The sequence below is a fragment of the Pan paniscus genome, chromosome 11 (genome assembly GCF_029289425.2).
Source record: "Pan paniscus chromosome 11, NHGRI_mPanPan1-v2.0_pri, whole genome shotgun sequence".
In the NCBI taxonomy this organism is placed as follows: domain Eukaryota; kingdom Metazoa; phylum Chordata; class Mammalia; order Primates; family Hominidae; genus Pan; species Pan paniscus.
This window is the reverse complement of record NC_073260.2, coordinates 21542500-21614588: the sequence shown is the minus strand read 5'-3', so window position 1 is coordinate 21614588 and position 72089 is coordinate 21542500. Positions and strand designations below refer to the sequence as shown.

At 40.6% G+C, this 72089-nt stretch overlaps 1 long non-coding RNA gene across 2 annotated transcripts; it reads left to right on the top strand.

The window, feature by feature from the left end:
• Positions 1 to 23537: 23537 nt before the first annotated feature.
• On the top strand, positions 23538 to 48034 carry LOC134728523 (uncharacterized). 2 transcript variants are annotated; one of them, XR_010109010.1, is made up of 3 exons: positions 23538 to 24498; positions 25265 to 25571; positions 41980 to 48034. It is a non-coding gene; the product is annotated as an uncharacterized LOC134728523 (long non-coding RNA). The 2 variants fall into 2 exon arrangements; XR_010109009.1 differs by having other exon boundaries at positions 23538 to 24646.
• The last annotated feature ends 24055 nt before the right edge of the window (positions 48035 to 72089 follow it).

Below are 72089 nucleotides of genomic sequence, written 5' to 3'. Positions count from 1 at the left end.
GAAAAAAAAAAAAAGAAGAAGAAGAAGAAGGCTGGGCACAGTGGCTCATGCCTGTAATCTCAGCACTTTGTGAGGCCAAGGCGGGTGGATCATGAGGTCAGGAGATTGAGACCATCCTGGCTAACACAGTGAAACCCCATCTCTACTAAAAATACAAAAAGAAAAAAAAAATTAGCCAGGCGTGGTGGCACATGCCTGTAGTCCCAGCTACCCAGGAGGCTGAGGAAGGAGAATTGCTTGAACCCGTGAGGCAGAGGTTGCAGTGAGCCAAGATCACGCCACTGCACTCCAGCCTGGGTAACACAACGAGACTCCATCTTAAACAAAAAAAAACAAAAAAAAAATTTTATGACTGTTTTGGAATAAAGATAATATAATGCAAAATCTACTCTATATTGTTCTTTTAATATCAAAAATTTAAAACTTACTGTGGCCCTCTGAAAATATGGATTTTAGTCACTATGCCTACCATACCTAAAGGGTAAGTTGGCCTGTTAGATTCTCCTAAAAGTAATGGTACATTTTACTCAAAGAACATGTAGCCTGCCAGCCACTGAAGCTCTACTTTCTTCCAGAGCAGGGTTTCTCAGCCTCAACACTATTGACTTATGTGCTGTATAATTATTTGCTGTACAGGGCTGTCCTGTCCATTGTAGGATGTTTAAGAGCATTCCTGGACTCTGTTCACTGGATGCTGGTAGCATATCTGCCTTGATTGTGACAACCAAAAATGTTTCCAGATGTTGTGAAGCATCCCCTGGGAAGCAAAATAATCCTCATTTGAGAACCAGTATTCTAGAATATGTTTTCTAGATTATGTTCTACTTCATGCTGAGCTTTCATGAACTTCTGGGGCAAGGGCTTCTTATAATACACTTGGTAAAAACTGAAGTCCTTACATAGACCTATAGGCTCTCCCTCATCTTGCTCCATCTTCATTTTCTATATTCTTCCTGTCACCTATGTACCTCCAGCCTCAATGACCTCTTTGGTGTGCCTTGGACCTGCCAAGCACATTACTACTACCTAGGGCCTTTGAAATGGATCTTCCCGCTTTATGGAACATGCTTCCCTCAGATAATCCACTAGGATAACTCACTTACCTTTTTCAATCTTGCTTTTAATATTACCTTTATAATGAGGCCTAGACACCCTTTTTAAGATTGCAATCCTGTCCCTTGACATTCCTCTTTTCCATTCTCTGTCTCTTTTTCTCCATAGATTTTTACATGGATTTTTACCTATGAAAATGTTCCATAGCTTATCACCTTCTAACATACCAGATGATTGATATTATGTAATTATTTACATAATACATTATTTATTATGTCTATCATTTATTATCTTTCTCCCTCTGCTAGAATATAAACTCTACAAGGACAGGGATCTTTGTTTTGTTTATTTTGTTCGTGGATGTATCCACAACTATGACATAGTGGGTGTTCAATACATGTGCACTGGATTGAATTGAATTGAATTGAGGGAGCTCCCTCCATCCAGGAACTTATTTCTTCTTCTGATCCCAAACTTGCATCTCTGTGTCTCCCTTGTTATGAGACCATTCCTTGAGACATGGTCCATGGACTGGTCCATGAGACCACAGAGACATAGTGGAGTTTTGTGTCTCTTCCTGACACCCTTTCACCCTTTGTGAACATATTTCTGTTTGTTTGTACCCCTCTGTTTCCCTTTTGTCCCTGGGCTGCCTGGAACAGCAGAGGGGACACTTGGGTGCCTGGGTTTTGAAACAGCTGATTCTTCACTTTCTATAGCTGTTCTATCTGTGAAAAGGAAGGATTCAAAAGAGAATTGAAAAAACCACGACCTTGTCATCTTTATGGACACAAAGAATGACCAAGAGAACAGAGGAGCCCTTTTCAATCTTCTTGTAGGGAATTATTTACCACTGGAGCTGCTAAATACAAAGGCCAAGCTACAGGGTTATTATGTCCTCCTCTCAAAGCCAGCTGGGGAGAGGCAGCCAAGGAGTCTTTGCAACCAGGGCTGGCATGTGGGGACACCAGGAGCCCACGTCTTGCCAGAGAGACAGCCCTCTCTGACCCAGTTTTAGCACAACATCGCCTGACACAGCACTGCAATCCGCAACTTTAATAACCTGGTGACACACAAAGCAGTTTTGATGCGAAGTGGAGCTGACAGAGCAGCGGAGGGAAGGCTCTGCTTCCCACTGAGCTGCGTGGGGAATCCACTCAAGGTGACTGCAACCTTCGCAGCCTAGCGACAGACAGTTTGAGTCTGCTCTTGCAAACAAGGAAGGCTGATTTGTTTTCCAAGAGGGCAGACACAGGGGTGGCAGACAGTGAGTGGAAGCTACATGGAAGGACTGGTTGATACAGCCTGTCCCTTACACTTTTGCACTATGTCCTAAATATCCCTGCTCTTCATCATCCCTCCTGCCCCTGTCTTAATTCAGGCCTCCTTCACCTGGACTACTGTAGTAGCTGCATATTTTCTAGGCTTGTTTCCTCCACTCCATCTTGCTTATAGCCAATAGAGTAAACTTCCAAATGCATATCAATAATCATGTCACTTTCCACATCAAATCCTTCCATGGTCCCCAATTCCTGCAGAAAAAGAAAATGCAAAACACAGTTTTCTGTGCTCAGTCTGTAAGCTACAGTTTTAGCCTCTCCCACTCAGTTCTGCATATTCCTCATCTCTTCTGGCCACTGCCACCTCTATAACCTCAAACTCCAGTTTTCTTTCTGCAAATTATTAAACACACATCATATTTTTCATTCCCTTATGTCCTGATATATTTACTCATGCAATGCCCACTTGAATGCTCCTACGCTGGGGGACTCTCTATCTCACATGACAGCCTTTTCTTATGTTGAACAGCTTTAAAGCTCTGCCTGTGTTTTCTTATGAAACACAAACGCTGCTCCATAACTTTTATTTTCCCCCTGCACCTGTTCTCTGGAGTCCTGCAGAAAATGTTCTGTCCCAGGACTCTCTTCTGAGAAGTGAATTTAGAAAATCATATCTTTTGAGCTTCTTATTTGTGCCAGAAGTTCCAGAGTCCTTTAATCATTTTTTAAATGGTAAGTTTTCTCCCATCCCAGCCCTTCCATTTCCCCTTTCTGCACCTATCTCACGTATTCAAGATTTTCCTTCGAAGCAACGAGGGAAAGTTGAATATTGTGCGTTTGAAGGTAATCATAACAATTAGCAACATTAATAATAACATTAGCAACTGCTTTTTTGCATGTGGAAATGGATGTCTTGATCTAGATTGTGAGATTCGAATTATTTATACTAGAATATTATATCTATGGCAATAAGGGTACACAAAGTAAAACAGCCCCTTGTCTGCCAGTGTTCCATAGTCTGGAGATGGGTGGTCATTCTGTAAGCAGTAATTACAACTTAGTGTAATTAATCGTGATGGGCCTATTTGAGCATAAAAGAAGCATCCATAACCGAGCATGAGGAAACTGGAAGGAGGCAAGGAATTGAGAAAAAAGCACTGCAGAGAAATCACTGTCTACATGGAGACTTGGGGGATAATAAGAATCACTCAGGGGAAGGGAGTGGGCAAGGACATTCCAGGTGGCATGAACAGCAAGAGCAAAGACGCAGAGATAAGCCAGCACAGAGCAGTCAGTGACCTCAAGGTTTTTTCCGGTTCCTTTCCCGGACAGTGTATATTAAGAGGTCGATCCTGTGTCCAAACTGCAGTTCAAATGGAGTTCCAGAGGGGAGAGATTACTGGGGCTTGAAATTGTCAGGACAATTTCCCTGGAGGTGGACGGTCCGGAGGTGGGCCTGGAAGGAAGAACACATTATGGATAGCAGAGAGGAGGGGAGATGGATATCTATATGCAAATATGTCCACACACATACATCTGCTTCATATGCATTTAAACCTTAAATTGACTTTCACTTGCCTTCCACTTTGGTTTCCATGGTAACCCTGGCCACTTATTTTTCTTTTAACCTCCTTTTCATTGTTTCAGAATGAGGTGGGCTGCGTGAGGGTTAACCAGTTGGGGGAAGAGAAGAGAATTTAAAGCAATTATTTGGATTTGTTTTTTTTTTTTTTTTTTTTTAAGAAAACTGCCAACTTTGCAATTTAATGCAAACTGTCTCTGGTATATTTGCCCTGAAGGATGCTGTAGGGAGAAACAGGAGCCAGAATCCTTTTCGTCCCCTCCTCCCTGACTTCTATTATTATCGTGCACTTACTGCTAATACAGCATCTAAACTTGCAATCTCGGTAACTATGGCAATAAAATAGGTGAGATTCCCTTCCATTATGACTTGAATTGTTAGATCTTTGCAAAGAGCATGTGTGTTTGCACAGGGGAGGAGGAAGATGCACTCTGGGGGAAATAGTTATTTCAAGTCCCCGTGGGGAGTTGTCTATCAGTCCACATCCACATGGAGAATTATCACGGTCCCAGTGTCAGAGGATGCAGAAATAGGGTTGCAGCCTGGCGGTTGCAGTGCACATTCAGAGCTAGCAAAACATGCCTGTGACAGCCTGTAGAGCGTGAAGGCCAAGGTTGCATTCATCCTAAAATGATGGCAGGGAGGAGGCGAGAGAGGAGGATCTAATCCAGGGGCCAGCAAACTTTCTCTGTAAAGGGCCAAAGAGTAAATATTTTAGGCTTTGAGGACCACACGGTCTCCGTTGAAACTATTCAACTCTGCTGTTGCAGCAAAAAAGCAGCTACAGACAAAATGTAAATGACTGGGCAGCCGGTGTTCCAATAAATTTTATTTATGGACACTGATGACTGAATGTGGAATACTTTTTGCCTGTCGTGAAATTGTGTTCTTCTTTTGATTTTTTCTCTCAACCCTTAAAAAATGTAAAAGACCTTGTCGTTCATGCACTTCACAGAAACAGGTGGTGAGCTGGATTTGGCCTGTAGGCCATAGTTTGCACTTCCTCGTTTAATCTATGCAACCAACTGTGCATGCTACACTGGTCGATTTTCTTATTATTATTACCTCTGTTAGTTTATCATTATTACTACATTATTGCTACATTAGTAGCATTAAATACTGCTACTGTTGTTGACAGTGATTTTTATCATTTATTGTGTGTCAAGTACTATATTAAGCACTGAATATATCACCTTATTTAATCACCACCAAAAGCTATTTGATAAATAAGAAAAACAAGGCTCACAGATTGAGTTGTTCAAGGTCATGTAGCTAGTAAGAATGGTTGACATTTAAATCCAGGGTCTTTCTGATTCTTACAGACAAAGTATGGCTTTTCTTCTCATCAACTATCCAACCTTCTGACCTGGGAGAGTCTCTATGTCCACCAGGTTCTCAAGCCCTATTCTCAGAGGGCTGGGCCATGAAATCTAATGGTCCACCTGTGGGATAGGTCCCAGGACTTTCAAGAACTTTCCTGTTGCAATGATTGCAATGATCCAATGTCCACAAGAATTCACATGGAACGGACTTATGCTAGCCTAACTCCCAGGCCTCCTGATAAACCCTGTTGGTCCTAGCCTCTGACTTGCCCTTTGCCTTGGACTACATAGGGCCACATTCTCATTCACTGTCTCCTGACTACAGCTGTTCCCTTAGCATTCCAGCCTGCCTCTACTACCTCTCCGGCTTGCCTTGCCTTTGCCTCCTCCTTGCCTTTGCTGATCTGCATAGATGCTGACAGTTTAGCCCCACGGTCCATAGACATTTTTCAACGTCCTGCTATTCTCAGGCTCCCACTACCCATCTCCCACCTGCTCGAGGCTCTTTAAGGAGAAGTTCTGGGAACTTGAGAGCTCAGTGGGGAGAGAAAAATGCTCCAATGCTCTAGGGAGAGAATCACTGTCTTCTAATCTCCAAGGAAGCAGGAGATTTTAATTATTCAGTAGATTCACGGAGGGAAAAACTAGGAACCATGAGTAGAATTTATGAAGTGGCCGATTTCTCTCATACATGTCTTATTCTAGGTCACTAAATATACCTTCTGCCACGGGCAACTGTGATACCATAGAGAGAAGACTGCCTGGGGATCTAGGGTTCTGGATTCAGGGTTTTAGTCTCTTCAATTTTAATAGTTGAGCCCACTGTCCCATTGCTCTTTCAGCTTGAGCAAAGTGACTCTATGACTGTGAAAGGTGAAGTTTGGCTGCAGCTGGCCTTGATTTTCTAGGCAAGTTGTGTGACTTTGGAAAAATCAGATTCCCTTCTCTGGGCCCTGCTTTTCCCATCTGTGTGGAGAAATCCTCTCCAGCTCCAGAGACTGCCGACTACAGCCCTTTCTGCTCATCTCCTGAGGAATAGGCACATCTGGTTCTTTGGATCCATTACTGTGAAAACTTTTAAGAGATTTTTGCTCCCTCTCAGTCCCTTGGAATTACTACAGCTCTTTCTCTGGAAAGAGCATTAGCCAGGCCCTGTGCTAAGCAAATGCATTCAGCTTCTCCCTATCTGATTTCTCTTCTTCTCATTTGTCAGCAAAGGAGAAACCTCCCTTCTATTAATCAAACTCCTGGCTGTGGATAGCTTTAATTGCAGAAGCCATTGCTGGATGAGGAATGAACTTTTCCAAAGAAAGCCGGCTGCTTCGCACAGAAGAGAAACAATTAATTACCTGCTTCTCTGGTCCCCAACAGGGATGCAGATGAACTAACGATATTGCTGCTGGCACTGAATTCTCCCTTCCCAAGGTGGAAGAGAGCTAATACAAACTCAGACAGCATTCATAAAGCTAGAATGCTCAAGTAGAAGTTTAGCTATAAGGCTCTGGTGGGACCAAAAGTCAGCCTCTGTATGGCATCTTTACTTTAAGGTGGAGATTGACAAGCTCTATACTTTATCCAGGGGAGTGTTTGGGATATGGCTAAAAGCCATATTCTCTGAGGAAGAATCTAGCATAACAGAGATGTTGAATAAAGTCAGGGAATGGGTGCAATTTTTTAAAGAAGAGTCGGAATTAAAGAGATCAGATTTATTTTGTGTATCCTAATGGGCAGAATTAGAATTGTGGGTGGAATTTACAGTTTAATATAAAAAGACGTATCTGGGACTTGGGATTGTATGCCTATGGAAAGGGATGCTTTTTCAAATGTAGTTAGTCTCTTGTCTCTAGAGATATTCAAAAACCATTGAGGATGTTGTTAGAAAAGTCTTTGTATTAGATGGGAGGTTTATTAAAATAATATTGGATAAGTAACTTCCCACCCTTAGGGTCCTTGTCTTGCTATTATCTTTGGCTTGCTTCAAAGATTTACATCTGGTAGATGACATAGAAGGAGTTGGTGGGAGGAAGGCAAACTGGCCCCAAGATTAAAGTCTGTTTGAAGTAAAGGCCATGTATTGGAAAGCTATGGGAGCTAACATTGGAATACTTTTTTTAAAAAACTCTTTAATTGCCACAGGGATATGACAGTTATGACATTCTCTTTGGAACTTGGTGCTAGAATCTATGTTGTTTTTCTCTATATCCACAGTAAGCTAACAGATAGATACCTGGCATAGGGAAAATGTTAAATCAGGTTTGAAAACCTTTGGATTGAGTAAAATTTAAACTTGCAGTTCTGGTATGAGTCCTGGGAAGCAATGTTTTACGGTTATAAAGAGAATGAACCTGAATTAGACTTCCCTGAGCCTAGAGCTTAACTCCTTATTTACTAGGTGAGTAAATTTGGGCAGGTGGCAGGGCCTCAATGCCTCAGTTTCCTCATCTGTAAAATGAAGCTACTTTCATATACCCCATGGAACTGTCATGAAGACTTAACGAGGTTATAAATGCAAAGTGTTTGCAACAGGGATTATAGCAGGTTATTTTTTCAGTACTTAAAATGTGCCAATAACTGTTCTGTGCATCTCACACATATTATTTATTTTAATTCTCATATGATACTAAAGAATTGAGAAGTTAACTGATGTACCTAAGGTTACACAGTGAGGAAATGGTAGCACTAGGACTCTGAGCCAATGCTGTTGATCACTGTTCACCTAAGCTTTGATCAGCATTGGTCATCATTTGTGTTTTACTGTCACTCCATCCTTTCTCTCAATAAATGCTAGCTTCTACTCTTTGCTCTCCTTCCTACCTTGGCTATAGATATGACTGCATGTACTACCTCTCTACTGAGTTCGCAAAGCTCTGAGATCAACCTTGTTTGATTTCATAGTACTTTCTCTGTCAAGCGCTGTATGGCCTTTGCATTTAATAGATGCTGTTCATATGCTGGGTGATAAATGAAATAAATGATTGTCCCTTATTTAACGGAGACATGCTGTATGGACAGTGGGACAGTGGATCTGTGCCGAGGCTCCAATTTCTTTAAAGCACTGGATTAAAACCTTTCCTTGGTCAACTTTTTTCTTTTTCTTTCTTTATCTCATTTGTTGGTTTATCTATTTACTTATTTATTTACAGGCAGAATGGCATGTTGAAGAACACCAGAGCTGTATTTGAATAATCCAGTCCTCAGCACTACAGGGGGTGTTAGCTTGGATAAGTCACCTAACCTCTCTGGACTTTGGTTTTCCCATCTGTGATGTAAACAAATGAAAACCTGTTTTTGAAGATTCATCAATGACGTTGAGGAAGCTAATTATCTGGGGAACCTTTGGGGATGAATACTTTTCACATTTACTTGTCAATCTGCAAAACTCCCAAGGAGGAAATATGTGGTTTATTCTAACAAACCACTACAGTTCTTGTCAGCGACTGCCCCTCTTAATTCCCCTGGTTTGGGTTTATTTCAGTTCCTGGTAAGCCCAAGACTTCCATCTTTCACTGAAGTCAGAATGTAGTGGATCAGGTATGGGTGGAGAAGTGCTTAATGTCTTTATCGTTATCTTCAGTTACTTGAGCTATTTTAAAAATTATCTTTATTTTTTTCTTTGCTTGAAGCATTTTTCAGTCTTTTTTTCTTTTCTTTTCTTATCTTTGCTGTCCTTTCTTCTCTGGCGTCTATCAGGCTCTCTCAACAGCTTCAAATGGAAAACTTTGAAGTAAGTGAACTTAAAAGAAGAACTGAAAAGTCAGCCCGATGCCCCGAAGTCCTGTGGGCAGCCTAGCCACAGTAACTTGGTGGAACTCATTAGCGCAGGCCGTTCTCATCAGCGCCACGAAGGACGGAGACGCCGGGGTTCCCAGCTTTGAGCCTCTGGAGCGCCCGCGCCTTCGCAAGGCTGCGCGGTGCTCAGGGAGCCGCGGCCACGGCTCCCGCGCGCTCGCTCGCCCGCAGGGTCTGGGCAGCCCCGCGGGGACCCGGCTCTGCGCGCAGCCCATTGTGCAGCTGGCGCAGCCGCGCAAATGACATCTGAGCCTCCTTTCAAGCCGCCGGCTGCTTTCAAAAGGGGCCTTTGAAAGGGTGGGCTCCCCTGACTCCGCACTGGAGAAGGGAACTCGGCTTTTTCAGGGAGGACGGCCTGGCACACGTGCCTGCCTCTGTGGCTCGCGCCTGCGTTTATGCGAGAATGAAAGGCCGACTTTGTCTGGTGGGTGTTCGTGCACACGGTTTCCATCCCTTTATTTACAGAAGAAATGTTCCGACTCCTGGAGTTCTCACTGGCCATTGGGAGATGAATGGGCTATTTGAAGTGAGAGCATTGAAGGTGTTTCGTTGGAAATAGATATATAAAATGTCCCCCCTGTCTTTCAAAACTCGGTGATAATCATTTTACTTAGGGAACCGATTGGGGTGAGGAAGAACCTAAGAATACATGTAGAATTAAACAGGATGGTTCCAACCCCGTTGGAGGTTTGGAAATCCCATTTCTATTAGAAAAGGGAGAGAGTCTCAGCCACCAACCCTTTCTTTTTCTCCTTTTGCCCCGGGATTTTTGGTCCCTACAGGAAAGGAGGTAGAAAGAGTCAGTGGTGAGAATGCCGACTCTGTAACCACACAGCTGGGGTCTGGATTTTCCGCAGTCACTTAACATTGTGAAGGTGTCCAGCACATAGCAACCGTCCTGCCTTTTCCCTCGAGGATGCAGCGCCGGAGGGTGGACCTTAGCCTTTGTATCTTGTGCTTCCTCTAACTCCTGTTTTTGTTTTTGTTTTTTAAATCACATCATTGATTTATGATTGACATATTAGAAGCTGTACATATATAATGTATATCAGTGGTCCCCAACCTTTGTGGCACCAGGGACTGGTTTTGGGGAAGACAATTTTTCCATGGACAGGAGGGAGGGTGGGGGATGGTTTTGGGGATGATTCAAGTACATTACATTTATTGTGCACTTTTTTTCTATTATTATTACATTATAACATACAATGAAATAATTATACAACTCACCATAATGTAGAATCAGTGGGAGCCCTGAGCTTGTTTTCCTGCAACTAGATGGTCCCATTTGGGGGTGGTAGGAGACAATGACAGATCATCAGGCATTAGATTCTCACAAGGAGTGCACAACCTAGACCCCTTCATGTGCAGTTTACAATAGGGTTTATGCTCTTATGAGAATCTAATGCCGTAGCTGATCTGACAGGAGGCAGAGCTCAGGTGGTAATGCGTGCAATGGAGAGTGACTGTAAATACAGATGAAGTTTCACTTGCTCACTGGCCATTCACCTGCTGCTGTATGGCCTGGTTCCCGACAGGCCACAGACCAGTACCAGTTTGTGGTGGGGGTTGGGGAACCCCTGATGTGTGTGACTCAATGACTTTGGGGATAAGTATATAGGTGTGAAACCATCACCACCATCAATGGCATAAACATATCCATCACCTTCGAAAATTTTCTCCCACCCCTTTATTATTATTATTTGTGGTATGAACACTTAGCATAATATCTACTCTCTTAGTAAATTTTAAATATATAATACAATATTGTTAGCTATAAGATCCTGTAATTTTTGACAACATGGAGGGACCTGGAGGACATTATGCTAAGTGAAATAAGCTTCTGAATCCTGTTTGAGTCACCCCTTCCTTGCACAAATGCTGAGTTTCTAACAGTTCATAGATCTCCAGTGCTTTCCTTCACAGTGGCTCTCATTTGTGGAGCACGTCTTTGTTGTACCCATCTTCATATTCTTACAGTAATATTCTTACATACTCTGATAAACCCAACTTTTTGAAAGTCACCCCTGTCATATTGAGCAGCTTCTGTTTTAGGAGCATGGTTCCACCCATAGGACATCCATAGCCATTCAGCACTGTCCTGGGTTAGAGAGAAAATTCTGGTACTGTGCTCCACGATGACTTATTTGGAAGGTTGATTACTTATTTAGGGCTTCATAGGAGGATTATCAATGAGTCAGTATCATCCTGGAAGAGCATATTGACATAAACTTTCCCAGAAAGGAAGTATAGATTTAATGCAACAGTCTTTGAGAGACATCTTATTATTCCCTTCTTACAAGAAAGTAGGATTTAAGGATCTCTATGAATTCTCAAGGCAGCACAGAAAGCAGTGAAGCCAGAATACAAGACGTAGGTTTTCTGACTTTAAGAGGATGCTGTTTCCACAATACCATACATGGTGAGTTTTCATCCTCTGCATATCCACCCCTTTTCCTCTCTTTTCCTGTCTAGGACTCTATCTCTTGATTCCTTACCTCAAACGTTTATGCCTGGAATCCTTATCGGGCTGTGACAGGCAGTCTTGGGCAGACAGCCCACTGGGTACCCTGTGATGAATAGTACAGTTTCTATTCTCACAAACAGGCCATGTTGTGCACCAAAACCCTATTCCCTTTAGCAGGAGGAAACTGTTAATTATAGTCGCTCATGGGCTCTGTGTTCCAAAAAGACCCAGTGCATGTCTTTGTGTCTGGCCCAGCCCAGCAGAGAAAGGCTAAATTGTGTTTGAAAGCCTTACAAGGGGAAACTTAATTGAGGCATAAAATGTATGCCTTTGATCTTCCCAGGACCTGTGGTTCTGCCATTACCTGCATCCTGTTCCTGATGACATAAGTTGGAATAAAGCCTGCAGTGAGACCTGTGCCAAAGGCACCAAGCAGGATGTTATAGCTGCCACCCTCCCCTCCTTTTCACCAGGACTGAACGCTCTGTCTATGTATATTTATCAGTGGGATACATTTGAAGCGGCCTCAAACCTGATCTCTGCATTCATTTCCCTGTCCTATAAAACAAGCCTGTGTCCTCGACTTTCAAATACCTCTGTGAGACTTTCTACTCTTCCCTTCTAAAACTGCGCACACTGTCCCAACATGCGTCCCCAGTATAATTCTCTCATACCTATCCCAGACCCCAGCCTCAACTGCATGACTCACTGATTTAACAGCTGGAGTTCCGTGTTTTGCAATACATCGCTTTCACTTATTCACCCATTCATTCACTTACTTTGTCCTTCACTCATTTACCGATGCATTTCTTCAATCATTCACTCATCGATTTGTCCAATTTTTAGTCTTCAGTTGATTAGACCAAGGAGATCAGAATTACTGTGGAAATATAAGGCTGGAGAGGGCTGAAACAGTGGTCTTCCTGCAAAACCCTGAGAAGTATTCACTCAGGGGTTGTGTGAAGGTCCAAGGGAGTATAATCTCCAAGTCAGCTTAGCACGGTACAATGAAGTTAGGTTTGGGAGTGAAAGAAAGACCTGTGTTTGAATCTCAGCATTGTTACATAGCAGCATATGACTCTGGACAAGATATATGACTGCTGTGAGCCTTGCTGTTTTCATTTATAAGAGGGAGGTGCTAATGTCTATCTTGCAGAATAATCTTCGGAAAAGGGATAATGTGTGTAAGTACTTAGCCCAGGGCCTGGTACACCATTGCTATGGTTGGCATTTTCATTATTATGACCACTACAGCTGTTCATTCGTGAAGGGAAAAGTTGGTGGAGACCCACCTGGATAGCAGATGAGGTCCTCCATCCTCTGGGAAACCACAGATACTCTGATGCTCTTATGAGCTGAAACCTGGAAAATGAGCTTTCCTTGAGGTAGCCTTAAGCAGGAACTGAAACTGCTGGTGCTTTCAATTTCTCCTTCATCAGCCCCTGTAGGGGAGCTGGAAGTTCATATCTACAGGACAGTGGAGGTGATATCTGGAAAATGAGAAAAACAGGTGAGAGTGTGCATTATGGCAGCAACATATGACCAGGTCAGCAATGTCCCACTTCCTGCCCTCCATCATGGAATGCAGTCCCTACTTAAACAATTTTATTCATTGATCATTTGCTCATCTATCTATTTGTATCATATTTATGTTTGACCTTCTAAGCTCTGGGCAAGCTACTGGGGGGCCTGGACAGGTTTACCCTAAGTTATCACCTTTCTGCCACTGTATTTCTTACATTTAAATATCATTATTATATTAGTCTGTTTTCACGCAGCTGATAAAAACATACCCAAGACTGGGTAATTTACCAAAAGGAGAGGTTTAATTGGACATACAGTTCCATGTGGCTGGGAAAGCCTCACAATCATGGTGGAAGGCAAGGAGGAGCAAGTCACATCTTACTTGCATGGCAGCCAGCAAAGGGAGCTTGTGCAGGAAAATTCCCCTTATAATAACCATCAGATCTCGTGAGACTTACTTACTATCATGAAAACAGCATAGGAAAGACCTGCCGCCATGATTCAATTACCTCCCACTGTGTCCCTCCCACCACACGTGGGAATTATGGGAGCTACAATTCAATATGAGATTTGGTTGGGGACACAGCCAAACCATATCAATGATGATGATGATGATAATGACTTTTTAGACAGAGTCTCATTGTTACCCAGGCTGGAGTGCAATGGTGCAATCTCGGCTCACTGCAAGCTCTGCCTCCCAGGCTCAAGTAATCTTCCCATCAAAGCCTCCCAAGTAGCTGCAACCACAGACGCATGCCACTACAACCAGTTAATATATATATATATTTTTTTTGGTAAAGACGAGGTTTCATCATATTGCCTAGGTTGGTCTTGAACTCTTGAACTCAAGCAATCTGCCTGCCTCAGCCTCCCAAAGTGCTGGGATTACAGGCATGAGCCACTGCTTCCAGCCTAATGTTTCATTATTATCTCTTTTTTACTCCTCTGAAGCAGCTCTCCTCTATTCAGGTATATCCTTCGAGGAAATCCAATATGTAAAATAGATAAGGGGTTTGCTTTAGTTGAAGTGAAAGTTGAACTCATGAAGCCTGCCTATTCAGACTCTTCTAGTTCTGCCCCCCCTCCCCAGTGCAGCCTTCCAGGGATTCTTGATTCCTCCCTCTAGTACAGAAATTAAATAATTGAAGACATCACAAGGCTGTTGACAATGCACAAGGCAACCCTGTTTCATCAGAAGGCCGAAATATCAACTGTTTGCACCAACATGTTCAGCAGCAGGAGTTGGTAAATTTATCAACTACACAAATGGGTCAGTTTTGATGGAAAGAGAAAGGGGTGTGGGATATGGGATGCAGGAGGCATAAGGAAGGCAGGGGGAAGTATGCTGTCACACCTCTTGTCTTATTGAATTGTCAGATAATCCTGTGATTTTAGGAAAGTATCATCACCATCAGTGTTCTCACTTTATGGACTAGGGAACTGCAGCTCAGAGAAGTCACCCAGCTGAGAGGTGACCAGGCTGAAATTTGCATTCTGGTCTTTGAACTCTTCCTCCCATAAACACTGCAGGGCTTTGCATGCCTCCCTGCTCTCCTCCATGAATGTTGTATCAGCCATCTTTCCTCTCCAAGTACAGGAGGAGGCATGACCCTAAGAATGTGCTCCCTGCCTATCAAAATGGCCACTTCCCCTTCCCTTCCTGCTCATTATCCCCTTATCTTCATCTGTGACTGACAGATTAGTTAGTGTGTGTTTCAGGAAGATAAATGTCTCTCAGATCTGACAGAGCTGCCTCATCTTGGGAGGAAAGCTTACAATGTCCTTACTAGATCTAATCAGACAGGAAGATCCGAAGAGTATGACCTTCCTCTTCCCTCAGCCTTCAAGGGTGAGGCTACAAAAGGTAGAGCCAACTGTGGCTGAGGAGGGAGCTTCCAGAACCAGGGCCAATCACCTCCATAGCCACCTGCAATTTGGAGTCAGGCAAGCTGGGATTTATTATCTGAGGCTGCTTTCCTTAGCTTTCCCTTGTAACCCTCCTTTCAAGTAAAAAAAGAATCTGTGCAGAAGGGGAGGAAAATTATGGTTTACCAGCAATGAGAAGGTCAGCTAGCCCATGTGATGAGTGTTAACTTACACTGTGCCATAGGGAACTTCCCATTTAGGCTTGGAAGTGCATGAAAATCCTCAAAGAAAAGGAGCCACAGATGATGAGATCTCTCCTTGTCATTTTAGCAGTATTTTGCAGCTAAAAAATAAAAATAAAAAAATCTTTACATTATCTCATTTGATCCTCACAATAATTCTCTCAGGCAATACAGAGATTTTCAGTCTCATTTTACAGAGGGAGAAACTGAGGCTCACAGTGGCAATATGACTTGCCTAAAATCACGTAACCATAAAGTGGCAGAACCAAAATTTAAATCCAGCTCTTCTGACTCAGATGTAGGAATGTTACTAGACTCATCAGTGCTCAATTTTAGGAGAGTAATCACCTCTGTAGTCCTGAGATTTACATTTGCTAAGGATGGAGTTTTGAGGTTAGGTTTCTTGTTGGTTTCTTTAGTGAATTTAATAGAAATTTAATAGAACTAAAATTTAATAGAACATGACGTGTCATTTTTGAAGGAATTAAAGGTATTTGGTTTTTGGTTTTTGGTTTTTTTTTTTTTTTGCAAACTAACCACCTCATCTCCAACATGTTGTCTCAGTTTACCATAGGGGAGCAGGAAATAGCACATGCATTTTGGAAAAGATCATGGTCACATTTATACAGAGTAAAATTTTAAACTTTGAGGAAAACTGAAGGTAGTCAAACTTTCTGGGGAATTAGTTTCTCATAAGACAATCTCCTGAAAGTGAAAAGGAATTCAATACATTGGTGGGTGGGTTGGGGCAGGAAAGAGGTACATGAGAAGAAGAAAGAGTTTACACTAGTGAGAAATGATGTCACCAAGCTCAAATGCCATTTTCCTCACTACTTTTTAGAAGTGCCCTCTGTGAGTGTGGTGCTACTTGAGTGCTGTAGTACCACCAGCTCCTCTCCCACCCATTCCCAAGTATATGTATCAGCACGAGATTAGTCTCAAAGTGTGGCTCTGGACACATCATTAATGGCCCTGCGTGTACACTCTCCATGGCGCCCATTACTGCTGGATAAAGTTAAAACATCTTAGCCAAGTATTTAAGGGACTTAACATCTTGGCCGTAATTAACCTTCCCAACTTTATCTCCTAGAACTGCCATTCTTCCTGCAAAGCTGCTCTTCTTATTTCCCCTGCCCTTACCCACCTTTACCACTTTGTTCACCCCGTGATCTGTATCCTCACATCAAGTAATCCTAGCCTACTTCTGCTTTTGTCTCCTCTCTCCACACACCTGGGGTGACTGAAGGCCTGCGTGCAGCTCAGTCCCAAGCTATTTGATGCGTCACAAAGTGAAGAGGCAGGATTGAAGAGGCAGGATGGCAAGCAGAGCATTCTGTACCTAGTAAGGTTATACGCTTGTCCCCTTATGATCTAGCTCTTGAGCTCCTGTATTTTCCTAAGAGGAAGACCCTCACCTGGTGCCTCAGATGTCAACCCTGGGTCTTTCTCTAAATTACCTGCCCAGCTTGACGTACTGCAGGACTGAGCCTCACCTGGTGTCTCAGAGTCCTGCCTCCTGTTTCTGATAGACCATATTCCTCTTCTGGAATACTAGGCTGATTAGTAAGTGCTAATTGCCTACTTGGTCTCCTAATACTGACTCCTTGTTTTTTGTTTTGTTTTGTTTTTTGAGACAGTCTCACTCTGTTGCCCCGGCTGGAATGCAGTGGTGAGATCTCAGCACACTGCAACCTCCATATCCTGAGTTCAAGTGATTCTTGTGCCTCAGCCACCCAAGTAGCTGGGATTACAGGTGCCCACGACCACACCCAGCTAATTTTTGTATTTTTAGTAGAGATGGGATTTCACCATGTTGGCAAGGCTGGTCTCAAACTCCCAGCCTTACTTGATCCGCCTGCCTCGACCTCCTCAAAGTGCTGGGATTACAGGTGTGAGCCACCGCGCCTAGCCCCTGACTCCTTTTTGAATACCCTACTGCTGTTTTCTAATAGTTAGCAGATTCTCTCTCCAGATTGCCAGTCTCTCTCCACATTGCCTCTCTCTAAGGTTAAACATTTCTGCTTCCCTACCACTTGTCGGATGCTGACTAACTATCCAAACCCAGTGTCCCAACCTGCTGCATTGGACTTTAGCTCACTGTTGGTATCAGTCCAAAAGCCATCCTTCTGTGAAGTTTTCCCTGTTCTCAGTCATAGCTGATTTTCCCTTCAAGCTACTTTCTTGGGAGAACTACCACCACCTGGAAATATGGTCAAATGCAGTGGTGAGATGCTAAATACTGGTGCAGGAAATAAACAGCCCTCATATATGCTGTTTGTTTTTTCCTTAGTATAAATATCCCCACTGTGGCTGATCTTAAGCTACTACCCTAGTTGGAAAAGAGAGGCACAATGGGCTGTCACCAGCTAGTATGAACTGGCCCCAGTACCATCTCCTGGTTATATATGTCCTAATCTCATCTCCCATTCTGTCTTTTACTCTATTACAGCCACACTGGACTTCTCTCACTCTTGAATGTGAAATACTCTCACATAGCATATTAGCCCTTTCTTATGCTGCTAATAAAGGCATACCTGAGACTGGGTAGTTTATAAAGGAAAGAGGTTTACTTGACTCACAGTTCCACATGGCTGGGGAGGCCTCACAATCATGGCAGATGAAGGAGGGGCAAAGTCATGTCTTACATGGCAACAGGCAAGAGAGAGTGTGCAGGGGAACTCCCCTTTATAAAACCATCAGATCCCATGAGACTTATTCACTATCACGAGAACGGCATGGGAAGGACCTGCCCCCATGTTTCAGTTACCTCCCACAAGGTCCCTCCCACAACACGGGGAATTATAAGAGCTCCAATTCAAGATGAGATTTGGGTGGGGACACAGCCAAACCGTATCACACAGATCTGGGCATTTGCAAATGGCATTCCTCTGTCAGTCACATTCTCCTTGCCCAATTCCCTAAGTCCTTACCTTTTATCTATCTAATATTCATTCTTCTACCTCTGCTTGAATATCATTTCTGCCCCAGTTAAATATCACTTTCACTAGGAAATCTTCATCACTCCTCCCAGACTGGGTTGAGTAATGCTGTTATCTTGATACCTTTTTGTATAGTTAAAATTTGAGTGTGTTTTTAAGGGCTGTCTTCCCACTAGACTGCAGGCTCCAAGAGGCAGGTATCATGCTTGTTTTGTTTCCCACCATATTTCTAGCCACTCACTCTGTGACTGACACATAGTGAACTCTCAAGCTTATGGGATGATAAGCTTTTGCTTCCTCTAAAGAATGGATATGCTTTTTCTTCATAAATACTGGGCAAGTAACAAATTATGTTTTCCTTTTCACTTCAGCAGAAAAGATGCTCAATGCTGATTTTACTGTTTATATTTAATAACTTTTTAATGCTAGACATTGCATATCTAGATTCCAGTATTTTTTAATTTGGTCTAGATCTTCTGTTTTGCCTGTATTTGTAGTTTTACATTTCATTGTAGATATTTTTGAAAGTTGCCTCAAATTTGCTGGGTTACAAAGTAGAATAGAGACAATCAGTTCCTCACTGTAGTTTCTTTGTTTCACTATGGAGCCAACACTCTCACACTGCCCTAAAGTAGGACCTCACATTGAGCCTTGAAATAGAAATAAATAAAGTGAAAGGATTAGGACATAATGTTTAGAATCACAGAGACCTCTGTTAGCACTGCAGTTTGTCACCAGTTTGCAACGTGACACAAGGCAAGTTCACTCTCTTCTCTGGTTTGAAGTTTCTTTATCTGTTACATGGAGGTGATAATGTATTCCTCACAGGGTAGTTATGAAGATTAAATTAAATAATATGTGTGAAATGCTTAGCACAGTTCCTAGCACTTGGCAAGTGCTCAATAAATGGCAGGTATGATTACAAATAATGCTATTGAAGAAGACTTGTGTCACGGTAGGATCATAGAATCAGAGGTTTGGCAGTAATCGTCCCCTTATCTGCAGCAACACCTTTTATCTTCTCCCATCCTTCCAATGATGCCCCTTGCCCCACCCATCTCTAAACATCACAAAAAATATCAGTGTTTTGTGTCCGATTTGCTAAGAGTACATCACTAATTCCCCAGGGATAATGCTTGCTTGAAATCCCCCTAATTTCATTTGCTGGGAGAGAAACTTTAATTCAGCAAACTGAAGAAAATGCAATTTAGTACATTTCATCAACTTAGTGTCGCCTCACTTTGCCCAATTTGTGTAGGAAAGAACAGGTAAAGACATGGAAAGCAAGTTATAGCATGTTTAAGATTCTATAAGACCTAAATGCAGGCTTATACTTTGGCCAGTTTCAGCTGCAACCCCTGCACCTCTATCTGTCTGATCACAGCCTGGCATGTGTAGCCTCTACTTACTACCCAGGAACTCCATGTTAGCCTCTTTGGGGCTCCAAGGAATGACAAAAACTGAGCCCATTTCATGGCTTTCTCAAATGAGTATTTTGAATAAATCTGACAAAATTGCTGGGTTCACCTCAGTCTTTCTCTTGAGTTTGGTGTGTGTTTATTCTCAGCATTATGTATCAAACATCTATGGAAGAGCTGCTCTGCATGGAACGTTGTCATAGGCAACATCTCACTCATGAGTGATGTGTATCAGTCTTTGATTCCAAACACATTGATTTTCACATAGAACCTTACATGCTGTGGCTCCCCATACTAACTTGCCTTTGCTTGTAACTTTCCCTTGGCTTAAAATGCCTTCTATTTTTCTCTGAGATCCAAATCAAGAGTTATCATTTTAGTTCAGATGGAGATAACAATCAAAAGACACAATTTGTTCATTCTTCCATCTATTCTTTCTTTTACTGAATGTTTATTAAACATGTACTGTGTTATCAGCCACAGTGTTTGATGATGGACATACAAATATCCGTGAAACAACATAGTCACTGGCCACAGGGGCTTGTTTGTTTTACTAAGTGATACTAACAATAAATAAACTGGAGGAGAATATAATAGTGTTTATTATTTATGGAACACCTGGAACACCCATTACACATCAGATACATTAAAAGTTCCTTATGTCACCTAATTCTCCAAAAAGTTTGATAAGTAGATATGATATTTTTTTATACATAGAAACTGAATTTTACAGTTCTGTAATTTATCCAATGTTTATCACTGAAATCAGAGACCAGGTCTATATGTCTAGGAAGTTCATATTTCCCTGCTGTGCTACCTCACTCACTGCAGAGCATCCTATACATATATCATCACTTGCTATGGCATTCACTTGACTTAAAGGGTCTTTGCAAGCTGTTGAAACCCAGACACGCACAAAGAATCACAAACAGGGGCTGAAGATTTTGAGTATATAGGAGGCATGAATTAAGTACCATCAGTCACTGGTATAGGGCAAATCAGCATTTTGGATGGCCTGTGTCAGAGTCAAATGCAGAAGTCAAGTCCAGACAGGGGTGGGCACCAGATTCTAACGACCTGCCCAATGCCTGGTTCAGCCTTGATAAGAAGGCCAGGGGCAGGAATTAGGGACAGCTCTTGGCAGTTCTGGAAGAATTTGTGTGGGTGATGTCTTACGGTCTAGGAGCTCCTGTGAAATTCTTTGATCTGCCTCCTAGCACCCTCTGTCCCTATCATGTCTTTCTTTTAGCTCTTTGTTGGTTTTGCAAGGTACAGTTCTCTTGAGGCTGCATGTAACCAACATAAGTTTTCTAGACTAGTCTCTTGAGCCAGGCAACGCCATTAAAATTTCTGGGAAAAGAGCACGACTGAGAGTACAGGAGCCATAAAAATATCTGTCATTGTCACCCCACTTTGGGCAAGTCATATTTTTCCTTCTTAATTTTACTTTCCTCATTTAAAAATGTGTACAGATGACTATGAAATGTTTGCAGATGAACGCAAGTGACTGCTAACAGCAGTTGACTCTGGGGAGAGCACTTTGAGGGCTGAGGGAAGAGAGAATACTTTGTTCTTTACAGCATTTTAAATGGTGTGCATTTTAGCATATTGATATATATGCACACACTATATATGCAAGCACAAATGTATATGCACCGTATATAAATATATGAAGATACATATACATATATATATATATAATCGTAATTATCACTTATTACACTCCAGACACTGACTATAGAGCGTTGACCTATCAATCAAAGGATTTGCCTCCACAGTAGACAATGGGCTCTTAGATGCTAAAGATAGAGTCTTGGTCACCTGTGTTTACCTGAAAACTAACATAGCATCTGGCACATGGTAAGTGTTAAATAAATGTTTGTCAAACTGCTTACTTTTGAAAAATAAATAAATCTGTAGAATAGAATGTTAAAGTAAACAACCTTCTGAGATGGGCCTCCAAAGCTTGGGTATCTATATATTAAACATGAACCCCAAGAGGATTTGAGTATCTGTGACTATCTTGCTCCCTAGTACAGAATGTTAGGATCTGTGGTCTCGGAAGTCAGAGCCAGTATCACAGACCAGCAGCAGCAACTGTCCATTTGGATTCTGGGGTGGAAACTGTTTTCTCTGTGTTTTCTGACCTTTGCTATGGGTTACAGGTTGAAGGCTTGAAGGTTTTCAGGTGTTTGTAGCAGAATATTAAGGCAAAGATCAAGAGAGTATCTTGTTCCGAAGAAGGCAAGCAGCAAATGTGGCAGGTGAAGACTTCAAAAAAAATTCTTGCATGCCAAGCCTTTCCTTTAGGCGCTGGGCAGGAGTTAGTGCTGTAGGGGGTGACTTCCTCCTAGGAGCCAGCCTGTCAACTTCCAGATCTTTTTTGTGTGACATCTGCTCTAGCAGCCAGGAGCTGGGTCACAATCTTCCTTTTTGTCCTGCTTCTGTGCAGGGTGGTCCAGAGGCAATAGGAAGAGGAACAAGGAAGGGAGAATACTGTGTATGCAGAGTTTGAGTGATGTCTTCAGGGCTTGGAAAAATGTAATTCTGTTTGAGCAGTTTGCAGGCAGTTTTGCAACTCATCCTCCTGAATTAGGGACCAAATGAAGTCATTAGGCCCTAATCAAAAGCAGCTAATCAGAAGTCAGTGGGAGCTCTACCAATTAATCGCGGCTGGAACCCAACGAGCTGAAGTACCCAAGGCTGGATGAATAAAAGTAATGAAATTAGTATCAGTGCTGTGCAGTACTGCACAACTTCAAGAAGAGGTTATGGGCTGCTCAGCTCTTCCTGCCATATCACAAATAGAGGCTCATTGTCAAAACATAGATGAGTTGGGAAGCAGCTTTTGAGCTTGCCCTGAGCTTTTTGTAAGTCAAGATGTGTGTAAGCCAGAGTCAAAAGTGGAATCATGAAAAAAACAGATGAAAGGTGATTTTTTAAGGTGTGATAATATGACCAAAATATCTCTTTCACAGCTTGTAAATAATTTATACCCAGATTCTTTGTTGATGTCCTATTCTTTATTCTTTCGCCTAAATTGCAAAGACAAGAGGTTGTTTCAGGTGAGTCTCTTGTCCTGTACTCAGCACCGCACCTGGTGCAAGGTAACTGCTAAATAAACAGCATTTACTTCATTAATTTGGGTCAGAGAAAAAATTTGAACTGAGATTTTTTTTAATTCCAAATTTTGCACACCTTTTCCTATACGACTTAAGCAGAAGGATTCAGTGCCCTTTTCTAATCAAAATAACAATTGTTACCTGCTAGCAGTTTTTGGTCCAGAAATGTTCACGTACTTTGGATTACAGCTTTAAGATCTTAGAAAACAGAACCTCATGTCCAAAATTTAATTTCACAGGTGAAGAGACAAGGGCCAGGGAGTGACAGGAATTTGTCCTAGGTCCCCCAGCAAATTTGTGGCAGAGATAAGACTAGAGCCGACGTCCTGACTCAAGGTTCAATTGTTTCCCTCAGCACCTGGCCCTTTGCTTTCAGTATTAGCAGTCGTCCTTTTTATTTTATTTTATATTAACTTCAGGGATACACGTGCAGGATGCCCAGGTTTGTTACATAGGTAAACGTGTGCCATGGTGGTTTGCTGCACCTGTCAATCCATCATCTAGATATTAAGCCTAGCATGCATTAGCTATTTTTCCTCATGCTCTCCCTCCCCCTGCCCCCCACCCACCCAACAACAGGCCCCAGTGTGTGTTGTTCCCTGCCCTGTGTCCATGTGTTCAGCTCCCACTTAAAAGTGAGAACATGCGGTGTTTGGTTTTCTGTTTCTGTGTTAGTTTGCTGAGTATAATGGCTCCATCCTTGTCCCTGCAAAGGACATGTCCTTGTTCCTTTTTAAGCAGTCATCCGTATTAAGTGTTATCTTTTTGTCCTCTGAGATTTCTAGAGCTATTAGTCTGTCTAAATTGAGGCCAATTAAAGAATTGCAAAAGTGTTTCTAGAGTCTTTGTTGGTGGCCAGGGCAGTTAGTCTGGGACACGAGGGAGGCAGGAGCCATCTAGGGCAGAGGGATTGTCTGCACTAGGACGGCTCTGTTAAAAAGGAGGACTTTTTTGTTTATGGGAAGATTTCCATAAAGATGATCTTCTGAGTGAAGGCTGGGCTTTAAGACGAAATGAGAGACACTGTTGGTGGAAGAAGAGAACTTAAGGCCAGAAGTTGTGTGTGTGTGTGTGTGTGTGTGTGTGTGTGTGTGTATAATTATGCCTGAATATGTTTTATTTATTATAGTCTATGTGTGATTTTGTATTTGAAAGTAGATGCTTGATTCTACCACAATTAAAAAAAGGATATGCTTGGATTTGTCTGTAGTATGTGGGTGTGGAGGAGTTCATTTGAACACGGGCATTTTTGTGTGTCCAGGACGTATCAACAGCCTCCTTAGAGGTGTCATATGTGCAGGGAATACTGAGAGAGTGCATTAGTCTACATGTCTCTCTCTATATTTTTTCTTTTTGTGTGTGTCTGGTTTTCCTAGATTTCTCTCTTGCATGTTTGTGGGTATGAGAGTCTGTAAGTATTAATATGTGAATGGGTGTGTGCTATTTGTATGGGGAGGATGATTTAGGCAAGGATTTGAAAATATGCATTTAGAAATTGAGGGCATCTCTGTGTTATTGTGAGTGTATGTGTGTTTGTGTGTGCATTTTAGAGTGGTTGGTTATCTGTGTGTATTTGCAAGGAGAAGGGGAATTCAGTGTGTTTCTGTGTTTGTGTGTTTGTTTGTGAATGGTATGTTTTGCAGAGGAGTGTACTTTTTATGTTTGAAAGTTAGGCAATCATGTAATTTATCATCCAAATGGGGATACGTTTGAGAATGAAATATATATGTGTGTGAAAGGATGTCTTTGAATGTACTTTTAAAAATGCATTTAATTTTGTGTGTGTTATTGCTGTCAGGAATTAAGAAAAAGAAGAGAAGTACAGGAGATATCATTAAATTATATAGATCTCTCTTCAACTGTAGCCTTATAACAGGGACATTAATAGAATTAACAGGTAAGAACAGGTCAGCCCCAAAGATGTGTGTGTGTGTGTGTGTGTGTGTGTGTGTGTGTGTGTGTTACCAGATCAATGAACTGAGAAAAGAGGTCATACGTATCTTGTGGCGACAAAAACCCATATGGTTAAAAAAAAAATCAGCACAGTAAGTAAGGGAAGAAATGTGAACTACATTGTGCTAGAAAGTGTCTTTTATGTACAACATCTGCTTTGCTGTGTCCTCTTTATGCTTCCTGCCTTGTTCCCCATGAGTAACTCTGGCTTGTGATGGCCAAGATAGCTGAGACCTTTCATTCTCTTACCTCCAAAGTTTGGAAAAATAACTCAGTGTGACCTCCATCAGGTAAGAGAAAGAAAAAGGCTAGGGAGAGTTGGCTGCTTCATTTCAGGTGAGTCAGAAAAGAAATCCCAGGGATGCTCCTAGCGGTCTCACTCTTTTTCAGAGTGTAGCTTCTGACTCCCTGGTTTATACATGCACCCCCTGGGGTTGGGAAATTCACTTGCTTAGTTCTCACTGGCTTTGTGGGATATAGTGAAGAGACTAGAATGTTACTGCTTCTACTCTACCATGTCGGTGTAGCAGTTTCTCAGTGGCTTCATCCCCCAGTCATCCCTTTTTTATGTGCACTCTATATGCTCATCGCAGTGGAATGACTGCAGTCACTTCTGAATGTCATAATAGTGCTAGTAGCACTGCTAGTAGTACCAGTTGTGTGGTGTATTGGAGATGGCCACAAATTCATTGTCAACGTCTCATTGAAAGGTGGAATCCAATTGTCTCCCTTGGAATCTGGGATGGCTGTCCTACTTATTTGACCAACAGAATTTGTCAGAAGGGACTTTCTGTAACTTCTGAAGCTGCCTCATAAGAAGCCTTGCAGATTCTGCTCATGTTTCTTTCCCCTCTGGGAAACAAGTCACGACTCAGGGATAAGCCTGAGACACATGGAGAGAACATCCTGATCAATCTGGTCTTTGCTGCTACCCTGGTCAGCAGCCTGAGCTGGATACCTGGCTGACAAGTACCACCTTTTTCCTACACAGATGACAACCCAGCCCATGAGCACCAGGTGAGTGAGTGAAGAAGTCATCCAGGAAGTGGGTGCTCCAGTTCATGCTGCATAGGTTGGAGACAACTCTTCTAGCTGAGGTCTTGTGATACACAAAACAATGGTTATTTGATAATATTATGCTTTGGAGTAGTTTCTTTCATAACAGTAGATAATTGGAATAGCATTACTAGAAATAGCTAACATGTATTGAGCCATTGCTGCTTGTCAGAGTATTTTCTTAGGAAGATACACACACACACACACACACACACACACACACACACACACACAGAGTTATATAATACATAATACACATGTATTTAATTGTATCTGCATATTAATCTAAGGGCTTTGGAGCTTTTATTATTCTCATTTTATATAAGAAAAATCTGAGGTTAGGCAACTCTTCCAGATCACACAGCTAGCAATTGGTAGAAATGTATTCAGACGAGGACTTTATTTTTAACCGCATCTCTCCCTCATAGCTCTGTGCTTTTGTTCATGATGATGTCGATATTTAGAAATACACTTTTTGTTTTCTTGGAATAACCTTCCCACTCACCCCACTCTACTCCAACTGACAAATTCTTTCTAATCCTTCGTGGCTTAGCTCTATAGTGATGTTTTCCTACCCAAATCCATGTAGATGTCCCTCAGCAAGTACTGCACTGTCTTCTGCCTAGCTGCATGAAAACAAGCAAGTTATTCCACCTCCCTGAGGCTCAGTTTTCTCATCTGTAAAATCAGTTAAAATGACTTCCTTATAGGTTTGTTGTGAAGATTAAATGGGCTGGCAGATGCTAAAATGTGTCATGTATGGAGAACCACGATGCACACACTAACCATTATCAAAGCTGAACTGCAGGCTGGAAGGATGAGTTCCATAGTCAATTACCTTTTGCTCTATATGTCTCTGGGTGTGCTGAGTTGCCTAAAGCACCACTTGCGCCTTCAAAGAGCACATAGTTCAGTGGGACAGAAGACAAGTAAAAGAACCAATATATTAATGAGATTCATGGCAGGATAGAGGGGAACATAGACTCTTTTAGTATCAAAAAGGGGCTCGTAATACCTTTGAGGAGGGCATTTCATGAAAGATTACCTGGAGGTGAAATGAGCCCTGCAGAATGAGAAGGTATTAGTGAGGCAAAGAAAAAGGAAAACCAGGCATTCCAGGTAAGAACAAGCTTAAGCAAAGCTATAAAGGAACCCAGGAGTAGGGTGTACGAGGGAACCTCCAAATAGTTTGATACCTACTTGCATAACAGATTTTGGGTGAAGGTGGTCTGGAGTAAAGAAGCAGGAGAGGCCTTTAGAGAGAACTTTGAATTCTAAGCTGAAGCCTTTCTCCCAAGGTCGTGAGATGCTATTAAAGGATTGAGAGCAGTGAGTGTAGATGAATAATTCTGCATTTTAGAACCATTACTTTGGAGCCTGTTTTGGAAGGGCAGGACTGGAGGCAGAGATATGGATGGAGGATTGTTCAATATTCTAAAAGAAGGGTGATGGTAGTGTGATCCAGGAGCATGGGAGTGGGCCTTTGGAGAGATGCCAAAGCAAAAGAAAGAAGGAAACTTGGTGGCTGGCTAAGAGGGATAAAGGTGGGGAAGAAATCTGAATGAACACCTTGGTTTCTGACTTGGGTGACAGTTCATGGTGGCACCCCACATTCAAATAGAATTAAAAGAGTGCAGAAGGTGGGACAGTCTCTTCTCCCTCTGGAGGTGGGATTTCTGCAGGGAGGACACTGGGTCCTGTGACACTAGCTGTGCAGGTCACAGGCCTGCAGGAGCATTGAGCCAAGCAGGTCATTACAGACATATCCACATCTGTTATAAAAACTGAACTCTAATCGTGCCAGACCCACTCTGGCATAATAAGTGTGGTTTTTAACATAATGCACTGCTGGAGCGAAGTTGTCAGAAAAGCAGGAGGCGGAGGAGGTAATCTGTGAGACTTCAAAAGAGAAGATTGAAGCCATTTTATGTGGCTGGAAATGAGTCATTTGTCAGCAATGCCAATGTGCTGTCAGCTTTGGAGGAGAGATGACGGGGCACCCTGGGGGGAGGGCTGGTGAAAGTGTCAACCTTCAGTCACCAGAGGCCATGTGTGGGGTAAAAAGTGTCAGTCACATCACATCCCTGTCCTGACCTGGGTTAGAGGAAAACCAGGGTCACAGCAGAGCATTAGCCTTGTAACCAAGGAACCTTGTAACCCTCCTCTCTCAGGAAGGAACTGATGTGCTCAGCGTTCTCAAAGACTGTTCAGAGCTTTAATTCCTCGGGGCATGTGCACTTTAAAAGAAGAGTGGGAGTGCAACACTTAGGAAGAAGAAACTAAGGGGTAAGAGTGGATTGGTGGCAGAGAGGAGGAGAGATTTCGAGCAAGGACTTGCCTAAGGTCACTTACATAGGTGAATACCCCTTCTCTCTACCTAGTTGCCAAGTCCAGGGTTATCTCTGGGTCCTAATAGCTTGGAAGCCATTCCTGGGAGTGACAAACCATTCTAAATTGAGTGATCCCTGCTTTGTATGTTATTGCATTACCTGACACTCCCCTACCCCCATCATGCCAGTATCGATCACTTGGATACTTACTTGGGGTACAGCAGCAGATCGTCTTAACTGGTTCAGCCTGCATTGCTCTGCTCTCATCCATTTTTTTTTTTTTTTTTTTTTTGAGGCCATAGTGACCATCTTAACTTGAATTGAGTCTTCGCCTTTCCCTGTTCTTTGTGTCCTCCCAAGCTACCTTGCTTTGGTCTCTAACAACCTATACCATTTCAATATCAAACAAGAATAACTTTTCCTTTGTTCTCTTCACTCTACTAATGCTTGCCCTTTTTAGTTCCCTGAACACAGTGACGTTTTGTCTTTCTCTAGAACTTTGCTAAGGCTGGTCTCTCTTCTCAGGTAATGTCTATTCATCCTTCAGCTTCAATATCACTTCTTCAGAGAGGTACCTCCTGACTCTGACTAAATTGCACCCCTGACCAATACAACACATAGAGACTGTCTTATAATACTTTCTTTGCTTTTGTAATTTTTATGATTATTTTATGTTATTGTTTATATTCTGACATCCCATTTTGATTCTGAACTCCTTAACAGCAAAGATAATGCTTGTCTTTTTTGCAACTGAATCTTTATGCCTATATGAATGCCTAATGTCAATGTTTCCCAGATATTTGTAGGATGAATAAATGAGGCCAGGCGCAGTGGCTCACGCCTATAATCCCAGAATTTTGGGAGGCCGAGGTGGGTGGATCACCTGAGGTCAGGAGTTCGAGACCAGCCTGGCCAACATGGTGAAACCCTGTCTCTAGTAAAAATACAAAAAGTAGGCAGGTGTGGTGACATATGCCTGTAGTTCCAGCTACTCGGGAGTCTAAGGCAGGAGAATCACTTGAACTCAGGAGGCGGAGGTTGCAGTGAGCTGAGATCGCGCCACTGCACTTCAGTCCAGGTGACAGAAAGAGACCCACCTCAAAAAAAAAAATGAATGAATAAATGAATGAGTACATGAATGAATAGACAACTCTTTAGTAATTCTGGTAAGCAGGAAAGTTTGGGACTCCATGCACCAGGCAACATCACAGATATACCAAATGACTTGCGTAGGCAAAGAGACAGGCAGGAATCAAGGAGGCTTATCAATAACTTTCCTGCCATTTTAAGCTATTTCCCTCTCACACTTTCTGTGGCAGGATAGCTTTGAGGAACAGAAGTTATAGAACCCTTTCCATTAGACCAGTGGTTCTAAAAATCTCCTAAAGACATAGATTAGAGGGTCCCACCCCGGTGCTTCTGATTCAGTAGGTCTGGGGTGGATATCAAGAATTCACATTTCTGAAAAGTTCCCAGGTGGTACTGATGATGCTGGGTGGAGGGGGCGGAGTCACACACCTTTAGAGATAGTGCACTGCACATAATCTCTAGAGGCAAGGACTCTGCTTTTCACATTTGCTATTGCTATACGCAGATGCTATTGCTTAAACATACATACTGCTACGTTGTATATGCTCAAAAATTTTGTTGAATATGTGAAAGAAACTCAGTGGGCCCCTTTTCCCATCATGTAGTTCTGTTCCCAGAGCTAATTCCTCTTATCCATTCCTATTCCACGTTAGACGATCAACACCATCAGAAGCTCCCCTTACCAACCACTTGACCTTCTCTAGGTAGCTTTTATGTTTCACCCATCCTCCCCAAGAAACATCATCTATCCTTGTATTTTCTGTTCCTAAGGCCTTGATGATATTTAGCAAACCACTTCAAGTTATGATGTTAACCAGTAATGGCAGATCAACATGTCACCTCTTTAAAGAGGAATTTTATTCTAACATTCTATTGAACATTGATCCATAATTGTGGTCAACTTGTACAGTATAGCTTGCTGGCTAAACGAAGCCTTTACAGATCTTATTAAAAGAGTTTTATTTAGTAAACTATATAGCATTAAAAATAATTGTGAGGGCCAGACGTGGTGGCTCACACCTGTAATCCCAGGACTTTGGGAGGCCGAGGTGAGAGGATCACCTGGGGACAGGAGTTCGAGACCAGCCAGGCCAACATGGTAAAACCCAGACTCTATTTAAAAAAATATATAAAAATTAGCCAGGCATGGTGGCACGAGCCTGTAGTCTCAGCTACTTGGGAAGCTGAGGCAGGAGAATCTCTTGAACTCAGGAGACAAAGGCTACATTGAGCCGGGATGTCACCACTGCACTACAGCCTGGGTGATGAAGTGAGACTCCATCTCAAAAACAAACAAACAAAATGACTGTGGGGTAAGCTATGATAAACAGCTTAATAGCAAAAATTACTTGTCTGTACTTTAGAAATATCCACATGCATAGTATAAATTGGTGTGTTAACTATAATTGTTTCTTATCTATGCTACGACGATATTTATTGAGGAAATATTTTGGTACAGTAGGTAGAATTGCCACATACAGCTCAAAAAATAGATGCATGAGTACATACTTATATAAGTACATACATACATATGTATCTATGTATAGATATGGGTAAAGATGTATGTGTATATGTTTTTTTCTTCATGAAATCCAAAAGGTTTTCCCTTTTTACCTAATCTCATTGAGTCCACATGCATTAAGTTTTATTCTAAGAAATAGGGTCTAATATAATCAGCGTTATCTGTTTTCACACATACTAGGTCGTGTCACTCACCTCACACTCATTAAATGAGCATTTAGTAAAATTTCTGAAAAATTACTTCTGCTAGATCAAGCTGTAAACTATTAGAGACTAGAAGTGATTTATTTATTTATTTATTTTTATTGGTGGCAAGGCATCACAATCCCTGAGCAATTTACCAGGTTGATTTAATTTAGAGTCACTTCCATGCTTTCCTGGAAATCTACCCTAAATCTCTAGCTGAACAATGTTAGAAATTGATGAAATGTTCAACCCTATGTCACACATACACACGGAGTTCAATTTCAGTACTGATACTCTCATCTGCAGGCTTGGTACTGCTTAGAGAAAATCAAATCTTTTCTTTCCTCTAGAGTCAGATAGGTGCTTGTGACAGTAAGAAATAAGGATGAGAACTAATGCACTGAGCACATGCTATATGCCAGGTGCCCTTTGTAGGTTGTCATGATCCTACACCAACCCTGGGAAATAGACATCATTTTTTCTTCCAGGAAAATTAAACAAAAAGCAGAAAGAAAAAAGAAAAGAAGAAGTCTGGGAGTGAAGTTATACACTTAAAGGCATGTATCTAGCAAATGGCAAAAAAATGGATGAAGACACAGGACTGATTGTCACTAAAAACCATGTGGTATGTTTGAGCAAGGTCAGTGCCACGGTAGAACCACTTGTGGTGACCACATGCCAGCTATGGGTATAACTAAAAAACATGAGGAGTCAGAAATCATTTTCCAATTATGTCCCTCCGTTTGTTTCACTCCAGGTAGCTGTATGTGATCTTTTTCTCTACTGAATTTCAAGACAAGGATTTTGTACCACTTTTCTGAAACTTCTCTGAGATGTCTTTCATCTCACGTCTTTTTGTTTTATTTAATTTTGAGAATCAAACTAAGTCCCTCTCATTTATGAATCCTTCTCTGAATCCACCACTGAAAGTAACTGTCTTCATTTATTTATTATAGAATCCTGTGCTTTTTATCAATCATTTGACAATTTGCAACTTGCCTTAAACCTATGTATTAGGATATTAAATATTTTCTATTTAAATATTTATTAGGATACTAAATTAGTTTAAGTCAAGGGATATTAGGGTTGATGATAGAGATGTGTGAGGCTGAAATTTTGAATCAAATCAATGGCATTAGGTTTGTTCAACCTCTAATTTCCTTCCCAAGATGGAGAGAAATATAGAGAGAGAGAAAATAGGATTTCCCTGGTATTTCCAACCCGTTACCTTTGAAGCTCAAGTTCCTCCCTGTAAAGTGGGAATAAAAATTATTACATGCCTTGCTTGTGAGGCTAATGTGAAGATCAGATGAAATAATATAAGGGAGAGTGCTTAAAAAACACAAAGAGTTGTTATTATTAGTATTATATTAGTAGGTCAACAACAAAAACAGGAACAAAAAAACAAAATCCATGAATCCATGAATGACTTGAAAAAAAAACCAAACTTCTCTTTAAGTTAAAATTCTTAGAAGACTGCCCACAATAATCTTATATATTTTTCTTTTTTTTTTTTTTTTGAGATGGAGTCTCACTCTGTCACCCAGGCTGGAGTGCAATGGCACAATATTGGCTCACCACAACCTCCGCCTCTCGAGTTTAAGCGATTCTCCTACCTCAGCCTCCCAAGTAGCTGGGACTACAGGTGCCCACCACCACGCCTGGCTAATTTTTTGTATTTTTAGTAGAGACAGGGTTTCACCATGTTGGCCAGGCTGGTCTCGAACTCTCGAGTTCAGGCAATCCACCCATCTCGGCCTCCCAAAGTGCTGGGATTACAGGTGTGAGCCACCACACCCAGCCATATATATTTTTCTTGTGGTGACCTCATGCTAGCTTATTTTGCTTATTCCCAAATTCTTGGTAAAATTCAATTTCTTTGTACACTTTACTATTGTAGAATTAGTAAAGATTTTAAACAAGCGTCAGCCTATTTTTAATAGGTTTCCTAGGCAGTAAAGATTAAAAACAGAATAACCAATGGGGATGGGGAAAAGACGGTTTAAATTATCCAAGAAATAACATCATTATTCAAGAGTTTATAAAATCTGTTTAGCAGTTTCCAATTGCTTGCCAAGAATACACAAATCATTCTTATTTATTTAACTCTTTACATCTCAGTAAATTTGCATGTACTAATGGCATTTCAAAATGAACATAGGCTAAACCCTTCTTTTCCCAATGTAGGGAATTTGAAAACATCTGTAGCATTAGGAATTTTGACTAGATCAGAAACAGAAAGAATATGGCAAGTTGGTCTAACACTGTCCAACTCCGTGGCCATGGCAGGCATCACTAATGGATTATAGTTCTTTTCCACTGAACTAGGAAGTAGCCTCAGAATCACTCTCTCCTCACTGCTCCCAGCAGCTGCTATCAATCAATTGCAGCTTTGCCACTGTAGGAGCTCTTAAATTTCATTGTTTAGCTCTGACATTTTCAGAGGATATAAATGCAATGAATTTGCCTAACTCCTGAAATTCATTTTCTTAAAAAAAGATCTGTTCCTATTCTCTGGAAGGTGGTGACAAGTTTCAGCACTTAAGTTGGTATTTCTCATTCAGTTGTCTGTCTTCTCCATTTCCCAATCTGTGAATGGTACTGGTGTTTCTCAGTAGGAGATGCCAAGTAAATGCAGCCGCCCAGCAGGAAACCCTGTTTGGCAATTCTAACAAGGCTTGAAGAATTGGTTTCCTCATTAGAAACAACAAAAGTTTTTTATCTGGTGAATTCGCAAGTTCCTGATCTGGTGCTCTCCTGAACAAAATATTGATGCGTAAGAAATACAAATGAAAAGTAAATCCTCAGTAATGATGGTATCAAGCATTCGCCTAGATTATAGGAGATAAAAATTCCATTTCCTTGCAATGTATTGTCTCTATTGATAGACTTTAACTCTGGGAGTGGGAGGATTTTTATCTCCTGAGTGGGGATTACCACATGATGAAATCCTACCATGTGTCTATGTCCTTCATGCGTACTATCTCACTGAAATCACAATAATAATTGTTAACATATATTAAAGCTCACTCTGTGTCTGGAACTGTTCTAAGTACTTTACTTGAATTAACTCATTTAATCCCCACAAGAGCACTATGGAATAGGTAATAATAACATTTTCTAACAAATAAGGAAATAGAGGCAAAGGGAATTTAAGTAATTTGCCTGAAGGCCATACATTAGTAAGTGGGGCAGCTTGCATTTGAATCTGTGTAGTCTGGCTCCAGGATCTGAACTTAGAACCACAGTATTATACCACCTTATGATGTTCCCAAGGGTTGAGTGTTACATTTATTTTTCCAATGAGTAAAGCAAACTTCAAAACCTAGGTTGCTGGCCCCATTGCCTTTCAGCCAGAAAGTGACAAGAATTAGATAGCAGGGTAGAGCCAGCACTTCTCATCTATCATTTTATTTGATTCTGGCTACCACCCCATGATGTAGATGGTAGTATTTCCCCCCTTTAACAGATGGTGAAACAGGTTCTACTTCGATTGTAACTTCTCAACATAATACAGCTTGTGAATGTAGAGCCAGGCTTTGAATGAGGGAGCCCAACTGGAGGATGTCCATGTGATACCAGTTATCAAGGAGCTGACAATCAGATCTGAAAGAAGGAACAGTGCAAATATGAAAAAAATCTTCCAAGTCTGGTGGACCAGAGACATCGTGAGGCAGCTCTGAAAGAGGACAAAGGGCTCAGAGAAAAATTAGAGTGATACAGTCAGTTTCAGCGATGAGGAGGATCATTAATTGACTCTTTAAGAATAAGTACAGGGTAGGTTATGGAGTCTTAAAGAAAAGTAACTGCCAATATCTGTGGGGGTAGGGGTGGGGACACTGTGTGTTTGTATGCTGATAGTAAGGAGATCAGCATCTAGTATTCAATTTCCCAAGAGGCACTAATATTTGATTGACAAATAAAATAGAAGATTGTTGAAGATCTATGGTTAATATCTGTTTAATATCTGCTTCATCAAATTCAATGAAAATGTTTCTGAGCTTTACTTCAGAGCCCAGACAGATTCTGGAATTTAGTTTTTCCTTATTCATTCTCAGTCTTATTCTATTCCCATTTTCCTCTTTTCTTTCCCCTCTTTTTTCCCTCTTTCTTCCCTCCTGTTCTCTCTTCTTCTCCTCCTCTTCCTCTTCCTTTTTCCCCTTCTTCCTCCTCCTCTCTTCCTTTTCCTCTCTCCTCCCCTCCTGCTTTCCCTCTCTGCCTCACTTCCACCTCACAGTATTCTTGGGACTTCTTTTCAGCCCATAACAGAATTCTGTTCTTTAAGTAGGGCTTTAAAAAATTGTGGCCCTTAGTTTATTTTAATTCCATTTCAGCCTTTGATATGTCAGCAGTAAATGGTTCTTATGTTCATTCCTTCCACACACAATCTCAGCCCCCATTGTGCCATTAGATTTGTGCATCTCCTCTGCTATTCTGCCTTATATGTGTGTATGCATATATATATATGCATATAAAATATAAAATGTCTACATATATAGGTTACACACACACATTCACTGCTAGCTCATAGTTTTGAGGTTTGAGGGTTGCTGGGTTTTCTTTCCCAATCATAAACAATGTTTCCATTCTACAGCCCTTCTCTAGAGAAGACCCATAAAATTTGACTCATGAAGAGAGAGAAAAAAATTCAGGAGACGAAATTAATATGGGGAGAAAATGAAAGAGATTTAGTGCAGCTATCAACTGACCATTGTGCTGTCTTTAAGAGTCTGTTGAAACAACATAATAAAAGGTAATAAAGGCTGGATTTATAGCCTACCTGGCGGAAATGGCTGTCTGTTTGTATCTTGCCCAGTTGCAGACCACTGCAGGTCTTTGTCTTGGGAGCAGGATCTTTTTTCCTCAGAGATCTCTTTTTTTTTTTCCCTTGGACTCAAGGGACATTAGAAAGTATCCAAATCAGGTTGGCAGATAAGTTAAACATCTCTCTGGTTCTTTCTCTTCCCTTCTTTGCTCTGGGATTTAAGGACCCAGTATTGTTTCTTTTAAAAGCTATATTTGATTTGGTTTGCCTAGGAAAGCCCTCAGTGATTACTAAAATAGGTAAAGAGAACTTTGAACTTTAAAAATGGTCATGCCAGCTCCTATGGGATTAAGGGCTTATTCTTTCACCTTAAAGTTGAAATAAATATCCCAAAACTTCTAAATTAGTACAAATCAGTCTCTTGAAAGGAAGGTGAAACACACTGCCCAGGTAGTATGAGAAAATCAAGGATCAAGAAGACAAGAGGAATAGATGGTGTCTGCTCACAAAGGGGTCTGGACCATGTTGTAGGAGGCAGTTGGGACAGGGGTTAGTCTGCTGAACCTGTAGTGCTCCTTACCGCTTGATGAGTGATCAGAATTTTGAAGCAATTGGAGCTTATTAATTCATTAATTGCTTCATCAAACATTTAGCATCTACTTAATGTCACGCCTTGAGCTAGTGACAGGGCTACATAAGTGAATAAGAGGTGAGAATTGAACAATGAGGACACTTGGACACAGGGCGGGGAACATCACACATTGGGCCCTGTAGGGGGGTGGGGGGCTTGGGGAGGGATAGCATTAGGAGAAATACCTAATGTAGATGACAGGTTGATGGGTGCAGCAAACCAATATGGCGCATGTGTACCTACGTATCAAACCTGCACGTTGTGCACATGTACCCTAGAACTTAAAGTATAATAATAAAATAAAATAAAAAAAAAGACCAGGTCTGTATCCTGAAGAACCCAGCCTAGAGGAGGAGAAAGCCCCCTCATACACAAGTCAATAAATGCAGTGATCAAGTCCATAATGTCAGTGTATGTGTACAGGGCTCAGGAGGCACAAAATAGGGGCAGAGGCCAAGCTAACACCAAGCATATTGGAAGGCTTCAGAGTACAGCTGGGCCTTGATATTGTGTCAAGTATTTGCTTGAATGGGTAAATGAATTAATAAATTAAAAGGTTAGGGAGAAAAGAGGAATCAGAAGATAGGAGTTCTAGATCTAATTACCACTCACTGTGAGATCTTGAGCAAGTCTCTTCCTCTCTTTAAGCCTCAGCTTCCCCATCGATTTGCTGAGATTCTAGATTGTCTCTAGCTTCTCTTCCACCTCAGGCATTCTAGATTAGATTATGGAGGATAAAGGGATATTAGCATCATTTCAGATCTCGGGTCTTGGTAGCAGGTCCAAGCCTTCCTTCCTATCTCCCTAAAAAATACGCCCAATTTTGTTCATATTGTATGTTTTCTCATTGCTTGTTTCTAGGCTTGGTCTAGACATGTGGCTCTGGCGGCGGGGGCTCAGATATTTTGCAAGTTAGAAGTTACAGTGACCACTTGCTGTTCCCCACCCCAAAATGAGGTTGAGGCCAAGAGGAAAGCTAGGAAATTCTGGGGAAAAAATGGAAATGGAGCCACGGGGGAAGCAGGAAGGAGGATGCCAGCAGCAAAATGCTGAATCCCGGAAGAGAGAGATCTCATTACTGGAGTATGAGTCATGGTAATAGGCTGAATAAATCCCCATAAAGTCAGGGCTAATGTTGTCTGCTGGAGCCCATATCATGTCATAAACACAGAGGTCCATCCCAGCCAGGGCTGTGTTAATTGTCTGACTCAATCAGCGGGGCTGGGGAGCCTGAAATGAAGGATTACTTCAGGGGAGTGAGTTTCAGCCTCTCCGGCGACCCTGGCTCTGCATCCTGGCAGGCTTGAGCTCCTTATAGAAAGACTGTCCAAGGCAAGGATGGCCAGAGAGAGGGGCAAATACTACCACAGAGAGGTCCACAGTCTGGATTTGGGGGCCAGTCAGTGATCCCTGAACCCCCAAGTAACTGGGGGAACCCTGGGGTCCTTCTGCCAGGGACCTCTCCATTTCTTTCTTTCTCTCGATTGTCTTCTCCCTCCTTAGTCTTCCCCAGCTTTCCTGTTTTCTGTTTCTTCTTTTCTCTTTCTCTTTCTTTCTTTCTTTCTTTCTTTCTTTTCTTTCTTTCTCTTTCTTCCTTTTCTTTTTCTCTTTCTTTCTTTCTTCTTTCTTTTCTTTCTTTCTCGTCTTCTCTTCCTTTCTTTCCCTCCCTCCCTCCCTCTATCCCTCTCTCCCTCCCTTCCTTTTCTTCCTTTCCTTTCCTTCTTTCCTTCCTTCCTTCCTTCCTTCCTCCCTCCCTTCCTTCCTTCTTTTCTCTCTTTCTCTCTCTCTCTTTCTTCTTTCTCTTTCTTTCTTTCTCTTTTTCTCCTTCTTTCCTTTCTCTCTTTCTTTCTTTCTCTCTTTCTCTTTCTTTCTCTCTTTCTTCCTCTCTTCCTTTCTTTCCCTCCTTCCATCCCTCTCTCCTTTCCCTTTCCTTTCCTTCCTTCTTTGCCATTCCTTCCTTCCTCCCTCCCTTCTCCCCTCCCTTCTCCCCTCTCTTTCTTCCTTTCTAGCAGCATTGTTTTCTCTCTCTTCTTATCTTTTTCTCTTCCTTCCTCACACTCCTCAAACTTCCCCTCCCCTCCTTTCCTTTCTTCTCTCCCTATTTTCTTTATCTCCTTCCTTCTGGCCACTCATCCTCTTTCTACTTATTTCTCTTCTAATCTCATTTTCTTCTTCTTCTTTTTTAGAGACAGGGTCTCTCTCTTCATCACCCAGGCTGGAGTGCAGTGGCATAAGAATAGCTCACTGTAACTTCAAACTCCTGGACTCAAGCCATCCTCCCACTTTAGCCTCCCAAGTAGGTAGGACCACAGGCACACATCACCACACCTGGTTAATTAAAGAAAAACTTTGGTAGTGATAGGGTCTTCCTGTGTTGTCCAGGCTGGTCTTGAAGTCCTGGCCTCAGATAATTCTCCTGCTTTGGCCTTGCAAACCTTGGCCACTACACTTGGCCTCTTTTCAAAGTACGTGTCTCTGTTTCCTCTCGCCTGTCCTTCTCTTCCTTTTCTTCCTGTTTTTACTGTTTGTTCCTTTCTTTCTCTTTGCTTCTTTTCGTACATTTTCTTGTTCTTTTCCTCCCCTTATCCAAGATTGGCAGCAAATAGCCTGAGGTTTGTCCAGTCAGAGGAGTGAGGCCCTTACTGCATCATCATCTGCAAAATACCTTCATGATTTGACCCTCATATTAGCTTTCTGATAAAAATATTTTTTCCCAAACAAGGAAATTAATACTCAGGAAAGCTAAGTGACAGGCCAAGCTCACACAACTACTAAGTAGAAGACCTGAGGTTGCATCTCAAATCTACCTGAAGTCGTTTCCCAAACAGAATTTGGAATTGTGGTATATGTGGCAAGAAAACCAACCTTGGGTCATTGACAATATTACGGGGTCAGATGTTCCCTTCCATAACAAAGAAAAATGTTGTAGCAGTAAGCTTGTCAGTCCTTCTCTCCTGTCCCTAGGGCCTGACTTACTTAACAAATATTAAGTGACCAACATATGCAAGCATGACCATGACATTTAGTGATGCTGAGGACACAGAACTAAGTGACTTTCTGTATGAAACTTGCATTCTCACAGGGGTGATAGTTAATAAGCAAGTAATGAAATAAATATAAAAATGTAATAGGTTATGGTGTAGGTGTCCATGGATGTGGAAATGTGTTAGGTAGGTGATGAGACTGTTGATAGAGGACATTGAAAATTGTTGGGATTTTTGTCCTCATGGTTTTTTTTCTTTATTATTGCCATTTTCAAAAATATGTATACTGAAATCACAGCTTTTATATACACTAATAACAACTAGTTTAAAATATGCAATGGAAAAACCTATTCTTTGTAGAATAGTACCATGAAAAGTAGTTCCACTGGGTGCTCATAAAATCTTCATGAAGGCCTCTTCTACTATAATTTGGGCTTGAGCCTGCCTTTTGCCTGACTCCCTTTGTATGGGGTGCACCGTTGCCAACAACATCTAAAATGTTCATTTCAAATGCTGTCTGAGCTAATTATGGTTACCCAGGGGCTTGAGGGCAATGGGTTCTAGCTGCCATCACACTCTGCCTCATTATGGAGGATTTCAGCCACCCTTGGTCTCCCAAAGTGAGATTTCCTTCCTTCTTCTTCCATTCAGCCCAGTCCTCTCTGTCTGCCTGTGGCCGGGCTGTGCCACAAGCTCAGTTCCCTGTGTCATAGGTAATAGTCACCCAGGGAAACTTGCCATCTGGCAAAAATGCCACGTTTTAGTCACAAGAACTTTCCTATGCCCAGTACTTCTGTTTACTGTTGGGAGAGGATAATTTTCCATGTTTCTTTATTGGAATAGAAAATAGCCTGAAGACAGTGAAGGAAGATCATGATGCTCCCTCTGTGACTTAGTCACACTTTACCCCATATGTAGAATGCTTCCACATGCAAATCTCTCCCCTCCTTCAAATCCCACTCCAAATGGTACCTCCTCCATGGAGCCTTCTTGAGTAACACAATGCTCTACCCATCTTCTGAAGTTTCATAGAAAATCTCTTCGAGCCAAAGTGGCCTGGATACATAACCTGCTTCAACACACACCAGCTGTACAGCTTAAGCCTTCAGTGTTTGCTGCAGTGATATCACCTGTACCACAGCTTCTTCTGCAGTGTGACCTTTTCACTTCCCCATGATGAACTGGAGTCTAATTTCTAAGTTAATCCATGCTTGCCTTATAAGTACCTTAACCAAATAGACTGTAATGGAAGTGGGATTGCATGACTTCAGATTTTGTTAGAAGAACCCAGCTGCCACCAGAAAGCTAAGGCACATAGGCCTCTACGTAGGTAGGTGGCTCTTACAGGCAGTCTCAGCTGAGCCCAGACATCAACTCACCTCAGGTTCCAGACCTGTACATAAAGAAATCTCTTGTTGATTTCAGCCTCTGGACATTTGAGACCTTCCCACTGCCCCAGGTATCTTGGAGCATAAACAAGCTACTTCTGTGATATCCTATTCTAATTCCTGGCCCACAGACTCCATGAACATGATCAAATGGTTTTATACTACTACGATTGGGTGGTCTTTTATGCAGCAATACAAAAAATCTAGAGCAGTGTTTCAGTTCTTAAATGAACAAAATGGTATGATACTGTCAACCCTAGAGTGTAGTTGAAAATTAAATGAAACAATATATGAAGCACCTGGCAGTGCTTGACATTTAGAAAGCATTTAATGAATATTTTTTTTTCATTTCCTTCCAACTACAGTAGCTACCTGTCCACACATCTTACGTTTTACTAAAATTTTTGCTCTCCTGTGGCAGGAGTTGAATCATATTTAAGTTGTAAGCCCTGTGTTACCATTGTGTATATATTATATGCTCATAAAATATTTACTGAGTAAAAAGATGAATAAATAACTATAATGGGCACTGGATTGGGAGCCAGAAACTTTAGTTACTAGCTGTGCATTCTTGGTAAGTTTTTTTCTGTTTAATAATTATTTTTCTTATGTTAAAATTGAAAAGGTTTAGGCTGAAAGGGGAGATATGGTGGCAGATTGAAGAAGACCTAGCAACTGTTTTTAAATTCTTAAAGAATTGTTATGGGGAAGAAGAATTGATTTCTCTGTTTGACTCTCAAGTAGTACAGTCAGGGACCTGTGTGGAATACACAGGCACAAGACAAATAATTATCTAGAGTCAGATTGTTCAAAGATGGAAGAAATGCTTTGTGAGCTAGTGAATGCTCTGCCCCTAGAGGTGTTTCTTTGGGAAACTTGAGTGTAACCCTCCTACTCTGCTGTAGAGGGTATGCAAGCATTGGAGGAGGCAAATTCCATCCCCTATGTTCCTAATTCTACCACTGGATGCCTTCTTTCAGCTCCAAAAATCTTCAAATTTGCAACAGATCTTCTGACTCTAGTCTTCCTGTAATTGCTACGTCAGTGGGTCTGGAGTGGAATGGATAGGAAGCTGGCAAGTACAGCAACCTGGGAATAGCCCAGCTTGTTTATTTCAGTGATGCAGGGGAGGGCAAAAGAAGTGAGGCATTGTGGGGAGAAGTATTGATCAGGAACTAAAATTTAAGTGCACTTCCAAAGATGATTAGAGAGCCACTATTAATGCTCTGTAGGGGATCGCTAGGAGGGCACTAAGTAACAAGAACTGGAAAAACCTCTGGAACGTGTGGATGCAGAAACCCTAAGTGATGGGGGCTTCAGAGACTGAAAAGTAGGTTTGTAATTTTTCATAGGAGCATCTACATTTGTCAGGTAAGAATGGGTTACATTGCACCCTCAAATAACTTGCAAAGGTCTTCAGACTAACAGCACAAAAGTTTAATTCTCATTCATGCCAAATCTACTCCCCTCTTCAGGGTCATAGCTCAGCTATCCAGGTGGCTTTGGTTTTGTGGCTCCACTTTCTCAACATGAAACTCCAACAGAGGAAGAAGGAAACATGTGACCTGGAGAGTGGAAGTGGGTACTGGAGACTGCTGCATCAGCAGGGAAATGCTTTATATCCTCAAATGACATGTGCTTCTCCTGACAGCTCATTGACCAGAATTAGCAACATGGCCCTTCCTAACTAGAAGGGACCAGAATGGATAGTCCTTCTATGGGTCCAGAAGGAGAGAAGGACCAGATATGTGTGATCATGTCTCCATTATGGGAGAAAAGAGAATTGAAAAAGAAAGAAGATCCACATAGTGTCTGAGGAGCTGAGACAAAAGAAAAGTAAGTCATCTCATTGAGCCTCAGTTTCTTCATCTCTCAAAGAAAGATGAACATACCCACTGCACTAAGGGTGTCATGAAGATTACATTAGAAAAATGCACATAATATCTTTAAATCTCTTTGCCAATAGCAAGACATTTTTAAAAATGAAATACTGTTTTATGATTGGTGGTTGTTTTACTATGAAACCATAAAATGCTAGATTTCATGGGGGTATACAAGACTTTCTCTGGTATAGCCTTCCCTTTGGTACGAAATTTTTTTTCCTATTTTTTTAAAGCCACCCTATTAGCTGAAGGTACAAGAATTTTCATTACAGAAGATCCTAAATGAGAGCAATGATCAGAATTAGCTGGAAAGCCACACACATGCACAACCTGATTCAGAAGGATCAGAGAAGGTTATTTGCCCCCTTGCAGATCTAGGGGGCCTGGGGCTTTTACATGAGCCCCAAAGGATGCACCAGATAGAAAATTGGCAGGATGACTGGAAATTTTCAAAATGCACAGGTCAGTTGCAAATAACCTGATGCTGTTTTGGGGAAACTGCAGGCTAAAAATAGCCATGGTTTTCCTGGATGAGGCATTAGTTTGATGTTGGTCTTTGTAACCTGTATGTTTTTGCCATCTCTGCTCAGTTCCAATCATTTTTACTTCCTTTCACTTTCTGTACCTATAAGATTCAGAGTTGTATTAGAAACATTCATACTTTCTTTCATTGATATATTTATTCACATATCATTTATTCACTCATTCATTTATTTATCCATATATCCTTTGCTTTCTTTCCATGACTTCATCAAGTTTCTTATTTAGAGTACAAACATTTATTGATCACTTTGTTTTCTCTGGGCACTGTATTAGGCACCAGAGATTCTAAAGGTGGGGGGAAACAAACTAAACAACAACAACAGCAACAACAACAACAAATCCTCACAAAATAACATGTGCAATGTCGTGGGGGTGCAGACAAGCAAACATAATTACAAAAAATAATGCAGAGTGCAGTAGGAGTTCAGAATTTCAACTAGCTTGAGAGTAGAGCGGTACAAGAAGGTTTCTTAGAGGAAGTGGCAGTTGAAGTAATTACTGAAGGTATTGTTCAAGTGGGGAGGGTGGGAAGGGCATCCTAGGTAAAAGGAAGAACATTTATGTTGTAATGAAGCCAAGTTGAAAAGAAAGCCACGTGCAGGCAAGCAAAGCATGTTTGCCAGACCTGCAGTTATTCTAGGAGGCTCTTGTTTAATGTGTGCCTGATATTGTGGATTTAATCTCTACCTCACAAATTATTCTTCAAGATTCAACTTGATCATTTAAACACAGACTCTAACAGAGTTTCTGACTCACACTAGGCACTAGAAAAATCTTATTTCTGAACTCTTTGCTGTTGCATTTTCCCCCTTACCAGTCCCATAGTGCCTTGCAGAAAGTAGCCATTCAATGAAGTTACCTCCAATTTAATCCTATCCCTCTCCGCCCAGTCCCAGTTTAACTTCCTTTTCCACCTACAAAGGCCCTGAGGGCCAGAAAGAGGGCAGCCTTTTCCCAAGGCCTCCTTGTCTTTTTCTTCTTGAGGAAATAGCTTGTGGTGTCTCCTTGGCTGTCTGTTTCTCCGCCTCTGGGGAATCTCCTCTCATGTAAATCCTGCAATTAGAGGCTCCCACCCCCACCACCAGAGCTACATCTGCCTCCCTAGATAGGCACCCACTTGATTAGGAAGAGATAATCACAGGGGCTGCTTCAGCCTACAGCTTGGTGAAGACAGGAAGAAGTTCTGATTAAATTTGTGGTTTCAAGAGAAGGGCTCCCCCTCTCTCATCACATACCAGCTTCCTGTCTGCCTATACATTTGGACTCAAGGCGCAACATTTTGATTCTTCATTTATTTTTTCAAAAACCATAGAAATTAGGCAATAAATAGGAATATGCCTCTTCTTTGGTAGATGAAGAATGTGAGCTGTGAGAGATGAAGCATTTGACTTAGGTCATAATGTTGATTGTGTAGCATAGACTTTGGATTCGATCACTGATTAGTTTTATATCCTCCACAAGAGAAAGCAAGAGAAAGTAAGCAAAGCATTTTTTTCCCTTGAGATGATCTAATTTTGACTTCTGTATGGGTGTGTGTTTGTACTTATATATATTATTAATTCAAATTATATATTCAACTTAACTTTTAGAAACATTAGAAATATGTGCAGAATGTAAGAAATGCATAAAGTAGAGGAAAGCCTAAGGAAGAAGCCAAAGTCATTCATTATATCCAGAGATACTTCCTGGTTGATATATAATGTGTGTATGTGTCTATATAAAATGTCTACATAATCAGAATTATAATACACATGTGCACACATAGTTATTTTCTAACTACATTTTGTATTGTAAACATTTCCCCAGGTCATTAAATATTCTTCTAAAACACAATTTGGTTTGACTCCTTTAATGTTTTGATCTATATCCTGGATTGTCTCCTTGCTGTTCAATTCAAGGGAGAAAAAAGCAAATAAAAAAATACTGGATTAAGAGGAAGAAGCTCTGTGTTCTAGCCCTAGTTCTGCCACTTTCTCCCTTGAGTCTCTGTTTGTCCATCTGTGAAATGGGATAATAGTTATCCTTTTACCAGTCACACAACCTTATTTGCAGACTCAGGTAAAATCACAGTGATGGGTTTGCCCAGGAACGTGGGATTGCCTGGTGCTGTCTTTATTATGTTGCTGAGGATTCTTATTGCTTTTTTCATCAGCCCAAACACAAGAGCCTCCCAGGAGGTGGGTTTTTTCCTTTTCTTGGCAGTGCTCACATGGGCAACACAGTTCATCGGAAGCACCTCTGCTCCAATCACCCTTCTGCATTGTCTGTCTTGACGAAAAATGAACTGTTATTATTTCTTACCTTTGGGTTTGGGAGGCCCCAAAGAAATCAGTAGCCACATAAAATCGCTGCTATTATTGTAACAGTATTTTCATTGATGGATTTAAGTGTGAGGTGTTTGCTATCGATTGTTAGCGTCTGTCCTGGAGAGGCTGCGCTGCAGGGAGGCAGTGATAATGGTGGGAACGGGCACCTCCAGGAGCTGTGGCATGCTGAGTGGTTTTCCTGAAGCTGGGAAAAGTGTGTTTGCACTCCAGGGGCGTCTTGCTTTGTAGGATAAATGTACACCTACAAATGTGATTTCAAACATGTAACCCTTTAGAACAGATACTGCCTTCCTTCTGGATTTCTAATTTGAGAGATTTGACATTTTCATCCCCAATTTGATATTCAGCAGGCTCCTAATTCTTTATGTGTTAATATTTTTGGTCCTTTTTAGGAATCAGTACTTAAAGGCAAAAAGTGAACAAATAATGAAGCTTCTGTTATGTCTTAAATGAGTCCTGTAATGTAATAAAACGCGTTTTAATGTTTCCCCTTCCTTCCTTCCTGTCTTTTGTATTTTCTCTCTAGCTTCCATGTTTGAATTGTTTCTTCCCACTCTTTCTGCTTTCAGAAAATAAAAACAAAAACTTAGTGTCTACTGCATTTAAAACAACAAGGTGTTAAGCATTGTGAGAAATCAAATCTTGATGATGACATAATCTTTGCCTTCAGAGAAACCCACTAATGTACAATTTACGGACACATATATGTTCTCATAAATTACACAGCAGAACAAATTGGAAAGATGTCAGGGAAAGTAGTGAGTAACAGAGTGACAGAATCTTGATATGTTACAACTTAGAGAGACCCTAGAATATCATGAGATGACTCCATCATCACCTTTATGGAGAAACTCGAGCCCAGGGAAGTAAAGAGTTTAGTCCAAGGTCTCCTTATGACCTAACCTGTGCTTTTGATTTATATTCCTGATGGTTTTGCACCTGAAAGGCAGATTTCAACCTTGCTACTTACTGGCTATGAATGTACCTAACCTCTCTGAAGCTCAGTTTTTTAATCCAGAAAACAAGCCTTTGCAGGATGCTTGTGAGTGTGACAGTGGAATCATGTATGCAGTTCACCTGGCCTGGTAGTGTTTGGTACACACCATTTCATGCTACCCCTAAGCTGCATTCTCCTTTGGAGAGCCACAGGCACTAGCGTAAATCATATGCTTTCCATAAGCAAGCATATGCCCTCCCTCCTGTGAACCCAGATGGATGGAGATACACTTTGGGGATGTTGTCTGGGTATTTGTCTCAAATGCTAAAGATAGCTCCCTTTGGCAGAAAAACAAACTCAGGCCAGTGGGGTTCTTAGAGTATTAGTCCTAGGAGCCAAAGAATCGATCCATCAACAGGACCTGCTGAGCAGGCACCTCATACGCAGAGCAGCTCAGGCACAGATGTCAGAAGCACTGCCCTCTCACAGGGAGCCCTGGAACCATAACTTCCAGAACTCCCTTCTCCAATCTAGAACATGCCCCAGAGATTTCCAATACTCACCTCCTCCCCACTTCTAGTTCCCACCAGGTATAAATTTTAAAATCCTATACCTCAGAAAGAAAAAAAAAAAGCCAAATATTACACAAAACTGTGGAAGAAATCTAACTTTCTAGAACCCTGGAAAATGCTTTATTTTTACTTGTAAGAACTTTCTGTGCAAAGAGCTAACCACCCTGCCTATTCAGTAAGGCTAATCACCTGCTTGTTAAATTATCTTAGGACAATGAGAGGAACATGTGGCGAGTCTCTCTGTGAAAAAACAAACAAAAACAAAAAAAAATTCCACTGATGAGTGGGTGAGGTTGTGCAACAGAAGCTGAGTCAGTGACACAGATCAAGATGCAGGAACCAGGAATTCAAGATGCAGGGAACCAGTCTATTCAAGAATAGACTGAGACACAGATGACAGCAGAGAGAACGAAGTCTAAAACTGAAACTGAAAGAGGAAAGAGGTGATGAGAAAGATGTTGAGACGAGGGTGTGGGGGAAAAGATACAAGTGGCACAGAAAGATGGTGAGAAAACACAGCCAGAGTATTAGATCACATAAGAGGAAAACATAATGAGAGGCGGAAGAACTAGCACAGACAACCAACACAGAGCCTGCAACCAGGGAAACCTGTGTTTCTTGCAGTTAGCAGCCAGCAGCCTGCAGTCAGCAGCAGGGGGCATCAGAACTCCACGGATAGTAAAAGATGCCAGGGAGCCAGTATAAGGAGAGAGGAAGTGAGAAAGAAATAAAGAGAGAAAGAAAGGGGATAAGAAACCTTCCTCTTAACTTTGAGATTAGAAGGAAGAGAGAGCCGCGCTATTCCTCGGGGTCCTGCCTTTAGTGGTAAGCCAATTCCCCCAGACATCTTCCTGCTGACAGTGAAGGTATGTAAGTGACTGTAGAAAATAACACTGAAGGCTTTCTCAAAGAGACTGAGTCCAAGGGCGATGGCCTGGGCTTAAGCCAGCTGACTAACACTTAGGCATTCTGTTAGGCAGAACTCAGGTGCAAATAGCATATCTCCCTGAATGTAGTTTATCCAAGCATTTTCCTCTACTTCACCGCCTCCCAAAAAAGAATTATTAGGAGTATACTAGGATATTGCATAGATAAGGAAGTGATGGAAAAGTGAGCCTTGAGGAAAAAAAGACCAAAAGATTTATGTTAAAAGACTTTTGTTTTTGTTTTTGTCCATTTCCCTCATCCATGCTCTGCCAGTCTTATTCTCCTAGCCCTCTCTATGCAGCAGTCATTTCATTTGGTGTCACTTCCTCAATCATTTACCAGAGATCAAGAACTCACTTTCAATTTCAGTTTAAAACCAAAATCCAGATGAGGTTTCTGATTGGCTCAGCTTGGACCATGTGCTCACACCTTGGGTCAAAGTCACCGGAAGAGTGACATAGTCTGATTGGCCCAATACTCTGAAGCCACACCCACACTTGTGCAGGCTTGAAGATTGGGGAGCAGCACACCTGAGGGTGTAAGGATCTGTTGTTGACTGAAGGAGATATTAGAATCATGATCCCTGAAGCCACACCAATTCAGGGCTACTAAGTTCATCTTGAATAAGTGAGTTGCCTGAGTTGCTCTGAGGTTGTTTTTCTCTTCTATCGAAAGGCATTACTTACACCTGCTTTGTCCACCTCCAGGAGTTGTTATGGGGCTCTGATTAGAATATAGAGCAAATCACAGAGCCTCCTGCTAACAGGTGTGCAGACAAGCGCTAAGATGAAATGGGCCAAATACGAGAGTCAGGAAACTTGTGTGCTGGTTTTACCTGTGACATAAACCAGCAGTATGAATTTGGGTAAGCTCCTTATCTCTCTGGATTTAAATATCTTTAACTTAAAATTTGGGGATTTGACTGGGTCTGTTAATGTCTTTGTAGTCATTAGACCGCTTTAAGAGACTGAGGAAAGCTAGGTACTTTTACTGCCCTCCTCAATGTCCGGAAGTTCGTAATTTCCCTACAAGTCTACCTCCAGATATCAGGATAAGAACTCCTGGATTAGATCATCTTCAAGGTGATATCCGACTCTTCAACTGATTGAAAAGAGGGGCTGCATTCTCAGTTGGAAAAAGACAATTCTGTGTATCAAGCAGATGTGCGTCTTTCTTTGGTTTAAATCTCTTTCCCAGAAATATCATGCATGTTTCTCATTATCTCCTTCCTCTGGACTACTTCTCTTTTCTTCTTTTTTTCCCTCTACCACCTCATCGTTCCTCCGCTACGGGTAGTCAAGTGTGGATGTGATTGAAGTTGCGTTTCCATCTGTGTTAGCGGCAGGAAGTGTTACTATCATGGAAATAGTTGGGACATATATCATCTCTTATCTGCACCTCCAAGAACTTAAATGATTTCTTTCCCCCAACCAAAATAAATCAAAGGAGAGGAATCTTAATTATAGTCACCAGGTGGTGAATTTAATACATCCACATGAGTCTCTGTGCTGGCAGTGTTGTCAGATGAGCTTGTCTCTCCAGGCAGGAGGATAATGGGATTGTGAGAGTCTGGAGAGGAAGAACTCTGGGGATTATAACAGCAGCTCCCTGGTGGCAAGGAAACAGCCAGGCAAGTTCTGTTAAATATAAAGGCCAGGGAAACATTGCCTCATGTCAGGGTGTCAGGGTTGTCTCCACTCATGCTCTATCGTGAATGGTTTCAGCAAGGGATTCATAGGAGCTTCTCACATAGGCATTGCCCACCCAAGTCTGAGATGGGGGCTACACATCAATAATTTCCCCCCATCTATCAGTTTGAAGCAGTGGACAAAGCTCTAACTTGGACCGCAGAGTGACCTGGACTTACATCTACTCTTACAGTTAATTGTTAAAGTTTTTCAATTGATGAATATTTATTGGATGCCTAGTACATGCTAGACACTGTTCTAAATAGCATGGATATATCAGCAAAATAATAGAGATTTAGAGATAAGTGAAACATACACTTAACCTATTACCTAGTAACAATTCTACTTCTAGGTGTTTATGTAATAAAAATGAAAATATATATTCACAAAAAGACTTGTGCACAATGTTCATAGTGGCTCTGTTTATAGTAGCCCCAACCTAGAAACAACCTAAATGTTCATCAACAGGTCAGTAGATTAATTGTGATATATTCATCACAATGGAATACTATTTACTAATAAAAAGAATCAACTAATCATTAGAAGAATGTGAATGAATCTTGAAATTATATTCAATGAATGGAGCCAGACACAAAAAAAATACTTTTTGTATACTTCAATTTTTATGAATTTGAGAAGAGGAAAACTAATCTATAGTTACAGAAAGCAGATCAATGTGTTGTGTAGGATGAGGAGTGGGCCTCAGAGAACTTTTGGGGGTGACCAAAAATACTCTATATCCGATCGCAGTATATTTATTTTTCAAAACCTCATGAAAATATGCACTAAAATGAGTAAATGCATTATAATTTTATGTAAAGTATAATTTGATAGAACTAGAAAAAAGGGGGAAATTTATTCCCAGTGCACATAAAGCTTACATTCTAGGGTTGCCAAAAAATAAAACAAATTTAAAACATAATAGTGTAGCAGCTTGCAATATGATGAAAAACATTGTTTGAGGGCTTAGCGAATTGCAGGAGAGGCAGAGTTGCTTTTTATATTAGAGAAGGCCTCTCGGATAAGCTGACATTTGAGAAGGCCCCAGTGCATATCAGACGAAGAGAGGTGCAAGTGCAAAGACCCTGGGGCAGTGGCGTATTTGTCCTAATCAAGGAAAGGTAAATAGGTTGGTATGGCCAAGTAGAGTGGGCAAAGTGAAACGCAGTGGGTATAACTGTTTTATGAATGAGAATGAAACTTTGAAAATCTAAGTAGCATGTAAGGTCAAACATCTAGGTATAAGATTCCTTAAATCTATCTGATCAGAAAACTATTACCCATCACACAATATTTTCTCTATCCACCCCTGCCCCCTGCTCATAGTCCAAACACGAAAGTGAAGCAGCAAGCAGCCCATGACAAATATGTGCACTGCCAGCTAATGAATATTGGAGAACATGACACGTTGGAGAGCCCAGTGGGTCTTGAAAGTCTGAGTTCCAGCAAATTCTCATGTCTGCATCGACTGCAGCAAGGTCAAAAGTTGGAAAGCAGGGATATTCGGTGAGTTCTGAGCCTCCAACACAGAGGCCAGGGGAATTCTTGCAGCTGGCCAAAAGTGAGAAGTTGCTCAGCTCAGATTTGGAGCTTTCTACTGCTTTTGTGGAGATGCCATTAGGCAAATGAGCAGGTCTGAGAGAGGCCGATAAGGCACAGGGGGAGAATGTGCTGGTCTTTCCAGAGAAGGTCGTTTGAAGCAGCCACAGAATAATAAAGCTGCTGGCCTGAGATAGGAAGGGCCTTGAAAAATAACCAAATGAGGGCCTCTTCCCTAATTCCTTGGAGCTGAATTTTATCAGGAAGGCCACTTGTGCTTACAGAAAACTGTAATCACTCACGGTGGGACACAAATTCCCAGTGAGACTGCAGTTGCAGATCAGGTCTAAACGTTCAGGATCCTGTCTAAAGACATGTTTCTCACTGTGAGGCCTGCCTGTTCTGTCCTTACAGCTTCTTTAGAGTTTCCTAAGCATCTGAACCATCTGAAAATCGTGCTTGCCAAAGACTATTCCTTTCTCCCAGAAGGATTAAGCTTTGGATAATCCCTTGGGGAGGCCACGCTGGCTACCCCTTCTTCCATCCCTCCAGCTTCAATAAGCATGAATCAGGGGCCTGTGGTCACCTGCCCACCCTGTCTCTCAGGATTAATGGTTGGAAACCTCGGAGTTAGGAGTACTGGCTCCTACAATTTTCTTCTCTTTTTGAGTTCTATTTTTCTCTTGGGCAGTGGAAAAATCATTGGCTTTGGAACTGGAAGACTTTAATTCTAATTCTGGCTCTTTCTTATATTTCTTTTATTTATTTATTTAACTTTACCTAAGTAATGACTTTTAACTGGCATTCAGTTTTCTCGTTTTTGAAGGGGAGATTATAACTTTAATTCATAGGGCTATAGAAAGGTCAATTTTGATAATAATTTTTAGGTGCATCATATAGTGTTTGATACATACTTGTAGCCCCAGACATACTGGACTGCTTTTATTTCTCAGACTTACTAGGCTTTCTCTGGTTCCAAGACTCCTCTCACTCCTGTGCTATTGCTTTCTGTTCTTCACGCCCCACCACTTCCCTTCATCTGGTTCTCATTGACTCATCTTTTTCATGTAAACTTAGACATCATTTCCCCTTGGAAATCTTGCTTGATCATTTCCCTCTATAGGCTCCCAAAGTACCCTGTTCTTCCCCAGTATAGCTTTTATGAAAATGATAATTTACTTGTCTGAGACGCAATCCATGAGAACAAGGGCTCCATCAGTCATGGACTGATGTTGAACTTACTTATTTTCCTAGTTTATGTAACTTTTCTATGTTTTGTCTGCTTTGTCAGCCTTTGACTCCCTTAATCAAATCGTCCACATCCCCATGAGTTAAGTTGTATTAATCAGGTTATACAAATAAAGAATTGACATTCAAAGAGATTAAGGAACTTACTGAAATTATAGGAGTTATTAGATAAAGCTTACAATTTGTTTCCAGTTCTAATTCCAAATAATAAAAATAAGCATTCTTTAAAAAGTTGTTACATGCAACACAGTGTACTAAGCATTTATATTACAACCGTGCATTATGGGTGTTACCAAAATCTGCATTTTATAGATGTGTCTGTAACCTCTCAGTGAAATTAAAGAACCCACACAAGAACAAATGGAGAGGAGGACATGGATTAAATTCAGTTCTATTAGACTATGCAGCCCATGTCCCTCACTAGAGAATCATGTTCTGTTACACATTCTTTCAAAGTCTCAGTAAGTTTCATTGCACCAAAAAAATTCTTTCCATGCCCCAGTTACAGTTTTGCTGCTTTAATTAATAAATAAATTGATTTTCTTTTTTGCCATTCTCCATAGATACAAATTTCCTGCTCAGTATTCTTATAAACAAAATCAATGACACTGGAATGTGTTTGCCAAGATATTGGAAGGTTTTGCTAAAAATTCTATGAAATGGGAAATTGCTGGTTAATGAATGAACGGCAGAGAAGGGACCCACAATCTCTGTCAAAAGGTTAACTCTCAAATCTTATTACAATCTTATTTTCAGAGAAGAGGATGGCAAAAATAAGAGGGTTTTAACTCTTACATGTGGAGGAATTTTACAGGATTTAGGATTGTTAGCTAAGAGAAGGAAACTGTCTTTTTATGTATGTGTGTATTCTTGTGTAAGACTGTGAGTTTAGTGATGTCAGAGAAGTTAGTCAGTTAGTTGTCTTCAAATATCAGAAACCGATAAGTGGGAGAAATGAGGATTCTGGTCTTTTCTTAATAAAAGGAAATACTTTAAATCAATTGGAGCACCTACTCCACGTAGAATGGCTTCTGAAACCATGAAGCCATTCATGGAAATATTCAAGCAGAGTTTACCTGAGATATTATAGATGAGATTCCTCCATAAATAGTTTGGATTCTCCCAAACTGAAATCCATTTGAGATGAGAGAAGTAGAGAAGATACATAAGTTTGTGAGGTTAGTAGACATTCCAAGAGATCTAGTCACCCTATACACACTCTTTTTTCAGGTTCCTTCCAATTCTAAGATTCCATTATTGTACGAATCTAATTTAGCAACTTTTAACGATATTGTGTATAATAAATTTTGATAAATTGGCTAGAAGAAAAAAGTGAGAAATGACCTATTTTTAAAAGCATCATGGACTCTTAAATACATATTTTCTTGACTAGTCTATTGATAGGTTGTCTGGAAGATGTCTAATGACTCACATGTCTAGCAGTTCTTTGGGGCAGTTGGCTCAGATACCTTGTGTATTAGGCTATTCTTCTATTGCTATAATGAAATAACTGGGAGTGAATAATTTATAAAGAAAAAGGTTTAATTGGCTCATGGTTTTGCAGGGTGTACAGAAAGCATGGCACTGGCATTTGCCTCTGGTAAGGTCTCAGATAGCTTACAATCATGGCACAAGGTGAAGGGGGAACAGACGCATCACAGCGTAGAAGAGGGAGCAAAAGACAGTGCGGGGGTGGGTGGGAGGTGCTACACACTTAAACAACCAGATCTGGCAATAACTCACTCAGTGTCCCGAGGACAGCACCAGCACATGAGGGATCCTCCCCCATGACCCAAACACCTCCCACCAGGCCCCATTTGGGCAGGGACAGATATCCAAACTACATCACTTTGATTCTGCATGCAACCTGTCCACATGGCTAGCTCAGGCTTCCATACATGACAATTGGGTTATAAGAGATTGTGAATGGAAGCCGCCAGCTGTCTCGAGGGCCTCTTTAGAATTTGCACATCATGCAGTCTATTGGTCCAAGCATGTCACAAAGCTAGATCATATTTAAAAGGGTTCAACATTTCAAAGGGTGCAGAAATAGACTCTACCTCCTGCTAGAAAAATGGTCAGTGTTACATTGCATAAAAGGATGAGGGAAATTTGTGGCCACATTTTGAAATCTGCCACACTTCCGAAGGGACATTTATTTAGCATCTTACTTAAATTCTTGTGGACTTTGTACCAATAAAAATAATGATCATTTATGCTATACTCAAGCATGTTTAAAAAAAAAACTCCCAATTTTCCCCTCCCTTTAGGCCCAGGAAACTACCATTCTACTCTCTGTTTCTATGATTCTATGAGTTTGACTATTTCAGATTTCTCATGTAAGTGGTATCTTGCAGTATTTATCTTTCTGTATCTGGCTTATTTCACTCAGCATATTGACCTCCTGTTGACTCCATGTTGTTGCAAATTGCAGGATGTTTTTAAGGCTGAAAAATATTTCACTGTATGTAAATGCCATATTTTCATTAGCTGTTCATCTGTCAATGGACATTTAATCTCCAATGTCTTGGTTATTGTGAATAATGCTATAATAAACAAGGACGTGCAGATATCTTTTGGAGATTCTGATTTAAATTCCATAGGTATATACTCAGAAGTGGGATTGCTAGATCATGTAATAGTTTTATTTATTTATTTTTAGGAAATTCCATACCATTTCTGTAGTGACCACATCAATTGATATTCCCACCAACAATGCACAGGGGTTCTGATTTCCCTACATTCTTGGCAACACAAGCTATCATTGTCTTCTTGATAATAACCATTCTAACAGGTATTCAGTAATATCTCATTGTGATTTTGATTTGCATTTCTCCATTAGTGATGTTGAGCAACTTTTCATATACCTGTTGCTGTTGGCCATTTGTATATCTTCTTTGGAGAAATGTCAAGTCATTTGCTTTGCGCATTTAAAAAATCAGATTATTTGTTTTTTTGCTATGGAGCTGTATTCCTTTGTTGTAGATTTTTGGATATTAACCCTTTATCAGATATATGGTTTACAATTAGTTTCTCCCATTCTGTAGGTTGCCTTGTAATATTCTGGATTGCTTCCTTTGCTGCGAAGAGGCTTTTTGGTTTGATGTAATCACACTTGTTTATTTTTGTTTTTTTTTTTGCCTGTGTTTTTGGTGTCATATGCAAGAAATCATTGCCAAGGCCAATGTCAAGAAGCATTTTTCCTATGTTTTCTTCTAGGAGTTTTATGATTTCAGGTCTTAGATTTATGTTTTTAGTTTACTTTATGTTTTTGGTGATTTTTGTGCATGGCATAAGGATTCAATTTCATTTGTTCTTTTGCATGTTCATATCCAGCTTTCCCAGTGCCATTTATTAAAGAGACTGTCCTTTTCCCATTGTATATTATTGGAACCTTCATAAAAAAAATCAATTAACTGTATATACATGGGTTTATTTCTGGGTTCTTTATTCTGATGAATTGGTATATATATATCTGGGCTCTTTATTCTGATGAATTGGTCTACCATGCTGTTTTGATTACTGTAACTTTGTAATATATTTTGAAGTCAGAAAATAGAATGCCTCCAGCTTTATCCTTCTTGCTGCAAATTTATTTGGCCATTTCTTTCTTGGTTCCATGTGTATTTTAGGATTGTTTCTTCTATTTCTGTAAAAAATGTCTTTGGGATGTTGATGGGAGTTTCTTTGAATCTGTAGATCGCTTTAGTAGTATGGACATTTTAACAATATTAATTAATGTATTTTTTCTAGTTTTCAGAGTTATTTCATATCTAATTACTTTCCCTTTGATTTTCATAGCACCATCTCATATTAAGTGACTTAGGGAAAGTTGTTTCATACATTTGAGCTACAGAGTCCTCATTCATAAAATGGAGAACATTCTTGCCCTATCTATACCTTTGAGCTGTTGAAAATCTAATGGGATAATAAAGGAATGATTAGAAGTGCCCAATATTATGCTATTTCAGTTACTCTTTACATCAAGCATCAACAAAGGAAGTTCTATGTGATCATATTTCCTGAACACCAAATTTTCACAAAAGATTTATGAACTACTTCAGTATATGAGCCTTCAATATAGTTTAGATTTTGAAATGCTTGATTTTCTGGAATATTGCATTGGTTTATTAGATAAAATAATTGATATCTGAAGTTGAGATTGTTGCAGAGAGTCTAGTTGATTTGATTACCATGCCATGGCAGAAGGGCTCCACTCTATTTCATGTCGACTGAAGTTGAACAGTATGAAAACACATAGTATTTAAACTTTAGCACCCTGGGGGGTTGGGGAGGGGGGAAAAACTTTATAACATACTTCTGCAGTTTGTATACCCACCCATTTGCTATTCTTCGTAGTAACATTCTTTAAAGAATTTTTAAGTTCCTTAGGGAAAGAGTTTCAGGAACAGAAAGGAATCATGGGGGAGAATTATCATTTATTCTACACCTCTTCTGTCCCCAACATTGTTTCTAGGATGTGTCACTAAATCTTAGTGAAGGTGTTGTGAATGGGACACATAAGGTCACTGACACTTACTGAAAGGCTCAGTTAGTGTCAGATTACAGATTCAAATTTAGGTCTTCTGAAACCAAAGCCCTATCTACCCAGTATACAATGCTGTGTTGCCAAAAAACAAGGGTCTTCGAGATGTAATCCTCTTATAGAAAAGAAATCCCATTTGTTACCCTCTTGTACAAAAGAAATCCCAAGAGACTGAGTATGAAATTATTAGTGTGAGGAGAAGGAATCATAGTGAATCCTTTGGGATCTGTGCAAAGAACAAAGGAGGTGCTTAGCGACCCACTCTGAGCTATAGAGGCTGACTTAGCAGCAGAGAAAATAATCAAAGGCTGCTTCCATTCCTTAGAACGACCTCTCATCAATAATCCAGTGGTTACACAGTATCTGAAACTTTCTCTTTTTTCTTTCTGCATTGTAGAGAAGTAAAAGAGAAAAACATTTCTGAACAGAGAACTTCCCTAGTTCTGTGGGCAACATATATATTTCACTTTGTAAAAGCTGCCGACAAATAGCAAGATTCATTTTAGCACTGGCATACCATAAATTTATTTGCTTGTTAATGCAGCATCCCCAGTTCATGTTTTTGCTAACTAGAAACATCGAAATGTCAATCTGTCCTAAGGGATGTATCAGCCTCATGATCTGAACTTGGTAACGAGATGAGAGTATGGCCTGCTCAAGAGCACGTGCTGTCTCAAGAATCAAGGCACACTGGAATCTTAATATTAGAGACTCCTACAGCAAAATATAAGAGTTACAGAAGTAAGAGTTGTAGAATCATTGACTAATAGACAATTAGTGGAAGATAAAACTTTAGGATTTATCCTGACATATTTTACCTTTATTTTGGTAAAGCCTCCTTTTATATCCTACTGATATTGAGGGACAGATGGATTTGAAGTCCGCATTATGTTTACATGATAATGAGCATCCCAGCCCACTGGAAGACAGAAAGAGGAGAGCGTGGTAGAGTGGCATAATTCAGTTTGGCATTGAGAGGCTCTAGATACAAAACGAAGTCGTAAATATTGACATGATCTCACTATTATCACTGTAGCAGGGGGTTTTGTTTAAGTATGGGTTTTTCTATCTCTTTCTTATTTTGGCTGAATGCCATTGCTTTTCCTTTTGAGAATGTTCCCTCTCCAAGTCCCTGACAATGTTGTCTAGTGGGGCCTATCCAATCCCCAGTCCCCAGTCTGACAATTGGCTTATTCCATCTCCCTAGTTCCAGTTTATGAATAAGCTTATAACCCCAGTTAAGTGAAAGTGAACAATGGACTTTGCTAAAACATATAGAAAGAAAAAAGGTGCTTTTTTTTCCCTTTATTTTCCTTGCAGTTGCTGATCTAGTAAGGTGGTAACCTGATATGGTAGTAACCTGGCCATCTTGTAATAAGAGCCTTGCTGAGAAAGAAAGAAGCTTTCAGAAAGAGAAACAGAACCAACATGTTGAAAGACAAAGGCATGATGAGGTGAAGATAGGTGTATTCCTCCTTCCTTAGACTCCTGTAGTGAGGCAAGGAAGTGTGGTAGTAAGTTCAGGCCAATCCTCTGTGAATGGTAAACCCACAATGAGTTGATGAATTGCACATCTGAAAACGTAGGTGGCTAAAAGTTAAACATGCAATTACCATGTAACCCAGTCATTAGAATTTTAAGTATTACTCAATAGAAATGAAAGCCTATGTCCATGCAAAGACTTCTATGCAAATATTCATAGCTCCTTTATTCATAACAACCAAAAGCTAGAAATAAATGTTTATCAGGAAATAAATGGATTAAAATGTTTTTTAAAATCAAGTGAAACACTACTCAGCAATTTAGAGGAATAAATCATTGATACACACAACATGAGTGAATCTTAAAATAATTATGCTGAGTAAAACACACAAAAAAGAACAGTTAGGATTCTATTTATTAAAGCCTCTGGAAAATGCAAACTAAGTAATAGAAAAAACTCAATGATTGTCTGAGGACAGAGGTAAGGGAAATGTTTGAGTTAGGGAGAAATTACAAAGGGATATTACATTTTTGTAGGTGATAGATATGTTTATTTTCTTGATTGTGGTGGTTGTGATTGTAGTGATACATATGACAGAAATTGCATGCATATCAAATTGTATAATTTAAATACGTTTAGTTTGTCGTATGTCAATTACGCTGCCATAAAACTGTTAAACATAAGGAAGGTAAAGTCTCTGTTGGCCTGAGTACCCTAGTCGAGCAAAGAACCTCTTCCACTAAGAGCTGACCCATATCCATATGAGACTTGCCACAATATTGTCACATAGCAAATCATCTCAAAATTCAGTTGTTTAAACATTGACCATTTATTGTCACATTTATTGGTCTGTGGACTGAATGCATCTTGGCTGGGTTAGGCTGGACTCGAGGATCCAGGCTGCAGGTTAGTTTCAGATCTGTTCCAGGTATCTCTTATTCTTAGAGCAGCAGCCTCAAAGGAAATGAGTTCTGCCCTACATATTCCAACCTGGGGCCAGGTAGATGGGCAATAGCTACCTAGACCATTTTATTTTCATGGTGTGTCACAAAAGTGCAGGAGCCGAAGCCAAACTGAATCACCATGTGTTTGGCCTCTGCTCATGTGATGACTGCCAATGTTTGATTGGCCAAAGCTAGTCATAATTAAGCACAGCTTTAATGGGGTAAAGAATAGACTCAATCATAGTGGGAGGAAAAGGGAAGCGAAATATTTGTTGAACAATAATTTAGACTATCAGCAATATGTATCATAAACCAAAAAGCAAATCTTTGAATGTTAGATATTTGTGCGTTATTTATTGCAACTGAGTCATGAGAGGCAAGGAAATGTCTCAAATATTTGGAATATTTGGGGACTCTTTATTATAACACATGAATTATTTCCTGTCCTAAAGACATTATCAGATGTACATGAGAATCTAGTGGTACTCAGAAGTTTTAGTTTTGTCGGGCAAAAAAAAAATCATTTACTTAATCCCATTTGAGTTAAGTTTCTGTTACTTAAACTACAGTTGTCCTTATTAATATCATTGTGGGAAACTATAATAATCAAAGAGCAGAGTCTAGCAAAACAAATGATGTCTATCGTTAGTTGAGCAATGACTACTTACCAGTCACTTCACATTAGTTATTTCAGTTAAGTCGCATCACCAAGATGCTAGGTTGGTATTATACACTATTCTCTCATTGAGGGAAATGAAATTCCATGTCTCAAGGAAAAGAGTTGAGAAGCAAAGCCAAATCTGTTGAAGCCAAGACCTATTCCCTTTCCAGTTTACCATGTTTTTGCTCTGGAGATAATCAATGAAACATGGCACCAGAGGCATTTATGATCTTCCTCTGTGTCCAGACAAAGCTAGAGCTAATTTCTTTCTGAGAGATCACCATCTATTCTCTGTCTTTTAAAGCTCTCTCCTCCCATCTTCCTAGATTGATATTACCAGTGCTTAACTGCACTTAGACCTGAAAATCATTCTTCAGTGTAAACAATATGGTGCATATAGGAAAAGCCATGGATGTGCTGTCCGGAAGTGTGGCTTAGAATCTCTGATCTTCCATTTAGTGGCTTTGAGACCACGGAAAATCCACATAAACATTTAGTACCTCAGTTTCTTCCTTTACAAAGTGAAAATAAAAGTATCTCCTGTTAACCTGATTTCACAGTTAAATATGACAAACTGAAAATAAGTTTATAAAGTGCTTTAAAATGTGACGTAGCGTTAATGTAACCATCATAAGTAAAGTCACTAATAATGATTCAGAGGGACTAATCTCTATTGGTAGGATTGTAATTGTTATAACAGGTAGGCGCAGGGAAATTTGTGGCTAGTGGAGGATATTCTTGCCAAATGGTTCTTAATTTAGACCATATAGACAGAAACTGTCTATGTCTTAATATAAGGCAGTAACTACTACTACATCAAGAAGACCCTGTGCTGTGTCTATCCCTAAGGTCTCTAATTACCCAGCAGTTTCTCCAGCAATCAGCAGCCCACTCAATGATCATCAAGAGATCTTCCAATACTGGCTGTAAGGTTTTGTTCTTTCCTCTAAGAAGTCTTTATTAACTCCTCTGCCTCTGCTGAGTCCTGGAGGCCAGGTAGGTGATTAATGGCCTCTGAATTATGATCCAACCGGAAAGGCTGTTGGTGGAAATTTATACTTAGTGTGGTAAGCTAGAATTCTTTCAAACCAGATACTCGACATTCATTGCACGATTTAATTGTAAAGAGTAGTAGTTAATGAGAGCACAGGGGAAGAGGGTAAAATAGGAGCAGAGAGTCTGGGCTGAAGGCCAGTGCTCTCAGCAGTGAAGTTACATCTGGTATGGATGAATCATGGAGTAGACAAATTACAGCACTGGAACAAGGTTTTCATCACCATTATATTTTATCAAGAAGGAAACTAAGGCACACAGAAATTTTGCTCCTTCTGGTATGTCACTTATGTTGCTTCTACCATTACTCTTTACTGCTACCAGTAATGTGGAGTTAACTGTGTGCCAGGCACTCACTCTATGTATATCTTCTCAGTGTTTTCTCCATTTACCAATGAGGAAGCTGAGATTTTGTATGGGTTATGTGCCCAAAGCCCTGCGGCAAGCAAGAGGCAGAACTGGTATTTAAAATCCAGTCAGAAGATCCTTCTGACTCCACGGATAATTATCTTAGCCACTACCATAACTGGCTACAGCTCATACTAATTACCAACATTGTCACCATAATACCCAATGTTATGGTTCAAACACCATTTTTAATGATAAACTTCCTGATTTGGTGAGAAAAGCTAGTCAGTTTGAAGATAAGATGAGACGAGATGGGGAGCAGAATGTAGAGTGTGCATTTTTCTGTTACTACTGCACCAAAATACTCAATTCAATGGTATAAAGGAGACCCTGCTTTAATAATTGACTATGACATTTATCAACCTGTGGAATCAGCAGGGATCAAAGTTAAGGAGCCACTTCCTATACTAGAAGAATCTTGGTGCTTAATAAAACCACATTGTCTTTTCAGCTGATTAGAAAATTGGATGAACCAGACTGCCAAGATGCATGCAAACCTCTGAGCCCTGCTAAGTGTCCCTAAGTAAATAAATTACAAAAATAAGTATCTTTTTTACTTGCATATAAAAACAAGCAAATGAAAGCCTTTTGCATAATTGCTGCAAAGGGCCCCAACCAGCCATTTCCATTTGCAATTTCATATTTCAATAAAGTTTTATTTATTTTCATTTGCAAATGAGTTTGCTGTCTTTGAAAAAGAAGTCTTGCTGCTCTGATTGGTGCCAGGTGGTTGGGAGGAGCTTCCACTCCCAACACTGGCCTTTTGGCTGAACAGATGACCTCCAAGCTTGTCTGCTTGTCTTCCATTTCCCAGCTGCCTCTGCCTGGTTTTAATGTATCTATGCGTTTTGAAATTCTGTGCAATTGCCAAATTGCCTTATTTCCTAAATAGAAAAAAATATGTGCTAGCATTCATCCATTTAATACATATGTGTTAAATACTTACTGTGTGCCAGAAACTGTTCTAAACACCAGAGATATAGCAATAACAAACGTATTAGGTCCTTTTTGCATTACTATAAAGAAATACCTAAGGCTAGATAATTTATAAAGAAAAGAAACTTAATTGGCTCATGGTTCTGTAGCCTGTACAGGAAGCATGGTTTTGGCCTCTGTTTCTGGCAAAGCCTTAGGAAGCTTCCAATCACGGTAGAAGGTGAAGGGGGAGTAGGCACATCACATGGTGAGAGCAGGAGCAAGAGAAAAGAGGGAAGAGGTGCCACACATTTTTAAACAACTAGATCTGACATGGACTAATGGAGCAAGAACTCACTTATCACAAAGGGGATGATGCTAAAGCATTCATGAGGGATTCACCCCCACAATCCAATCACCTCCCCCCAGGCTCCACCTCCAACACTGGGAATCACATTTCAGCATGAGATTTAGAAGGGACAAACATGCAAAAAATATCAACAAAATAGAGAAAAATCTTAGTCCTCATGGAGAAAAGGATCCAGACAAAAATTTGTGTTTATTTGGAGTAGATGTTTGGGTGGGGGGAGGGAAAGTAGCATTAAAATATTCCACCACAGTGGGTAAAGCATGCGTTGAGGTCCTCATTGTGGGAAAGATCTTGGAGTGCTTGTGGACTAGAGAGGTTGTGTGGCTGGGGTGGTCTGGGCAAGGGAAGTATATTGGGAGATGAGTCTAGAGAAAGAAGCAGGAAACAGAGATTGGGAGAGAGGGGGTTATGCATGCTTTAGCAAGTGTAAGGGAGAGCAGGTTGCAATGAAGAAACAAAACTAAAGATCTGTAGAGTATTTCCTTGGTAGGGCAGAATACATTCTTTGGAAAGATATTTGGATACCAACTGGATTTCTAAATCCTTGTCATTTGTGCATACATACACTTTCTAGTCTTCAGTATCTGTAAATTATAGTGGGAATGGTGGCAATTGATGCAACCCAGGATTCTTGAATGTTGAAATTCTCTCTTGACCCAGCCAGTGCCCATGAGGGCACTAAGAAAGGTATATTTTCACAGGGGACAGGCAGAGAAGGAACAAAGTATGTTCATAGGTATTCTTTATTCAAAATTCCAGAATGATTACATAGTGAACTAAACTGGGCCACGTGGTTGACTACTTTTCCCTATACCAGTGCATCACCTCTGTGATGAGAAAAGCCAAGTTCAAAGAGAAACTCAAAGAAAGATACATCGGAGATAAAGGACTTTCTCCCTAAGAATAAGAGTTTAGCTTATCTAATTTGTCAACCTATGGTATTTCCTTGGCTCTGCCTAGCTTCAAGTTTGGTGAAGGTTGGGAAATTTTAACATAGCATTTTTAAGGAAAGATTTTAAAAAGGGAGAAAAATAGGGTAGATGAGAAAGAAAGACAGAGAGATTGCTTCTAGGATTTCAAAGAAAAATGCTCACAGCCCTCTAAGGATGAAGTTAGTAACAAATAACCCCTTGGAAGAGTTTCAGACCTATATTATACCTTGGACTAACTTTTCTTTTTAGGACACTTGAGCCTTGTAGGTTTTGAACAAATCAGAAGAAGAGAGAAGTCTCAAAAGTTAGAATTCATGTTATTAAGGCAACTGGGAACTAGTGTAAATCATTAAACCAATTAAAAATATCTTATTTCCACCTCAAATTTGTAGCTCAACCCATTACAAAAAAATAATTTGTCTTAGCATCACCAAAGATGAGATCAAGTAAAATCTCCTTAGAAGCAGAATGGTTGATCAAATGTATCACTAACTGCTTAAATGAGATAAAATGTACTTCCAATGAGCCCCAGAACCCCAGATCTATGAAACACTGGAAGGGACATCAAGTGACAATCTCATTGAGTCCCTGTCTCCGTTGTGACCACATAAAAGGTGAACTAGAAGCCAGTTGCTTTACATTCCGTGGCCAGCCTTGTTTTCACACCCCTTATTCCAAAAAAGCCTAGGACAGAAGGCATGAGGCATAGTGGTTGCAGTTCTTCCAAATGGTTAGGAGCTTGGCCCAAGCAACCCCTATATGGAACTGCTTACCTGGTGATAAATATTGTCACTACTGCTCATGGCACTTACTGTCTGTTGCTTATGAAGGACAGTGATTTATGGCTGTGTTACATGTGTGGATTGGGCAGAGGAAAAAGAATGCCTAATGCAAGGCTTAAAGACTAGGCTGTGTTTTGACTGTGGTCAATAACAGTTATTTCATTACTCTATAACCACCATCAGATTTTCCTCTGACTCACTTCTGTCTTTGCCCACTGCCTTCCTCTGCCTCTCTCTCTCTGTCTCTCTGTCGCTCCATTTTTCTCTGATCATCTCTCAAAGGCTCAACATAATCAGCCTAGGTAGACTTGTGTCAAAGGGAAGATAAAGAAAGAAGAAGTGAAGAGACTTTATCTAAGTATCTTTAATGTATGAGGTACTGGGATAAATACTTTCATGCTGTTTCTTCCATTTAAGATGCACAATCATGCTGAGAAGGGTAATTTACCCCCATTTACAAATGAGGAAACTTGCTTACAGTTCACAGAGTTGGTAGGTAATAAAGTTGGAATTCAAAATCAGATCCATCTGACTCCAAAATGGCCTCTTTCCATGCATCCTCTTTTACATCACTCTTCTCCATCTGTCCGGTAGATCTTCCTGCTTCTTGTCCTGGGTATACACAACAGCACATTCATTTAATAAACATTGAGTTTCTATTATAGGTTATAATTGAAGAAGCAAAAATATGTAATACAGCTTGTTCACCCTCAAGCAGCTCCCAGCCAGTATATGCACGTGTGCTTGGGGCTTAGGGCTGATAATGAATGCACATTAGTAAGTGCATCTTAATACAGGACGTTTATGTATTTATGCATTCATTATTTGAACAAATGCTTATTAAGTACCCATTCTGTGCCAGGCATTATTTTGTTCCAGTGTTCATCAATCCTGGCTGCATATTAAAATAACCTGGTGTACTTTTTAAGAAATTCTGATCTTTAGCCCATCCAAGTAATTCTATTTAATTGGCATGGAGCAGGCCTCTGGCATCAGTATGTTTTAAAAGCCTCCTAGGCAATGGTAATATGCAGCCAGAGTTGAAAAACACTCTTCTAGGTTCTAGAAGTGAAGCAGTGAGCAAACAGGAGAAAAAGTACTCAAGATATTCACAGGATATATGTCCCCCTTATTCAGATAGAGGATGTGATAGATAAAGGAAGAGAGAGGAAGATAAAGCTGGAAGGCTGGATTGTGCGTAAGTCTTCTTAAGCCTTAAGTTCAATGCAATTTGGATGATTTGAAGCAGGGGAATTACATGAAGACTGAGATAGCTTCACACTCTACATTTCTGTGATCTGGACTAAGCAGAAGAATCTCTCATCCTAAGAATTTTTAGTTTTAACAGATTGACTGATGTAGGGCTTTACTCAGTGCTGCACTAGAAGCTATGAGTATAGAAATAGATAAGAAAAGTTCCTGCCTTCAAGGACCTTCCAGTCTAGTGTGTCTGCTAAGAGTAGGGAAAGAGGGCTTGCAGAGGAACATTGCTACTGCAACAAGAAGTACTGAGTTGCAGGAGACATTGAGAGCTTTCAGAATGTTTTCCCTCCCTGATGAGGAGCACATCATGGACACTTCTAGGTACCACCTTTGCAGAGTATCTATAGGTGACTGGTGATTGAACAGGAAGAGAAGTGAAGGGAGGACCATATAGCAGAGGGAACAGCATTTGCAAGATGTGAAAGAGAAGAAACTTGGTTTAATCCAGATTCTTCAAGCAGTTCAATCTGGCTTAAGTGCAAAAGTGAGAATGGTGAAATGGAGAGGGTCACAGTTAGAGAGGAGAACAGGAAATAACAAGCACTGTAGGTCTATCACAGAGTACCTTTTTTTAAAGCAACGTTTTGCAGGAATAGAGAAGAAATTGACATGGTTAGATTTGCACTAAAGACTTTCCTCTGGTTGCCTGTGGATAAGGATAGTCAAGGCTGGAAGCAAGGAGGCTAAATGGCATTAGTGACAGAGGTGATGGGAAAATGAAAATCCTCATCAAATGGAGCATGAGAGTAGTGGGGTTGGCTTAGCGAGGTCAGTGCTGTCTAGGGTCTGTTCTCTCAGGTTTATGGCTCCAGAAACTCTACTTTAACTCTGAACCAGAGGGTAATGGGATTCTGGAGGAAAAATGGTGTAGGGAATGTGTACACCTGTGAAGGACAAGGGAGTAGAAGATATGGGCTTTCCTCCTGCCTTCACTATTTTCTAATTGTGCCTGTGAGAGCATGTCACATTATCTTGATGACCCTTTGTGTCCTCATCTGTAAAGGAAGGGAGAGGAAGATATGATAGCTACATTCATTTCCTTAGGGTTCTGGGAAGGATTAAATGATCTGCACTGCATGGAAGCAATTCTTAGACTCTAAAAAGCTTTGCAATTGGGCTTCATTTTCTAAATCCCCTGAACCAGTATCAGACTGTAAGGGGTAACTATGTGGGCCACGTAGGGGGTCAGGGCTGTCAGACTCCACTTCCAGGAGAGAGTTAAACACTCCTTGTATGGACTTTTATTGTACTATCAAATCCAATCTCAAAATATCTTCATAGGCGACATGGACATGTTTGTCTGTCCCTAGTTTTGCAGCCACATCAGTTTCTGATTAGACTTACAATTTAAGTGGGGAAGTGACTTTGGAAGAGACATGCGTGCTGTCAGCAGATGGGAGAGAGGATGGAGAAAGATGGAGGGAGGCTGCTGTAACACCTGTTCTGGTTGGGATTCTGAATGAATATGAAAGGTAAGCAGAAACCCAATTAGTAACCCCTGAACTCGCTCCATGTTATCTCTGCAAACACACACTCTCTTCCATCCTGTGCTTCCAACGGATAGCAGCCTTCCTGACAAGCTATTGCAAAGAAGGATGCAGACCCAGAGGAAAGAGAGAATGAAGCAACTCAGTTTTTTAATGCCTCGTCCAGCATCTCTAACTCAAAATTTTTTGTGAGGATTCGGCATTTTCTACTTCTGAAAGCATAAAAGAAGATAATTATTTCTGCTATGTTCATAGTCTCTTTTCGCTAAGTACCTACTATGTGCCACACAGGCATGCCTTTTAAAGCTTTATTATGTGCTTGTATTTATTATTCTCATTTTGCAGATAAGGAAACTGAAGTTCAGAAGGGTGAAATAGCTACCCAGCTATGGAATAAAGGATCAAGGATTTCTTGTGTCTTAGGGCATTCAGTTCGCAAACTAATATGAGAGAGAGGTAGTATTGTTATTCTTTCCATTGTTGATTACCATTTTGCCTAGCACCCCTATTTCCCTCTCTGCAGTGCCTCTCCCTGTGAGAGGAATATGCTTCTTGATCACTGAAGGCTGACTAGGTGATGCAGAAGGTGAGTGGCAGTGACAGATGTCACTGTTGAGTAGAAGCTTCAAGATTTTGAATGGGCTTTGTTATATCTCATTTTTCTTTGCTATTAGACTAACAAGGTCTGAGATTGAGTCTGCCCAGTCAGCCTAGTTTTGCCAAAGCAAAGACAATACAGAGGAGAATCACAGCCATACATAGACATATGCACGTGAATTCTGAAATTTAAGGTCTGTATGTTATACAGTGTAGCCAAGCCTGAATTGACTAATGTGCCCATTTGAGAAGATTGAAGTTAAGGAAAGGTAAATAGGTGCCCAGCTATATAGTGGTGAAACTAAAACTTGAAGTCAACGCTGTCCTACTCCAAATTGTGTGATCGTTACCATTGTATTACTCTTTCTCTCCAGTTCTCATTCTGAGGTTTTTCTGTATTTTATAGTGACAGCTTTAAAATGAAACACACACACACACACACACACACAAACACACACAAAAAAGCCAAACAACTAGTTTAAATAGGTATAAGAGTAGGTAGGTCCTCGTTAAGAGGAAAATTCAGTTAGGGCAGTGATTTGTAATTTCGATGAACATACAATCTATCTAGGGATTATGTTAAAACGCAAATACTTTAATAGTAGGTCTGGGGTAGCACCTAAGATTCTGCATTTCATAAAAGATTACAGAAGAAGCTCATACTGCTGGTCCTTGGACCACTCTTTGAGTGGCAGGGACCTACATGATGCCAGTCACTTTGCTATGGTGATGATAGATAAAATAATGTAGCCTTGCATAGTGGTTAGGAATGCTAGGACAGGACTGGGACTAAGGTCAGGCAAGCAAGGTAATAAGGGGGCAAAGTTTAAGAGGGAAAGTAGAGCAAGGGCTGAACCTGTATCCTGAGAGTGTCACCTAATTCAGTCCTCTGTGGTGTGTTTCTAGGCTGCTTCTAACAATTGAATTTGAAAACCGAATTAATATAAAGCCAAAGAAAATGCTACAACTTTGCCTTCACATTGCTTCTAATGGCATTGGCCACCATCAGGCCAAGGGGGATGTTCACAACATCAGTCAAATTGTAGACTCTGCTAATAAAAAAACATAAAATAGCTCAAAATTATGTCATGCTTTAGTTAGCTTCATATTTTTTTAGTTAGCTTCATATTTTAAATATATTATTGTTTTTGGTTTATGTGTTTATTTCCAGAATTTCTGATTATCTTTTTTTCCCCCGTGCTCTGTCCTTTTATGATATCTTTAAGTCTTTCCACACTAACAATTATATTAGAGTGTCTGTCAAATCACTCCCACTATCAATATCCCTCAGAAAATGTCCCCCTGTAATTTTCAGTGCTATTTTTCCAAACTGGACTAAATATTGCTATAATAAGATGTTTGATGAAATTTTTGTTTGTGCGGTCTAAATTGTATCTAAGTCTCAAAGCTAAAGATAAAATATCCCATCACTTATATTCTAAATAGAAACCTAAGAATAGCCAACTTTGGGGCCACGCCCCTTCATGTCTGACCTCTAGATCTTTAAAGGAACCAGCAAGCAACCCTCCTATTAGGAACACTAGCATCCCTCTTCCGCATTCCTCAATCTGCATAAGAAGACTAGAGTAGGTAAGGGGGATGGCAGACGTAGAGTAACCTGAGTTTTTGCTGCCATTGTGAAAAATGTAATTTCCTAGATAAGTTGTTTTCTCTTCTTTCATGAGACAAGGAAAAGGAAATTCTCAACATCTTCCAAACCAAGTAATAGGAATGCCAAGAAAATAACATAAATATTTGAAATGCTTGCAAGAAGAGACAGACACTTTCCTTCCCTGATAGATAAAATCCACAGAACCTGCAGTAATACCTGGTCATAGGAGGTTATGAGAGAGATTCATATCTGTAACCTATTGGGCAGGTAATTCTTACATTAGTGAATATCTCTTTCATACATACACATCTGTCTCATCAGTGAACAGTCTCATCTGATCCTGAAAAGTGTTTGACTTCTCTCATCCATGATGCTTTCTTTTGTTTTGTTCTCTCCCATGCTCTCTCCTTTCTTCCTTCTTTTACCCTCCCTGCCTCTCCTTCTCTTACTTTATTATTATTTTTTAAACCTTCCTGCCCATAAACATTCTTTTTTTTATTTAAAAAATTATACTTTAAGTTCTAGGATACAGGTGCAGAACGTGCAGCTTTGTTACATAGGTATACAAGTGCCATGGTGGTTTGCTGCACCCATCAACCCATTATCTGCATTAGGTATTTCTCCTCATTTGATCTCTCCCCTAGCCCCCCACCCTCTGACAGACCCTGGTGTGTGATATTCCCCTCCCTGTGTCCATGTGTTCTCATTGTTCAATCCCCACTTATGAGTGAGAACATGCGGTGTTTGGTTTTCTGTTCTTGTGTTAGTTTGCTGAGAATGATGGTTTCCAGCTTCACCCATGTGCCTGCAAAGGACATGAACTCATCCTTTTTTATGGCTGCATAGTATTCCATGGTGTACATGTGCCACATTTTTTTTAATCCAGTCTATCCTTGATGGGCATGTGGGTTGGTTCCAAGTCTTTAACATTTATCATCATCTCAGGAGAAAGGAGGAGATTGGTGCATGTTCTCTGTCCCTCATTCTGAATGGCACATTTCCCCCTTAATATTTGGTGGTGCTTCTGTCATCTGATCTTTACTAATATTATACAGTGTTTATGTGTCATTTACAAAAGAGGCAGTGTAATCATAAGAAAGAGCATAGGATTAGAAATTTTATAGACTTTGTTTAAATTCTGGCTCTGTCACTTGTTGGCTATATGATTTTTGGCAAATTTAACTATTTTCTTATCCTTGACTTGTGAAGAATGACAGCAAGAATAACAATGGCAACAATAATGAAAAAGTCAGTGACAATGATACCAGCATATCATTTGTTTCTCTCATCAATAGATATATTAAGTAATTAAAACACCGGGTTCAGCCACTAATTAATTAAATACATTTACATTAAGTACCCACTATGTGCCTGATGCTGTTTTGGGCACTGAAAATTCATAGTGAGTAAGAGAACTATTACCTTTTTGCCTCACAGAGCTTATGGTCATCTATTGCAGGGGTTGAGCACACACTAGGGGCTCAAATCCTGCCTTTAGTCTAGTTTAACATTGTCTTTGAGAGAAGATTGGTTTTATATTTGTAAAGTGTTGTGAGAAAAGGAAAAGATAAATGCAACAAAAAAAAACTCATCATGGCCCACAAAGCTTAAAATATTTACTGTCTGGCCTTTGGTGGAAAAGTTTGCCTATCGCTGGTCTAATGGAACACACAGGAAACATTCACTAAATGCTTTTCTCATGCCAATTCTTAACCTGAAGTTCTTTGCATTGGTGTTTTGATTAATTTCTGCATCCTTTCAATTCCCCCATAGGCTTCTCATTGCCCCTGCGTTAAAAGTCAAAATAGACGCGGCATGAGCTGCCCCTATGCCTTTCCAACCTCCTCTAATTATATTTTTATCCTCCTGCATCACTGGACTTTTTTCTTTTCAACAAATATTGCACATGTGCCTCAGCCCAATGTATTATAACTCTTGAGCTCCCCTTTCCCCAACTTTTCAGCCAGTTTACTTCCAACTTACCCTTCAGAATTCAGCTCTAAAATCACTTCCTTTGCCAAAATGTCCTTGACCTCTCCTTACCAGATGTGTTCCAACCCCCAAACCTTTTAACTGTTCTCACAACTCCTGAAAATTATGGTAATTTTATATTCTTTTTCTGTGATCCCTTTCTAACTATCACCTCCACACATTAGTTCCATGAGGACAAGGGCTATATCTCTTTTGTTTACTTATTTATCTCTAGCACCTAGCATCCTTGCTTGATGCTCAATAAATATTAGGCAACTAAATGAAACAAAGAATGAACGATTCACTGTCATGTTTGTTGAAAAAAAATAGGTCAGATAGCTCATAGGATTCTTTCAACATAGGGTACCTAGTTCTCCCAGGAAAATATACCCCTAAATGGAATTTCTGTGACTGCATCTTCTCAGTTCCTTCATTCTATCTATATAATTAATGGGGGCCCAGTGAGATGTTTGTGCTGATACATCATCTGCACCACATAGCAAATGCATTTGTTATGGAGTTATCTGGGCCAAAGCTAATGAAACATTTGCAAATGTCCTGATTTACAAAGAGAAAATTAGTTCACCTGAATGACAAGGTTTACATGCAAGGAAAATCTTTGCAATTTTTTCACTATGTTCTGGGATGCCTCAAAATCCCAAGGAAACACACATCAGCAGTCCCCTGCGGAAGATGAAGTCCAGAGGTCACCTTGGAGGAGAACAAAAGCTCTAAGGTCAACATTCCTTCATGGCTATGGCAATCCTCTTGTGAGCCTTCAGATGCCTGAGAACTCTCTGAAATTCTAAACCGAATGTTTCCTTGTATATGTACATGCTCCTAAAGACCACATCAAATTTATCAGCTTCTCACTGAGGTCTGTGGCACCCCGGTAGT